At 40.1% G+C, this 71,269-nt stretch overlaps 7 protein-coding genes across 13 annotated transcripts; 4 read left to right on the top strand and 3 right to left on the bottom strand.

Annotated features, from left to right (window-relative positions):
- Nucleotides 1-1,178: 1,178 nt before the first annotated feature.
- On the top strand, nucleotides 1,179-2,806 carry LOC104419845 (protein NTM1-like 9). Its single transcript, XM_010031639.3, has 3 exons — nucleotides 1,179-1,706; nucleotides 1,828-2,048; nucleotides 2,323-2,806. Exons 1-2 carry the CDS (start codon nucleotides 1,239-1,241, stop codon nucleotides 1,960-1,962), a joined length of 603 nt encoding a protein of 200 aa, XP_010029941.2. The 5' UTR covers nucleotides 1,179-1,238; the 3' UTR covers nucleotides 1,963-2,048; nucleotides 2,323-2,806.
- A 3,803-nt stretch (nucleotides 2,807-6,609) lies between these two features.
- Nucleotides 6,610-29,554, top strand: LOC104419846. Of its 7 annotated transcripts, none has more exons than XM_039302030.1 (10): nucleotides 21,488-21,787; nucleotides 22,412-24,115; nucleotides 24,258-24,540; nucleotides 25,059-25,331; nucleotides 25,426-26,778; nucleotides 27,035-27,315; nucleotides 27,786-27,914; nucleotides 28,004-28,279; nucleotides 28,604-29,029; nucleotides 29,153-29,554. In XM_039302030.1, the coding sequence occupies exons 5-10, from the start codon at nucleotides 26,571-26,573 to the stop codon at nucleotides 29,444-29,446; spliced, it is 1,614 nt and encodes a 537-aa protein (XP_039157964.1). In that variant the 5' UTR covers nucleotides 21,488-21,787; nucleotides 22,412-24,115; nucleotides 24,258-24,540; nucleotides 25,059-25,331; nucleotides 25,426-26,570; the 3' UTR covers nucleotides 29,447-29,554. The 7 variants fall into 7 exon arrangements, with proteins under 7 accessions (XP_039157969.1, XP_039157970.1, XP_039157964.1 ...); XM_039302037.1 differs by having other exon boundaries at nucleotides 28,604-29,017; XM_039302033.1 differs by having other exon boundaries at nucleotides 22,581-24,115.
- LOC104430476 (NAC domain-containing protein 62-like) lies at nucleotides 17,681-19,012 on the top strand. Its single transcript, XM_039302633.1, has 3 exons — nucleotides 17,681-18,088; nucleotides 18,258-18,482; nucleotides 18,743-19,012. Exons 1-3 carry the CDS (start codon nucleotides 17,681-17,683, stop codon nucleotides 19,010-19,012), a joined length of 903 nt encoding a protein of 300 aa, XP_039158567.1.
- A 10,958-nt stretch (nucleotides 29,555-40,512) lies between the features above and the next one.
- On the top strand, nucleotides 40,513-42,391 carry LOC104419850 (hypothetical protein). Its single transcript, XM_010031644.3, is given in 2 exon segments — nucleotides 40,513-41,104; nucleotides 41,107-42,391. Coding segments are annotated over 2 exon segments (1,551 nt in total). The 5' UTR covers nucleotides 40,513-40,633; the 3' UTR covers nucleotides 42,187-42,391.
- A 3,690-nt stretch (nucleotides 42,392-46,081) lies between these two features.
- Nucleotides 46,082-53,718, bottom strand: LOC104419852 (myb-binding protein 1A-like protein). Its single transcript, XM_010031646.3, is given in 9 exon segments — nucleotides 46,082-46,809; nucleotides 46,812-47,410; nucleotides 47,942-48,383; nucleotides 49,082-49,372; nucleotides 49,606-50,730; nucleotides 50,831-51,058; nucleotides 51,967-52,164; nucleotides 52,247-52,372; nucleotides 52,989-53,718. Coding segments are annotated over 9 exon segments (3,861 nt in total). The 5' UTR covers nucleotides 53,589-53,718; the 3' UTR covers nucleotides 46,082-46,557.
- Nucleotides 53,719-55,195: 1,477 nt separating this feature from the next.
- Nucleotides 55,196-59,124, bottom strand: LOC120288266 (heat shock 70 kDa protein, mitochondrial-like). The gene is given in 8 exon segments (XM_039301928.1): nucleotides 55,196-56,092; nucleotides 56,281-56,901; nucleotides 56,988-57,193; nucleotides 57,196-57,407; nucleotides 57,409-57,551; nucleotides 57,674-57,752; nucleotides 57,839-57,915; nucleotides 58,952-59,124. Coding segments are annotated over 8 exon segments (2,043 nt in total). The 5' UTR covers nucleotides 59,027-59,124; the 3' UTR covers nucleotides 55,196-55,462.
- A 2,636-nt stretch (nucleotides 59,125-61,760) lies between these two features.
- Nucleotides 61,761-66,200, bottom strand: LOC104419854 (zinc transport protein ZntB). The gene is given in 6 exon segments (XM_039301849.1): nucleotides 61,761-62,396; nucleotides 62,520-62,784; nucleotides 63,116-63,195; nucleotides 64,240-64,876; nucleotides 64,878-65,085; nucleotides 65,417-66,200. Coding segments are annotated over 5 exon segments (1,365 nt in total). The 5' UTR covers nucleotides 65,001-65,085; nucleotides 65,417-66,200; the 3' UTR covers nucleotides 61,761-62,136.
- Nucleotides 66,201-71,269: the final 5,069 nt, after the last annotated feature.

The following is a 71,269-nucleotide window of genomic DNA, read 5'->3' on the forward strand; positions in this document are numbered from 1 at the left end:
CTTGAACAATGGACATGCAAGTTGTTTTTTCAAGAATAACTCATAAGGAAAATTTGATGTTGCCATATCATTCTAGAAACGTTACTTTAAGTGAAATAAGATGATAAATTTTCTTTTGCAATTATTATAAAGGAACATGTCTAATTAATTTTAAGAGAAGTGAGAAGTAAGAAAAGGGCCTACATGATGGGACTCTACCACATAATTCCATTCTATCAAACTTCATTATTATTTATAAATATGTGTTAGAAACTCTCAAAAGATACAGCAAACGAAAAGGAAACACGTGGGGGAAAAATCTGACTGGAAGTGCCATCGCATGTGGGTCCGGGAAGAAAGTGCAACCCTTTGAGAACAAGGCTTAAAATTTCAACAAGAAAGTCAAAAGGTTTTTGTTATTTATAATTTCCTTATGAGGGCACTAATGGTCTAGTCTCCATCACTAAAGTGTGCAACATTGTTCTTTCCCAACAAGTTTAATGGAACAAGATGAAACTCGGACCGTAGGATAAGATTCCTCATTTGATGAAACAAGAGCATTCACATAATTCCAGAAACTTCTATATATCATATCTTAAAATCCAATATATGTTCACGCATGCGTCTTAGGATGTCGGAACTCCATTGATGTTCTGATTGATTAATTCCCAATCTAAAGAGTTCACGAAACTCTATGATTATACTGCAGCAGCCATCAATACTTACTAATCTTGATTATTATTAATTATTAGTGACAAATCACAGAATTTTACAATAAAAAAAAATGCTCCGTTGATGCGAAATAGAGATGCCTACTTTTGATTTGTGGGTTGAAAAGATAGACTCATGCGTGCCGAGAAAGAGGAACCTGATTAGACTGATTAGACTTTGGCATGTCGGATGAACGTTCCTGATTATGCATGGGGTTCGGAACTCGACTTCATAAAGCATTCTAAAAAATATTCGAACATAGGACGAGGGGTCCATTCGTCATTGAAGAGTGTGGCTTTTACACTTCTCAAGCAAGCGAGACAACTTCACTTGTCAAGGAAGGCGGAAAAAAGAAAAGAGAGAAGGAAAACGCATACAAGGTGACGTCAGTCAATGAGTCAAGGCACGATTCCTTCCCCTCCCCCCACCCCCTATAAATTCCCCGCTCTTGCCAATGTTAATCCTATCGCTCTTCAAATACACACAAAATCTCTGTCCTTTGGTCTTCTTCTTCTTCTTCTCTCTGCTTGCACGAGGTGGGTATCCAAATGGAAGACACGACTTCAGAAGCCATGAGCTTACTCCCTCCAGGATTCAGATTCCATGCCACAGATGAGGAGCTTCTGCTCCTTTACTTGAAGCCCAAGATCCTCGGACAACTCGACGAACCCTACTACAACATAATTCCGGAGATCGATTTATGCGAATGGGAACCATGCCAATTGCCCGCCATGTTCGATTGCATGCTTAAAGGGAAGGAGCTGTTCTTCTATTGCCGAGTGAAGCATAAGTACTTGAACAGCAGGCGGTCCGACCGCACGACCAGAACAGGTTACTGGAAAGTGACGGGCAAGGAACGCGCCATCATGAGCGAGGACACCAACGAGCAGATAGGAATCAAGAAGACGTTGGTGTTCTACGAGGGCCGCGTGCCTCATGGCAAAAGGACCGACTGGGTCATGCACGAGTATCACCTAAACTCCAAGCATTTGGGCAGTAATCACAATGAAGGCGAGGTAACATTTTTGGCTCTCATTCATTTGCACAACACGATGGGTTATAAATAACATTTGACTCGTGCTTTTTAGTAACGGGTTGTTTTTCAATTACTGATGTTGCTGGTGCATATATTTGCAGATGCTGCCTTATGTGGCATGTCGGATCAAGAACAAGAAAAACAAGAAAGCGACGATGTGTCACGCTCCAACAATTAGCCCAGAAGGCTATTCAAGAAGCCCCTCACGTCCACTAGCAATGTATACCCCTCTGTGAATCAGGAAGGGGACTTGCTGACCTTCCGTAACACCATCAACATTGAAATTGCTGATAACCAAGGAGCTGCTGATACTCAATCCGAGGTGAGATACGCGTGTTTAATGTTGTAGAACATATCTAGGATCGGATTTAGTCCGAAGTACTATAGAGCATATGAAAGTCGCGGAGACATTGGTTTTTTATGGCCAAAGTACTAATAATTGCATTATCACATAAGCAACATCTGTGGGACTATGTTCATTTCATACTTCAAGATTGTTTCAGCAACAAAAGAAGGAAACATACTATTTTTTTGGTAGGATGGGAAATATACATAAGAAGGATTATTTTTATATAATCTACACGTTTTGAATGCAGATATCACCAGAAGAGTTCATGGAGTTGCTAGCTCCATTTCAGCCACAGGATAACTATCTGTCAAGCTACGACAACGCTCCAATGTATCAGTCACAGGCAGAAGCAGAGGAAGAATGGTTGTCCTTTCTACATTCCCCAGTTAACAACAATGGGGATGAGTTTGTCCACAAAGACAATCCCGTGAATGAGGACTTCTCTACTGCGACGTTTGACAAGGATTGGACCGATGTCTGAGGACTTCTCTACTGCGACGTTTGAAGATGATTATTGTGATTTGGAAGGAGTGTGCGTGAGTGTGTGGGCTTTACTTGTGATGTATTTAGGATTGCGAGTGTGGCTTTTGGAGTGAAACAAGGAAACATATGAAGTTTAATAATTTGTGCTTGTCAAGTTTGAGAGACGTGCTTCTTCTTGTATTTCAGGTTGTGTCTTGTGCTAATTAAGATGTAGTACTTCAATACATATTGTTATGTTATTCAGGGTATCTCCCTAAGTTTTATCCTCATGGACGGTCATCCCAAATTGGTGGATTGGGAATTAGACTGTCAAATGATTGATGTAATTGGCAGAACGATTAATGAATGCTGTGGAATCTGGCTAGAAGTGGGAATTGGACAGATCGGATCAATCAGAAAAAGGCCCAAAAAGAAAGAACTAAAACTCTATTGGCTTTGGCAGGATAGAACCTTACTTTTTGCAAGACTTCCAAAGGAAGGCCTTGATACTTGCTAGACAAGTGCGAATATTTCGTCTTTGGACTTTGGTAGGATAGAATAAAACTCCAAGACTTCCAAAGGAAGGCTATAAACTTCCTCAAAAAGTGCTAATATCTCATCTTTAAGGTTTAAGATTTAGGGTTTAGAATAGAATCTAACTCCAACACTATCAAAGAAAGGCTCTAAAGACTTGCTTAACAAGTGAGAATATTTTTATACATCGCAAGTCCAGCAATGTGTTGAAATTGTCGATCGTTAGAGATGGCCATGGTTGTGTCTTGTAAGGGTGAGCATGGTTTCACAGAGAACTTGGAATTGGAGAATCAGACTGATGGGAACCCTTAGATTCTAAGTTTTAAAGTATGCAGGTTAATATAAGGAAGCTATTTCGACAAGTAGATTTTAAGTTCTTAGTAAACCTAAACCTAAAACTTAGAACCTATAACTTGTAAATTAGAACTTGGAACAAGTTTTATTAGGGAGCTCTACCATGTTAAACATCTTCCAAAAACATTGGATCATCACCTAAGAAACGTCTTTGCAAGTGGTTGGGTGTTGCCGCTAGTTTAGGTCCCCTGCGGATCGAAAATTTGAAAATATTGTAAATAGAAATGGGTTCATTTTTTAGAAGTTATAACTAAGGAAAAATGGATGAAAGCGAAAATGAAAGGAGGATTTGAATTACGTGGGACAATCAAGTAAAATGTGACTGCTCGGCCATAGTTTTTTTTTTTTCTTTTTTAAGGTTGAAGTCACAAAATTTATAAATTATACTTACTACGGCATGTTTCTCCTAATTTTTTTTTTATGTAATATCAAAAATCTCAAACTTATACCCATGTGGCACATTTATTTTCCATCAAGGATCTTGTCAACAAAAACAATTAAAAATAGGGAAAAAACCATCAAAAGCCTCAACCTTTACTCAAAGTGACAAATTTATCCTAAACTTTTTTCGGCAAAAATCATTTCAAATGCCAAAAGTTGGCACAAAAAGACACTTGAGTGCTACATCTGATGAGTCTTCCGAAAATCCTACGTGGCATTTTTTTTTTATTAATTTTCTAGTTTACATGGCTTGCCGGAATGTTAAATCAGCAAAACATACACAAAAACGACGTCATTTTGGCATAATTTGAATTTTAATATAATATAAAAATTAATTAAATTAAATTTAAAACAAAATAATAATTTATTTTTATTTTTATTTTTATATATATAATAAAAAAAAAAGAGGAGGAAGAAGGCAACCATTGAGGGGTTGAGCCAGCATTGATTAATTTTTTTAATATTTAATTTAGTTAATTATTATATTAAAATTCGAATTATACCAAAACAACGTCATTTTGACACTATTTAGCCACATAAGCATACAAAATGACGTCATTTTGCGCGCAGCTTGCCGGAAAATTACCATGTCAGCATTTTGATCGGATTTTCTCGCTAGTGACACTTAAGTGATCCATTTTATTTTGATTTTAGCACTTAAGTGTTCATTTGTGTCAACTTTTGGCACTCTAAGGGTCTGGATATCCTTTTTTTTGTGACATGAAAAATCCCTAATTTTGCCAATAGTAACACATTTAATTCAAAAAAAATTTCATGACACAAAAAATCCCGAACTTTTATCCTTATAACATATTTACCCTAAACTATAGGACATTTTTGTCTTTTACTTTTTAATTTTTTTTTTTTTTTTCTTCTTCTTCTCTCTTCCCTCCGCTTTGGCCGATGAAGGGAAGCCGGACTCGGTGAGGGCGGGCAAGGGGTGCCCTCGCCTGACCTAGCCGAGAGCGGCCCTCACCCAGCGTCAGCGAGGGCAACCCTCACTTGACTCCAGCTTCCCTCCGCCATGGCCGGGGGAGGGAAGAGAGAAGAAGAAAAAGGGGAAAAAAGAAGAAGGAAAAACATAAAATAAAATAATAATAATAATAATAATAATAATAATAATAATAATAATAATAATAATAATAATAATAATAATAATAATAATAATAATAATAATAATAATAATAATAATAATAATAATAATAAGACGAAAATGCCCTTGGTGGGGATAAATGTGTCACGGTTAGCAAAGTTTGGAATCTTTCATGTTACAAAAAAAAAATTGGGATAAATTTGTCACTTTGGATGAAGTTTAGGGTTTTTTGTGATATTTTCCCTTAAAAATATGCCACATGAATGCTAGAAAGCAAACAATATTGACATTCATGTACCTTAAACAAACAATATTGACATTCATGTACCTTAAGATTGGAAGGGTGATATATTAATCCACCATGAAGGCGATTCGGGCATCTCTCGACACTTCAGCGCGAGACCTTTATAGTTTTAGCTCTGGTGTAATAATTTGTCCTCTGATTGCAGCATTCGTTTAAAGAAATGAGGGAATCACTTCCCCAAGTGCAGCAACCGGCCGGCCTCCTTTTATTTCGCAAGATGGCTTTGTTGGAAAAGGTTAGCATGACAATGACTTTGGTGACGAAATATTTCATCACATAGGAACACTTTTTTAAACACCCAAACCATCGGATGAAGCTGATTGGTTTGAATGTGGCTTCTTCACAGATTGCACTCTTTCCGTGGATGCGATCCTATTTCAGATGTCAAGTTTAATGGAGCATGCTCGTTTTAATTATCTGTATGCTATGGAGTAACTAGTGGCTTTAGGATATAAAAGAAAATTGTTGAGGCGATGTTTGGTTATTCTCAAGTCATATTGAACTTTAAAAGATAAGAAAGTGTGACTTATTGAATGTAGGGTTATGCCTAGATTATTTCGTGGCTTTGTCCTCTGTTCTTGTTTGAAAATTACACTATTCCGTATCAGGGTGCTTATGTGTTGATTTGTAGGAGCGCTGAGTCACAGGCACATGTATTTAAGTCCTGAAACCTAATGAACTCCTACTATGCAGTACACAATTCAAAAGATTAAGAACTGATCATGGATGACGAGCAATTTTGATTAATTCAGTCCTGAAAATACTCTCCTTACTGGAAGTTTCAGTGGAACTAACGCGTGAGGGAGCTCAAGACAACGACCTTGAGGGAATGACTTTTGACTGGGAAGTTTCTTGGTAGGGTCGGAAAGAGAAGTAAAATTTCCAACGAAGTTTTGAAACTTGGAGAACAAGTGTACAATTTTTCAAATGAGAACAGTTCTTTTAGACTTGGAGAACAAGTCCGAAAATTTTCAGTCTAGAACAATTTTTCTCCTTTCGGCAATCCCCAATATCTTTACTATAATTATTTTTGTTTGTATGCCAACGCTTTCAAGGCTTGTGATGGACTTTTATGCGTCTTTTTTCTTTTTCTTCTTCTGCTAAGCTCTGAACATTTTATTTGTTAATATGAGTCAAACCAAGTGGAAAAAAAGTAAGAGTTTTCTGCTTCCTCCCTCCGCTCTTTACCCCCACTGTCCTTGTTGATCTCGAGTGGAAGTTAAGATGTGGGATCCACCAAACAGTCGAACAGCTACCTTCTAAGGGTAGACCAAGTGGAAAGCAGGAGTTTTAGCTCATAGCATCTCTATTATAAATAAGCATGGATATAACTCCGGCATGAAGTAATCTGAAGCAAGTTAGTATTGCTCTGTTCAAATTTCCTTCTCTTTCCCTTTGAGTTAGCGTTTTAGTTCGTTTTATATTTTGAGATGGAAAGCACAGACATTTCATTAGTTGATCTGCCGGTGGGATGCAGATTTAGACCAACAGAGGAGGAACTTGTCAATCATTACTTGAAGTTGAAAATACTTGGCGACAAAAAGGTCGAGAAGATAATTCCTGAGGTTGATGTCCATCAATTGCCACCTTGGGATTTACCCAGCAAGATAAATGGTAAGACACCGTCAAAACTGTTCAGTTCATCCTTTCAAAAATGTGATAAGTTCATGGTTGGTCAATGCTATTCCCTTTTGGGATTCTGTGTCTGTTGGTTTGCTTCTGTATTTTGAAGATTTTCCGCTGTGGAATTGTGCAGAATTATCAAGTATAAACTCAGATGGTGATGGATGGTTCTTCTTTTGCCGTTTGCAAAATAAATACCTCAAAGTAAAAGGACTAGAAGGACAAATGATCATGGCTCTTGGAAGCCAACCGGAGAAAATCGCAAAATTAGGACACAAGACAAAAAGAACATTTTAGGTTTGAAGAAAATTTTGGTTTTCAAAAAACATCAAAGTCCCAAAAATGCCCAGACAAGATGGGTACTTCATGAATATCACATAAATGCTGATCTTATGGACAACACCCTTAATGACCAGGTACTCAATCTTCTTGCTATGAATGATTAACGTTGATAACGAATGTTCTCCATTTCATGAGCTTTCATTTAAGAGGCCTCATTTTATTTTCTTGCCTGACTTAAGTTCCAGGAGTTGAGACTGAGCATCTTACTTTTAGTTGCTCTGACTTGTGCTTGTTTGCCTTGAGATGAACTAAACTCTTAGTTAAACTTCTATTCACTGAATTTCAACTATCACAATCTTAGCAAGTAAAAATCCCTGACCTTTTTTTTTTTCTTGTTTTTCTTCTTTTTCTTGGGCCAAATCTTGCTGTTGCTGTAGCACGAAGCTGATCAAGAAGTCTCTTTATTAAAGGAGTCTTATGAATTGAATGGAGTGTTACCAAAATTTTTATATTGACTGATATTTAATTCTTTGAGGTCCTTTTTTCTTTTTCTTTTGGGATTATATCACAAATTACTTTCAGAGGTCAGTGATTAGACTTGAACAAATTGTTAACTTGTCTTGTCTTTCTATATCAGAGTGACTTTGTTCTGTACCACTTGAAGCAAAACCTTGATAACCAGGGTAAGACAAATTCAAAGACCAAGAAGACCAAAAAAAGTGTTACCGTTATACCTCAAGAAAGCAACAGAAGTAGCTGTCGTGCACCCGATGAAGTCAACGAAACAAGTTTCTCTATTATGCCTCAAGAAGGCAGCAGAAGTATGTGTAACACACCCAATGAAGTCAACAACACAAGTTGCACCAACCCACTGGTAACTGCCAAAAGCATAGTACCTCGAGAGATTCCAAAGGTTATAAGAAACCCTAAAATGGTGCCCGTTAAAGATCATTATGGCATGTTAAGAAACTAATGTTTCATTTTGTTTTTGTTGTGACAATAGGAATCTTCAAAAGAAGATATACAGCAACCACCGACGCCAATTCTCTCACCAGACTGCAACTCATCAGGGTGTGATTTCTCCATAACTCCACAGCCATCCACAGAGACCGGGGAGCAATTGACTAATGATCCGTCATATCAGGATTTGGAGTCTTATTTTGCTGATGATAGACATCTTGAAGATATATTTGGGATGTTGAACTCGCATGGCTAGTTCTACCACGACCACTCTTAAGAAAGCGTTACATAAGCTTTTTTCAGCTAGGTAACTGGTTGGATGCACACTCTTCAAGTGGTGATAAAGAGTGTGCCCATGCTGTGTCGCCGGAAAAAAATATTTTCCTTTCAAATACGTCCACTGATGTACATTATTTGCTTTATGAGTCCTTTTTACGAGCTGTATACTGAGTTATTTGTTATAGCAGTATGTGAAATGCCTAACACTGAATTTGCCAAAAAATATACACACAGTTGTTTGGCTTTCTTCCCGTTGGTTGTTTCACATGAACAATGTCTGTATAAACGAGGTGTATGGATTTAGTATTGGATTCATGCCCATTCAGTTGACTGTTGTTGTGATGGGATTGGATTCATCCCTTCCAATTTTTTTACCCTCTCGCGCTGTTTTGAGTCTGACAAAAATAACAGGATGGAAAAGGTAAAGCGAGTAGCGTTACCACCCAATTATGAAACGTTGACAGTTGCAAGAGTGGCCTCGGACCTGGAAAAATAAAAAATGGCTTCGTGCAGTCCAAGCATTAACATATGCAGAAAACGAGAAGAAATAGTAGTTTAGTTAGCATCATCGCCCGCGGTGTCCGCGATAGTTAAAGCTTTCTCCCTCACCGAGGGGGCAGGAGTTCGATCCCGCGTTCTCATTGCGCGACTCAGCTGCGGCTGGATTTATAGTGATGGCGGCCTAGTTCGCCCCGGTTTCTCAGATTAAAAAAAAACAAAAAAGAAAGTAGCTCAGTCAGTCAGATGCAATCAGGCAATTGCTAAAAGGAAATTCAATTCTGGCCCCTCGAACGCTTGCACGAAGACAAAGCTGTCAATCTCAGCTATCTTGTCAAAATTCCTCTATTTTTCACTTTACAAAAAAGTTCTCTTCTGAAGCAAGGGAAGGACTGCATAAAGACACTGTTCAGTCAGGAGTTCAAGTCAATGCTTTTTGGTATAGCTTCTGGAAACACCATCTTTAACAGGGGTGAGCAGCGGTCTAGGGTTGACCCTGGACCAACCTCGGACCGGCCCAACCCTGCTAGTCCTGGTCCGGTTCCCAAGGGGATTGGGTCGGTCTTTGGTCCTGAAATTCCAGGACCAACACCGTGCGGGTTGGTCCTCGGTCCTAAGAGTTTTGGGTCGGTCCAACCCCGGACCAACCCCGTATATTATATTATATTATATTATATTATTTATAATTCTCTTATATATTCAAACCTAAGTAAAATGTCTGTTATATTATATTATATTGAAATGTTCTATCAATAGTACTAATAGTAATTTCAATTTAAAACTTTTGTTGAGCATTAATTAAGTATCGTTTGTTTTGTTTTCAAGTGTTTAGAAGTTCAAGTGAATTAACAAGATGTGAAGTTATATATTCATGGTTTATATTAAGTATTTTGAACTTTTTATGGTTTAATTGTATTTTACTAATGAATTTCAGCTGCACTTTGCTTTTCAATTTGTGTCAAATGGTAGAAGTTTTTGAAGAGTAGAGTAGTACTGCAGTTGCTACGGTGATTTACTAGTCAAGTGGTGTGAAGCTCATTTTTTGGTTGAGTGGACTCTACATGATCAAATGCAGGAAAACGCTTTTGCATATGATGTTCTGAATATTAAAGATAGATGATTACAAGAACTTTTCATCTTGTTCCATATCTTGATGAGCGGTTAGCAAGTACGAAATTTCTATTATTGTGTCATCTTAAATTTGCTAAATATGTATTGGTATTTATAGTTTAGTTGCACAATGTTGCATTATTGATGGATGTGTAATTTGAATTTGTAAGTTTGCTTTTTTAGGGAGTATAAAAAATAAGACGAAAAAAATTATCGATCGGTCCCGGGTTGACCCTGGAACCGGACCGAACCCATTGGGTCGGTCCGGTCCTTGGTCCCATGCTCAATAGGTCGGTCCTCGGTCCTAAAAAATTGAGGACCGACACCGTACGGAGTTGGTCCTAGGGTTAGGGGTGGCCCGGACCAACCCGGACCATGCTCACCCCTAATCTTTAAAGCTCAAAACATATTTTTTAAAAAGTCACTCTGCTTCTGGAGATTTGCGCTTTGCTACCTTATAAACAAACGAGATGAGTTCCTTACCAAAAAAAAAACAAACGAGATGAGTTTTACCCAAAAAAATAAAATAAACAAACAAACAAACGAGATGAGTTCATTAATGCTTCAGCCTCCGTTGAAGCCGGATCATTGTCATCGTTATCATTACTAATATGGCGATCTAATTAGTGCCATATATGTCATTATTGGAAAAACAACTTATGTGTATATTGACTAGAATAATATATTAAAGAAACAATTTGCTTCAAGATTTCATATTATAATTATCTAAAAAGCTTTAAAAGTATTATACGACAGATAATTCAATTCTATTTTTTTTTTAATTTTTTAATTTTATATATTTATTCATAATATATTGATGATTTATCAATTTAATTTTATTCAATAATTTGTCAATATAATTATTTGGGTTAATTTTAACTGAAAATTAATAATGTGACAATCTAGTTAGTGCCGATCGTCCTACGTGTTATGCCCAACGATGATGTAAATGGTTTTCCACAATTTTTTATAAAATTTTCTCGATATTTTTCATTTTTTCCCTATAATCTCAATTTCTTTTCCATTGCTTTTTGGCAAATTCCATCCACGTTACAGCTAATAGCATCTAAGAACTCGTTGATAGCTTCACCCTTTTCAATCCTATTTACCATATATTTTAGCCTCTCAAATTGATTCTTGTTTGTGATATGGATGTCAGATGGAGCCCCTATGTCAACGAGATACCATTTTGGCTCTCATCAATTTGCACTACGCAATTGGTTATAAATAACATTTGAGACATGCTTTCTAGTAACAGGTTGTTTCTCTATTACTGATGTTGCTCATGTATATATGTGCAGATGCTGGCTTACGTGGTACGCCGGAGAACAAAAAAGACAAGACGCCTATGATGGTTCACGCTCCAACAATCAACCTGAAGGCTATTTAAGCAGCCCTTATACATGCAATAGCAACGCATTAGACCCCTCCGGGAATCAAGAAGTGGACTTTGCCGAGCTTCCGCAACACCCCCAAGGTGAGAGACGTTTTATTTTGTAGTACTTATTTAGGATTGTATTTAGTCCCAAGTCCTATAGAGCATATCAAAGTCACACACACTCATTGGTTTTCTACGGCCAAATTACTCATGAGTGCACCATCACATACACGACATCTATGAAACCATTCTCATTTCATACTTTCAAGATTATTTCAGTGACATGAAAACAAAAATACTTAAGATGGGTCGTTTGATATAATATACATGTTTTGAATGCATATGTCACTGAAAGAGTTAGTGATTTCGCTCCCTCCATTGGACACATCGGATGACTCTGTATCAAAGTACATCAGCTCTCCAACTTATCAATAACGGGCAGGAGCAGAGGAAGGATTGTCGCTCTTAGACTTCGTTTTGGGCTGGGACAATGCTCGAGGACTTCTCTACTAGAAAGTATGACAATGGCCGGTCACGATTTGGAAGGAGTGTGTGTGCAAATGTGTGGGTTTTTACTTGTGATGTATTTAGTGTTGTGAGTGTGGCTTCTGTAGTGACGTGAAACCTATGTAGTTTCATAGGTTGATTTCAGGTTGTGTTTTCTGCTAATTGAGGTGTAATATTTATATAAATGTCGTTATGTTATTCAGGCATTTCCCTAACTTTTATCCTCATCGATGATGGTCCCAAATTGGTGGACATGAAGTTGGACTGTCAAATGATTGATTTAATAGGCAGAACGATTAACAAGTGCTGTGGAATCTGGAAGCGGGGAGTGGGACAGGTCGGATCAATCAGAAAAAGCCAAGAAAGAAAGAAAGAAAGAAAGTGAAATCTTTTGACTTTGGTAGGACAGAAAATTAACTTTTCTCCAAGCCTTCCAAAGAAGGCCTTGAAACTTGCACAGCAAGTGTGAATATTTTCCAAGACTTCCCAAGCAAGGCCTTCGAAACTTCCTCAACAAGCCTGGATATTATATCCATGGTAAGCCTATCGAGGTATTAAAATTTCCCACAATTATAAATGGCGACGACTGTATTAGGGCATCGTGTGAAGATTGGGCAATTTTATGCGTCATGCTGGTACGATCTATGATAATCACTTATTATGTCGGTCAACATTTGATTTCTTTTCCTATATTTTTTTAGCTATTTAAAAATATAATTAGTTAATGAAAAAACAAAGAAAATATCAATTGTAATAAATTTTTCCTACATCATGCTTTTTCATAGGCAGTCAACAAGTAGGGATAATTATGCAAAATATATACGTATATATAAAAGACAATAAATAAGACTCAAACTTAAACAAATATATCTCATAAAAAAATTACAATCTAATCTGAAATGCCCAGAACATCATGCGCGACACATATTCTTTACGAATATAACTTGTAATCATATTTAGCATGTGAAAGTGCAATTAAAATTTTTATAACATCCCTTACAAAAAAATCGCACAAGTTTACTTAATATATTTATGTTTTCTTGTATTAACACCACTAGTTACCGACACATATAATACATTACAAATGTTCTAGGAATGGTCGGGTCACCTAAAACCATCATGCCACTCCTCCACCAAAAATTTGCCTATTTGAAATTCAAGTTATTCTCTATGGATTGACCACCAAAAACTTGTGGTGTGGAGGGTGATCCATCCTACAAAATTGAAAATAAGGGGTGAGACGAAGCCTATTAATGAAATTTCTAAATCTAAGATAGGAGATTATCTTACCACTCAACTCGGTACCAATAAACAACGTGATTTCGAGACAATACAAAATAATCATGTATGCCAAATGCATAAGCAATAGCTCTCTCTTTACTTCATTAACAACATTGCATAAAATTATTCAGTCAAATGCAAGCAGATGGTGTAACATATTATGATGCACGATTACCACTACTTAGTTCGTTCATAGACATGTGTGAACATATGCACATAAACAATCATGATACTCATTATTGGCATTTCCTTTCATCCCGACTCCTAGGGCATCTCAATTTCGAAATATCCCGACACATAGGACATCTTGAGTCCCAAGGCATCTCAAATACTCCTTGGGACATCTTAACTTCGAGACAACATTGCCACTAATATGTGAGCAATAGAACACTTTCCATATTTCATCATACAATAACAGTGTACATGATAACTTCATAATCATATGATCACCCTTGTATCAACAATAAAATAAACACTCATTTCAACAATCAACATCTAGTACACAACATCTTTCAAGGATATCATTAGCTTACCTTTTTAATTATCACATAATAATGACATGCTTACTCGCTTTCATTTCTCATGCAAGGAATAATGACATTTTGAAAATCAACAAATGGGGCATGCTCAGCAAGTGTGTATATTCGGCAAGTGGTTATACTTGGCAAATGGATATAAGCAATAAGTGGTTATACTCAACGAGTGGATATAAGAGGTAAGTGGTTATACTCAGTAGGTGGATACAAATAGTAAGCAATTATACTCAATAGGTGGATATAAATAGTAAATGGTTAGATCCAATAGGTAGATATAGTTAAGCAACAACATAACCACTTAACAGATTCATTTAACTTAAGACATTACGACTTCTCTCACCTATGTGCCCTGAACACATATACCATAATTTAGCCTTCCAAATAGATGCATTCAACGTCTTTGTGATAAAATCCACGACTATCTCACGTTAAAGCTTGTATAGGCCATTGTGCCTGATTCCTCTCATTATCATTAGAGCATCTGAACAACTTTCAAAACTCCACCTTTTAAAGTATACGAACATTCAGTCGAATTCAAGGCACTCAAGGAAATTAGATTCTTCTTCAACTCTAGGACGTGCCTCACTCCAGTCAACGTCCACACAATACCATCATGTATTTTGATTGTAACATTGCCAATACCCATAATGTCGCATTTAGCATTAATCCTTAATTGCACTTTATTACTATCCACGCATTGATAAATAGTAAACCAGTTCTTGTTTGGTGTCATGTGAAATGAATAACCATAATCCATAATACATATGTTAAATCAAGAATTCTTGGTGACAAACAAGACACAGTTAGCACTATTTGAATTATAGTCAATTATAGCTACAAAGTCATCAATAGATTTAACTCTTATTCCTTTATCCTTCTCATTCTTCAACTTAAGAAAATCTTTGTTAGGATGCCTCATCTTATTACAACTCTAACTGACAACACTGCTAGTCCTAAACTAATTATATTTGTTCAAATTCACATTAACATGAGTGCTAGTTCTCCCTCTACCTCTAGTTCTTTTCTACGATGTCCTCACTTAGAACCAAATTGCAAGCCTCATCAAAGTCAAGCTTCTTAACCTAGAAAAATTGCTAACAACAATAATAGTAGTATTCCAACTAGTGGAAAATGAGGATCATTGTATCAAAGGGTGTACCTCATCTTCAAAATCAATCTCAATCAAACACATCAAGTAGACCTTGTTGATAAATACAACATTACGAGTCAATGTCAGTCAAGTAACATTCAATGCCTATTTATCTAGTAATTCCCAATTAGCTTATTCCATTAAATCTAGTTTTCCCTAAACATGGGTACATGGAAGTTCTCACATAAAGGTAATCATCAACATACATCTTCCAAAAATAAAATCAGTTCCATCAAATACACCGATTTTCACTTTTCTTTCTTTTATTACCAGCAATTTGCTTCAACTCAATCAATTTAGGCCTAGATACCAATTTCTACGGAAACAAGTAATCAAATAATAAAATAAATAAAATAAGAAAATAAATCATACACTAGTTTTACCTAGTTCAGTCAGAGTGACCTAAGTCTACAAAAAGAGCAGCACGGAATTCCTCTATAGATAAAATGATACAATGGATATTACAACTACACTTGAGTCACTTAAACACTCAAATATTTTGCAACCCCCATTTCCTAGCTGAATAATACTATTAAATTGTTTTAGAGGGTAATTCACAAGAAATGACCTATTTGATACCTTTCATGAAGAATATCCTCTTCTTATACACCAAAACAAGAAACCTACTCAAATTAGATAACCACTTAAATAGGAAACCTACTTGAATTAGGAACTTGACACATATTTTCAACAATGAACAACTAAGGCATAATGCAGAAAAGTACCACTCTCTATAGAGATGTGAATTTGATTGAATTCAATCGAAAAACCCACAACATCTCCAATTAAAGCTTTTCTAATTACAAGATTCTCAAAAAACTTGAGAGAAAGACCGCGTCATAAAATGTTTTCAAATATCTATTCATACTTGTAACTCTTTAAAAAAAAAATTAATATAGTAGTTAAATTATTAAATCAATGACATGCGCACATATAAAGTTATATTCAGTATAAGTCCTAAAACATGCAATTCTATGAGAATTCGAAGGGGAAATGGATAAAGAGAAACATGACAAATGAAATTTTTCTTAGCAATATAAATAAATATATAAATCGTCCACGTTGTAGCAATCATATATGTGCTGCCATCAAACGTAGAACTTAGTTTCTGTCTGAGGAATCTCATATTAACACGAATTGTTAAAAAATCCTACACCTATCATTGGCCAACAAGTGAGGGCTGCAACCCTCTCACCTGCCAAAAATCCAATTAAGGAAAAATAAAAAATAAAAAGAAGAAAAAATGATAAAGGAAAAAATGAAAAAATTCGTAAATTTTAATAACAAAATTGTAATGGACAGTTGGTGCTAGCTAAACCGTCAAATTAGCAATTTCTAACTAAAATTGGTTGGAAGAACTGTATTGGCAAATTATTAAAAAAAATTTAGACTAAATTAGTAAATTGTAAAAATGTTAGGACAAAACTAGTAAAATCAAAAGATTTAAGATTGAATTAACTGCAGTCCAATATGTTTAGGGTTTTTTGGACAATTATCCCATTAATATGAAGTCTCGAAGCAAATCATTTCTCCAATATAGTACCCGGGACAGTGGACTGGACGTGCAAGTTGTTTTTCCATGAATAACACAAAGAAAATTTGATTTTGCTATATTGTTCTTGAAACATTATATTAATTGAAATGAGATGATAATTTTTTTTTCTAATTATTATAAAGGAACATGTCTAATTATTGTTAAGAGAAGTGAGAAGTAAGAAAGGGCCGAAAGGATGTGACTCTACCATAGAATTCCATTCTACCAAACTTTATTATTATTAATAAATATATGTATTAGAAAATCGTAAACAATATAGTAAACGAAAAGGAGTTTTTTTTTTTTTTTTTTAAACGAAAAGGAGTTAACAATGAAGTATGTGGAGGGAAATATCTAACTGAAAGCACCATCGCGTGTGGGTCCGGGAAGAAAGTGCAAACCTTTGGGAATAAGGCTTAGAGTTTTAAGAAGAAAGTCCAAATGGTTTTTGTTATTTATAATTTCCTTATGAGGACACGAATGGTCTAGTCTCCATCACTAAAGTGTGCAACATTGTTATTTCCCAACAAATTTAATGAAACAAGATGAAACTCAGACCGTAGGATAAGATTCCTGGCTTGATGGAACAAGAGCTTTCATATAATTCCAGAAACTTCTACATACCAAACCATAAAATCAAACATATGTTCACGTATGTATGTTATGATGTCCTAACTTCATTGCTGTTCCAATTGGATCAATCCCCACTCTATGGTTTCGCAAAACTTTGTGATTCTATTGCAGTGGACATCAATACTTACTAATATTGATTATACTTCAATAATTAGAGAAAAATCACAAAATCTTGCAGTAAGAAATGCATCTTATCTAATTGAAAATTGCTCCACTAATGCAAAATACATAACCCTAGTTGTGATTTAGAAATTGAAAGAAAGATTCATGCATGCCAAGAGACAGAAGGCTGCTTAGACTTTGGCACGTCGTATGAACATTCTTGATCATGCATGGGGTTCGGCACTCAACTTCATAAGGTATTCTGAAAAATATTCAAACATAGGACAAGGGGTCCAGTCATCATGAACAGTGTGGTTTTGCACTTCTCAAGCAAGCGAGACAACTCAATTGGAAGGAAGGCGAACATAAAAAGAGAAAGAGATAGCATACAAAGCAATATCAGTCAATGAGTCAATGCACGATTCCACCCCATAAAGTACGCGCACTTGGCCAATGTTAATCCAATCGCTCTTCAAACCCACACTCAAAATCTGTCCTTCGGTCTTGTTCTTAATCTCTCTGCTCGCACGATTTGGGTATCCAAATGGAAGACACGATCTCAGAAGTCATGAGCTTACTCCCTCCAGGATTCAGATTCCATGCCTCTGATGAGGAGCTTCTGCTTCGTTACTTGAAGCCCAAGATTCTTGGACAACCTGATGAACCCTACTACAACATAATCCCAGAGATCGACGCATGCAAGTTCGAACCTTGGGAGTTGCTGCACATTTTCGGTCACATGTTCAACAGTAAGGAACTGTTTTTCTATTGCTGTGTGAAACGCAAGTACTTGAAGAGCAAGCGCGCCAACCGCACGACAGTAGCTGGTTACTGGAAAGTGACCAGCAAGGAACGCCGCATCATGAGTGAGGACACCAACCAGCTGATAGGAATCAAGAAGACATTGGTGTTCTACGAAGGGCGCCTGCCTGAAGGCAAAAGGACCAACTGGGTCATGCACGAGTAACACCTAAATTCCAAGCTTTTGGGCGATAATCATGAAGAAGGCGAGGTAACATTTTGGCTCTCATTCATTTGCACAACACAATCGGTTATAAATAACATTTGAAACATGCTTTAACGGGTTGATTCTCTATTGCTAATGTTGCTCATGCACGCAGATGCTACCTTATGTGGCAAGTCGGATCAAGAAAAAGAAAGACAAGAATCTGATGATGGGTCACGCTCCAACAATCAGCCCTGAGGGTTATTCAAGTAGTCTTTACACATGCACTAGCAATGTATTAGGCCCCGCTGTGAATCAAGAAGGGGACTTGCCGAGCTTATGCAACACCCCCAACAATGAAGTTGCGGATAACCAAGGAGCTGCTGATGCTCAACCCCAGGTGAGAGACACATGTTTTATGTTGTAGGTCTTGATTAGAATCGAATTTAGTGGCAAGTCCTATAGAGCATTACGAAGTCACAGAAAGTCATTGGTTATCTATGGCCATAATACTTTTGATTGCATTATCAATAAGCAACATCTGTGGGCCTATGTTCGTTTCATACTTCAAGATTGTTTCTGTAATAAAAAAGGAAATATACTTTTTTTGGTAGGATGGGAAATATACTTAAGATGGATTGTTTTATATAATTTATGCAGATATCACCGGGAGAGTTTGTGGATATGCTAACTCCGTTTCAGCCACTGGATGACTATCCATCACACCATGACAACGCTCCAGCCTATCAGTCACAGGCAGGTGCAGAGGAAAGATGGTTGTCCTCTCTAAATTTCTCAGTTAACCACGATAGGGATGAGTTTGTCTATGGACCCATAGACAATTTAGTGAATGAGGGCTTCTCTGCTACAGCATTTGACAATAATTGGAGCAATGTCTACGGACCTCTTTGCTACGACGTTTGCCAATGATCGATCATGATTTGGAAGAAGTGTGTGCAACTGTGTGGGTTTTTACTTGTGATGTATTTAGTATTGTGAGTGTGGCCTTTGGAGTGAAGGAAACATAAGTAGTTTAATAATTTGTGCTTGTCAAGTTTGAGAGACGTGCTTCTTCTTGTATTTCAGGTCGTGTTTTCCGCTAATTAAGATGTAGTACTTCAATAAATGTTGTTATGTTATTCAGGGTATCTCCCTAAATTTTATCCTCATGGACGGTGATCCCAAATTGGTAGACTGGAAGTTGGACTGTCAAATGATTGATGTAATTGGCAGAACGATTAATGAATGCTGTGGAATCTGGCTAGAAATGGGAATTCTACAGATTGCATCAATCAGAAAAAAGGCCAAAAAAGAAAGAACTAAAACTCTATTGGCTTTGGCAGTATAGAATCTAACTTTTTCCAAGACTTCCAAAGGAAGACCTTGAAACTTGCCAAACAAGTGCTAATTTTTTAACTTCCGAAAAAGAAAGAACTAAAACTCTATTGGCTTTGGCAGCATAGAATCTAACTTTTTCCAAGACTTCCAAAGGAAGGCCTTGAAACTTGCTAAACAAGTGCAAATATTTCATCTTTTGGCTTTCGTAGGACAGAATCAAACTCCAAGACTTCCAAAGGAAGGCCATCAACTTCCTCAGAAAGTGTGAATATCTTCCTTAAGGTTTAGAATTTAGGATTTAGAATAGAATCTAATTCCAAGACTACTAAAGAAAGGCTCTAAATACTTGTTGAACAAGTGAGAATATTTTGATACGTTGCAAGTCCAACAATGTGTTGGAGCAACAAATTCGCAGACATGACCACAAAATGGGTATCGCCAGACAAGAGCTCCCTAAAGCATAACGTGGATGCATCGTGGACTGAAGAACAAAGGACGGAATCGTTTGCCGAGATCTGCAGGGATGAAAACAGAGTCCTCGGAGACGGCTTTGCAGAGAAAATCGACGCCGACTCAGCCATGAAAATGGAGGCTTTAGCCCTCCGTGTGGCTCTATCGAAATTGGTGGAGGCAAGAGAGAGAAAGTGCCCTTCCACACTTCAATCTGACAGCAAATCTGTGGTAGAGAGCTTAATGGGCTTAGCACCGAGCCCATGGATGGTAAAACCAATTTTAGAGAACTACAAAGTATTGTTGGCCACCTTAAGAGAGTCACAGTATCTTATGTGCCTAGAGAAGCCAACAAGCCCGCCGACTGGATAGCAAAAGCTCATTAGGACAACTACCTTCCTCACAATTGGATTTTATATTCTCCTCACCCACTATGGGTGTTAATATGTAATGATTCCAAACTTAGTTGCGTCTCAGTAATAAATTAGTGATGAAAACTATCATTCGACCGAAAAGAAAAAAAAAAAAAGAAAAGGGGTCCAACTATGTGTTGAAATTGTCGATCGTTAAAGATAGCCATGGCCGTGCTTGGGGAGCCTATGAAGGCCCAGCTCTTTCATGTGTCATGTCAAGCACGGTTGTGACATAATTGTTCTTACCGGCCCACATAACAGATCGAGCATAACATGCCCAGGCTAGGTTTTTAATAAATTAAAGACAAAATAAATAAAATCTCATATAATCATTTTTACAGATGGTCCCAAATATGGATAATTGTGCAAAAGTTTAAAACGCCCTACATAAGATTCAAATTTAGACGGATACATCTCATAAAAAGATTACAACCTAACTTTTACCAAAAAAAAAGATTACAACCTAACAATTGAATGCTTACCATAACATATTTACCCTAAAACTTTTTTATATAATACTAGAAATCCTAAACTTATACATGTATGACATATTTACCCTTTATCAAAAGTTCTATCATTGAGAACAATGAAAAATCTACCCATATGGATGCAAAAACGCAAACGATATTAATATAGTGTCCATGTGCCTTAAATGAAAACGACATTATTTTAATTGAAAAATCATTTAATGAAAACTTAATGAAAGATAAATATGATAATATAAATTTAAGGTATTTTATGTCACCATTTTTTTTATGATAAATATGTCACAACGGACATAGTTGGGAGTTTTTGATATATCACGGTAGACATGGTTTGAGATTTTTTATGACATTTTCTCTTTCTCTAAAGAGTGACTCAATAGACACTTCACTGAATTTAGGGGAAAAAAAAGGTTCTTCTCCATTTTTTCATTTTATATGTAATTCCCACATATGCTCTACTTTTAAAGATTTCTATAAACGCATGCAATACAAAATAATAATAGATGTATGAGATCAAATTAAATATTATGTTGACATCATCGTGGAGTTATTCAATTTAATAGAACTTTCTCCTATCTATTCCGAATCGAATTATGCAAATTTCTTATTAAAAATATTAATTCGAGGATTACTATTAAAAAAGAATGGTACTACCTACACCTTGTTAATCACGTTGCCCATTATTGTTTTCCGAAAAAAAAAAAAAAAAAAAGCTGCTGTATAAATCTCTGGGGAGGCAATGTGGAGAAGAAGAACAGTGGGAGAATGCGCGTCGAAAGCAGCCCGCAAGATCAAAGATTTCATCTTTTTGCTCGCATCTGTTTCGTGTTCGAGATTCGTGACGACCCAATATGATCCCTGAATCACTCGTCAATCTTACTTGGGATTTTGTTCATGTCGACGCCGTTTCTTCTCGAAATCACAAGTAATGATTGACGAGTCCTTCATGGGTCGTATTCTCCCAAGATCCAAAAACGGTTCTTTCTTTGCCTGCGTCTCGGTGGGAGTTGCAGCTGCAGGTAAAAGTCGACTTCGATCTTTCCTCGTTCTGGGCTTGTGCAGTTTCCGCATTCGCGTGGAGTGGGTGTCCGGATCTCTGCTTCTCTAGGGGGTTTCTGTTTCGTGTTCTTGTGGGGTGCCTCCGGGGCTGAATTGGATCTAACTTGCACATTGCTATATGTTCCGAAAATCTAAACAAGATTGCAAATTTTACATGGGTTTGGAAATGCTGCCTTTTTTCATCGTTGGACCTCTTGATTTGTTTTAGAGAAAAGAGACACTGTAAAAGTATGTTGGGCTTTTGATAGTCTTGAACTTCACTTGAGATAGCCGCGGCTGATCTGGAGTTCCTATGCAACAATTCCTTTAGATGCAACTGTTGCTGGATGGCTCTTGATGACTGAATTTTTTTCCCCTTTTAAAAATGGTTTCAACTCTTCGCGCCTTTATGTTCGGAAATTACGATATTGAGCACGATCCCACTAGGTTGTGATTGTCTCTTCTCTTCCCACTCCGCCTTCCCTCTCCCTCTTACGTATTTGGGAGGCAAATGAATTGTTGTTGCTTTAAATCCTTCTTGGAAAATTGACATGCTGAGTTGTTTACCATCAGAGATTAATGCCTGCTCTATGGTGAATCTTCAGGTTTATTGCCTTGTCTATTTGCATAAAGTGAACATTGAAATGAAGGGGAAAAAGATTGGATGGGCGATGTATTAATTCACCATGAAGGCGATTCAGGAATCTCTCAACACTTAAGCGCAAGACTTTTATAGTTTTAGCTCTCATGTAATTATTTGTCCCTTGATTGCAGCATTCTTTTAAAGATATCTCCCCACGTGTAGCAACCAGCCAGCCTCCTCCTTTTATTTCACAAGATGGCTTTTCTGGAAAAGGTTAGCATGACAATGACTTTGGTGATGAAATATTCATCACGTAGGAACACTTTTTTAAACATCCAAGCCATCAGAAGTTTGAACTGAAGATGATTGGTTTGAATGCGGCTTCTTCACAGTTTGCACTCTTTCTGTGGACGCGATCCTATTTCAGCTGTCAAGTTTAATGGAGCATGCTGGTTTTAATTATCTTTATGCTATGAAGTAACTCGTGGCTTTAGCAAATAAAAGAAAATTGTCGAGACGATGTTTGATTATTCTCAAGTGATGGCAAACTTTAGAAGATAAGAAAGTACAACTTATTGAATGTAGGATTATGCCTAGTTTGTTTTGTGGCTTTGTCTCTGTTCTTGTTTGAAAATTACGCTAATCTGTATCAGGGTGCTTATGTGTTGATTTGTAGGAGTGTTGTGTCACGGGCATATATATTTTAGTCCCGAAACCTAGTGAGCTCATACTATGCAGACAATTCAAAAGAATAATAACTGAGCACGGATAATGAGCAATTTTGATTACTTCAGTCCTGAAAAGTTTACTAGAACTCCTAAAAGATAAATACTCTCCTTACGGGAAGTTTAGCTGCAACTAACGCATGAGGGAGCTCAAGACGACTTGCTTTTAGCTGTAGACCTTGAGGGAATGACTTTTGACTCGGTAGTTTCATGGTAGGGTCCGAAAAGAAGTAAACTTTTCAATGAAGTTTCGAAACTTGGAGAATAAGTCTGCAATTTTTCGGTTGGGGACAGTTCTTTTAGAAGTAAAATTTCCAAAGAAGTTTTGAAACTTGGAGAAAAAGTCGGAAATTTTTCAGTTTAGAACAGTTTTTTTTTTCTCCTTTCGGCAATCCCCAATGTCTTGACTATAATATTTTTGCCTGTATGCAAATGCTTTCGAGGCTTGTGATGGACTTTTATGCTTCTTTTTCTTTTTCTTTTTTACTAAGCCATGGACATTTTATTTGTTAATATGAGTCAAAACGAAGTGGAAAAAAATTAAGAGTTTTCTGCTCCCTTCCTCTGCCTTTTACCCCAATAGTCCTTGTTGATCTTAAGCGGAGGTTAAGATGTGGGATCCACCAAACAGTCGAACAACTTCATTGTAAGGTTAGACCCAGTGGAAAGCAGGGGTTTTAGCTCATAACATCTCTATTATAAATAAGCATGGATGTAACTCCGACATGAAGTAATCTGAAGCAAGTTAGTATTGCTCTGTTCAAATTTCCTTCTCTTTCCCTTATAGTTAGCATTTTAGCTAGTTTAACATTTTGAGATGGAAAGCACGGAAATTCCATTAGTTGATCTGCCAGTGGGAGTCCGATTCAGACCAACAGAGGAGGAACTTGTCAATCATTACTTGAAGTTGAAAATACTCAGTGACAAAAAGGTCAAGCAGATAATTCCTGAGGTTGATGTCCATCCATTGCCACCTTGAGTTTTACCCAGCAAGATTAATGGTAAGACACCATCGAAACTGTCCTTTTCATCCTTTAAAAAACGTGATAAGTTCATGGTTGGTCAATGTTATTCCCTTTTGGGATTATGTGTCTGTTGGTTTGCTTCTGTATTTTGAAGATTTTCCGCTGTGGAATTGTGCAGAATTATCAAGTATAAACTCAGATGATGATGGATGGTTCTTCTTCTGCCATCTGCAAGATAGATACCCTTAAAGTAAATGAACTAAAAGGACAAATGATCATGGCTCTTGGAAGCCAACCGGCGAAACTCGTGAAATCAGGACACAAGACAAAAAGAACATTTTAGGTTTGAAGAAAATTTTGGTTTTCAAAAACGTCAAAGTCCCAAAAATGCCCAGACAAAATGGGTACTTCATGAATATCACATATATGCTGATCTTATGGACAACGCCCTTAATAACCAGGTACTCGATCTTCTTGCTATGAACGATTAACCTTGATAAACAAATGTTCTTTATTCCATGAGCTTTCATTCAAGAGGCCTTCTTATTTTATTTTGTTGTCTGACTTAATTTTCTATAGTTGAGACTAAGCATCTTACTTTTAGTTGCTCTGACTTGTGCTTGTTTGCCCTGAGATGAACTAAACTCTTAAACTTTTATTGATTGGATTCCAACTAACACAATCTTAGCAAGTAAAAATCCCTGACCTTTTTCTTTTCCTCTTTTTTCTTCTTTTTTTTTGGCCAAATCTTGCTGTTGCTATAGCACCTTTCTCTCTATTTTGAAGCTGATCAAGGAGTCTCTTCCTGAAAGGAGTCTTATGAGTTGAATGGAGTGTTAAAGAAGTTGTTATATTGACTGATATTTAATTCTTTGAGGTCGTTTCTTCTTTTTCTCTTGGTATTAAATCACAAATTACTTTCATAGATTAGTGATTAGACTCGAACAAATTGTTAACTTGTCTTGTCTTTCTATATCAGGGTGACTTCGTTCTGTACCACTTGAAGCAAAACCTTGATAACCGGGGTAAGAAAAATTCAAAGACCAAGAAGGCCAAAAAAGATGTCTCCATTATGCCTCTAGAAGGCAGCAGAAGTAGCTGTCACACACCCAATGAAGTCAACCAAACAATTTTCTTTATTATGCCTCAGGAAGGCAGCAGAAGTATCTGTACACACCTGATGAAGTCAATAACACAAGTTGCACCAGCGCATTGGTAACTGCCAAAAGCATAGCACTTGGCGTTTCCAAAGGTCAGACGAAACCTTAAAATGGTGCCTGTTAAAGATCATTCTGGCACGTTAAAAAACTAATGTTTTATTTTTTTTTTTTTTTTTGTGACAATAGGAATCTTTAAAAGAAAATGTACAGCAACTACCAGCGCCAATTCTCTCAGCAGACTGCAACTCATTGGGATTTGATTTCTCTGCAACTCCATGGCCCTCCTCAGCGACCGGGGAGCAATTAACTAATGATCCATTATATCGGGATTTGGAGTCTTATTTTGCTGATAACGAACACCTTGGAGAGATATTTGGGATGTTGAACTCGTATGGCTAGTTCTAGCACAACCACTCTTCCGAAGGAAACATTACATAAGTTTTTTTTTTTTCGGCTAGGTAATTGGTGTGCATCCACTGGCTTGGATGCACACTCTTCAAGTGTTGATAAAGAGGGCACGTTGGATGCACGCTCTTCAAGTGCTGATAAAGAGTGTGCCCATGCTGTGTCACCGGAAAGAATATTTTCCTTGTGGAAAACGATGTACATGGATCAAGTGTTCATTGATGTACACTACTTGCTTAATGAGTTTTTCTTATACGCTGTGTAACGAGTTATTTGTTATAGCAGTATGTGCCATTGCTAATCCCGAATTTGCCAACAAATAGTTGTTCGGCTTTCTCCCAGCTGGTTGTTTCCCGCACACGTTCTTTGTATAAACGAGGTGTATGGATTTAGTATTGGGTTCACGCCCATTCGACGGACTGTTGTTTTGATTGGATTTGATTCTTTGTACAAAAATAACAGGATGGAGAAAGAAAAGTTAGTGGCGTTACCAACCAATCATGAAATATTAACAGTTGCAAGAACGGTCTTGGATCTGAAAAAGGAAATATGACTTCTTGTGGTCCGAGTATAACAGATACAAATAACAAGAATGAGAAGTTCGGTTAATTACATGTATTCAAGCCATTGCAAAATGGAAATTCAAGGCTAGCCACTCGACAGCTTCCACGAAGGCAAAGTTGTCGATCTCAGCTATCTTGTCAACGTTACTGTATCTTTCAGGTTACAAAAAGTTCCCTTCTGAAGCAAGGGAAGGACTGCATAAAGACACTGGTCCGTGGGGGTCAAGTCAATGCTTTTGGTGGAGCATCTGGAAACAGTATCTACAAAGCTCAAACTAGTGTTTTAGAGATCACTCTGCTTCAGATTCAGCTACTAAAGTCACTAAAAATTGAGTTTGAGAGTGAAGTTGTCGAGACTCAAAAATGCCCTGCCTCATTCCTGTTGATGTTTTCTATGAACATATAGATTGTTTTCTGCCTGTAGGATACAGGTTTCGCCCCACCGATGAGGAACTCATCAATCATTTCTTGAGACGACACGTCCTTGGATATAGAGATGACCCCTGCATTATTCCAGAGACCCCTTTTGTGCATAAATTCGATCCTTGGCATTTACCCCGCCTATTTAGAGGTAAACGTGACATTCTCTTCAAGTTACTCTGTTGTTTGAGGGTGATGAAATATTGGTGTTTATAGCATGGTGACTAAACTAGGTTTGAAGGTCAAGATCGCTTCGTTTTCTGACTTTGAAATGGCTCGTGTACTACTGTCTCGTGCAATGGGAAAAAGAAATGATCATTCAAAGACAATTTGATGGCTTTTCCTAGTTGGCATTAATTTTCAACACTGCTCTGGCCTTAAGCTCACTGACCTCCGTGTATCTGTAGAACGCTCAATTGTGAGGTCGAAGGAGGCAGAGTGGTGGTTCTTGTCTCGTCTTTTGTTCAAGACTCAAAAGAATAGTAAGTACGACCGACAAACTCCGTCCGGTCATTGGAAAACAACCGGTCAAGAGAAGAAGATCAATGCCAAAAGTACTAATAGGTTGATTGGGACCATGAGGAATTTAGTTTTTATAGAAAACGAGGGTTCAAGCGCCAAAGAGACAGTATGGGTAATGCATGAGTATTGCCTACATGACAATTATGGAGCCAACTTTCTTGACCAGGTACCCAATATTACATAATTCTCTTTTGAACTGAAAGTTGAACAGTGAAATGCTCATGATGCTCACTTCCATGAGTTATGATGGAACTTCATAAAATCAGGTACCAAGCTTGTGATGTTTAAATGGTGGGATTGTGCGGGAAAGGGCCTTTTAGTTGAGATTATTGTTTGCTTAGGTTGCATCTGGACCCTGGTGCACCTGTTAATATTTTATGCCCCGCCAGCTTTTGTATTTGAAAAGATGGGAAGACTTGGCACTTAGATGATTGCTTTGAAGCTAGAATTGATCATTGTTCAGTTACCATTGCTGGCTGTTTTCTATTTGTTTTGATTTTTCACATTCTCTTTCCACTTTTGTCCACCTTCCAGTTCACAAATTCGCCTATGTGTACTGGGATGTCTGTCGCTTTCGTGGCATGTGATTTCTGTAATTCAGCAAAATTTCCTATTTTCTCTTGGAATGTTTAGCAGAAATTTGTGCTTTGCCGCCTTATAAACAAAAGAGATGAGTTCATCGATGATTCAACCTCTGTTGAAGCTGGATCAATATCATTGTTAATGAACTTAGGCAATGACAAAGCATGGAGTAACATTCCAGAGGTCAGCACTAATATGCCTTGTGGTCTGCTTTCAGTGTGAAAGCTCATCAGGTGGAGCTGATAACCAATGTTTACTTCGTTGATAAACAGAACATTATCGAAGCCACGATGGATCAACTTGCAGAGGCCTTATGCCCACCAATGAACCTGAACCTCTCCTCTAATCCACATCTCGTTGACATGGGGGCTCCTTCTCATGTCCATATTGCAAATGACAATTTGGATCAATCTGACCAGCAAGGAGATGTGGTCGATGGGATTGAGACGGATGGATCTATTGATGATATCTTGGATGCTATTGACTGGAACATGGATGAAATTTGCCAACAGCGTAGTGGAACAGAACCTGAGACAGATAATGGACAGGTAACTTTCTTTTGGGTCTTTTTGGGAAATGTTAATATGGATCTTAGATAATGTGGATTGGACAGTTAGTATCTTCTGAATTACTCTGATAGCATTCTCGACATGCACTGTAGCATCATGTTGGACTGTATGTGCCTATGTGGAGTGTATCAATGGGAGTTTATCGGTTTCTTTTCCTGCAGGAAATGTACTTTCCTCTCTGGTTAATTGGATAATTGGATTTCCAACCAAAAAAAGAAAAAAATCGGATCGTTGAATAGTAAGGTGACAAGAACTCCGGTATTCAATTTGATATTAACTTCTGTATCACCATTGTCCTACCAGGGGTGGGGGCTGCCTGCAGACAGACCGATTGAGCAAGGGGAGCATGCTGACAGGCTGAGACAACCTACCATCAGACTTGTGGACGATAGGCCTAGGGAAGAAACAAGTATTCATGCTCAAGACAATTCACAGGAACAAAATATTGATCATATTTTCATGATTCAACCAATTGAAGAATATCCTGAGATCAACTGCTTGACACATGCTCCTGTACCCACCCGAGCTTCTAGAGGTCGAGACAGAGTCCAACTACATAATGGGCATGGACTGGCATCCAAGGCCAAGGTGACTGGATTAGTCGAAAATTATGGGGAGATCAACTGCTTAGCATGTGAGCCAGTAACAATCCAAGCTTCTAGAGGTCGAGACAGAGTCCATCTACAAAATAAACCATCTGTTAGACTAGTATCCAAGGTGAAGGACAAGGTGAGATTTGCTTATCTGTGCGTGTCTTGATTTGCGCTTTTCCTTGATATGCTTCACGCCTCATTTTTGTTTCTTGTTCTTTATCAAGGATCTCACCTGAAGAGATAAACATTCTATTTGCAGGAAAGCAAAGGTGAAAAGGACAAAGCTGCTGCTAACATTTCCAAGAATGTCTTCTCTATGAGAGAGCTTAAAGCATGCTTGGAACAGACTCAAGAAATCGAACAAAGTAGCAAATCAAAATCATCTGTTTTCCCAGCGAGCAGTGCAAAAAGTCCTATTATGGCGCCTGATAAGTGCTCGCAGGGTTCTGTTTCAAGTGCAAATTCAAACCGAACCAAACATTTCAAATCAAAATCCTTCCAAACTGAAGCCAAGCCAAACCGGAAAGTAAAACCCTCAAGCAAAACCAGATAGTTGGTTTCAACTTCAACTGGTTTGTTGCTGAGTTTGTGACTTTGATGGATGTTTGCTAATTAATGCAGTCTCTCTTTTTTATTTATGATAATCAGGTTCATGTCTGAATTCAATAGCGAGCACTTCATATCAGGTGAATTGGTCGGTGCATGTTTGCTAATGGAATCTAACACTTTTTTCACTGTATGGACGAGTGTGTTGAGATACAACAAGAATGAAAAATCTGACATGGCTGTTATTGTGCTGCAAAAGAAAACGTATGTCATTGCTGATTCATATGCCAGAATCCGTCAGTTTTCTAACTTGGCTAATAGTTGTACCCCTTTCAGGGAACTGTTTTGAGTTAATATTTGCCTGTTAATTCTTGCCCTCAACTTGCTGATGGTAAACTTGTGAATTTTTCACCCATGATAGGCCAGATCAGAGATGATACTACAAAAGAGCTAAGCAACGCAGAATTGCTATCTTATTTTGGATTTAAGCATTACCTCCTCAAAATATTTGCAATCTAGTGTGAAGAAACCATGAACTCAGTTTATCGGTGATTTAGAAGTTTCGAGAAATGCACCTATTAATTGAGCTCATTAAATGTGGCAGTCCATGTCTGAAAGCTGATGTGCAAAAAGAATGCTAGAAATAATTTACTTCAAGTACTGGGTACTAATAAGAGCAAATATTAGCTGCTAAGTAGGCTGGTTCAAAGAAATACATAATGAAATTCATAAACAAATAGAGTGACTGCTCGCTCGCATGTTTCAAGGTTCAAACAATCAATGAAATAAAGGAGCATGGTTGAACATGGGATGATAGTCTGACTAACTTATGAAGGACCATAGAAAAAAAAAGATTGCCGTGGGAACTGGTGTAAGGAAAAATAACAATGCTAGTCTAAGTCAAGAACGGACTAAATGCAATATTAATAAATCAAGTGTTGCAATGTGATGCATTGGAAAGAGTCACATATACATTCAACATCAGATGAAAACTTATCCTATCGTTACATGCAGATTTTCGTAAATTAGTCGCGATATGTCCTCCGAAACCTGATAAACAATTGTAGTCGAGTACGCTCTCGTGCAATATTTTCTAAAAGGGAAAGAGAGGGGTAGTTCAGCTGGCCCCTCAAAGCCCACACGCAGCTCAAACGCGTCTTCATCATTCACGGCTTGGACTTCATTTGAGTTTAATGAGTTCAGCACTTTTTTTGCTTACTTTTCATTGATTCACTTGTACAGTTGCAATCTGCATAAAAAAAAAAAAAAACCTTCACACAGGAATTGACATGTGAAAGAGAGAATTGCTTATTTCCTAACAGTGGAGAACACCAAAGCCCTTATAATATGTTTCGAGTTCTCATGATGATGAACATGCTGTAAAGCCTTAACTGTAGAGCCATCATTCAAGGTTTAAAACCCATATCTCTACTCACTCACATCCCTTCAATTTGGGCTTTTTCCCATGATAATGGCAAGTGATGGGTCGGGTGTTTAGCATACTCTTAACCTTAATGGTCCTCGCATTAATCTCGGCACACTGACAAATCACATATTGGGTCTCTTTGGGACGAAGAGACTTAGCAACCCTGTATTTTTTTAATTCCCCATTCAGTAGCATCATCGCATAAACTGGTGAAACAAGATCTAGCATAGATGGTTGACGACTTCAATTGCAATAAAATAAAATAAAAAAGCTAAAGAAAGCCAGACCCATTTTATGCTCCAAGAAGGTAGCAGAAGTATCTGCAACACCCCCAATGAAGTCAACACAAGTTGCTCCAATGCATAAGTAACTGCCAAAAGCACAGTACCTGAAAAGATTCTGAAGGTCGAGGAAGCATCAAAATGGTGCCTGTTAAAGATCATTATATCATGTTTAGGGAACTGATATCATTCTGGTTTTTTTTTTTTTTTTTCTGTGACAATAAGAATCTTTGCCAGTTCTCTCACCAGAATGCAGCTCATCAGAATGTGATTTCTCTGCAACTCCACAGCCACCCGCAGCGACCGGGGAGCTATTGACTCATGATTCGTCATCTCGGGATTTCGAGTCTTGTTTTGCCGATTATGAATAAGTGTAAGAGATATTAGGGATTTTGAACTCGTACACCTAGCTCTAGCTTGACCACTCTTCCGATTAAAGCATTATATAAGCCTTTTTATCGGCTAGGTAATTGGTGTGCATCTCCTGGCTTGGATGCAGCTGATCAAGATTGTGCCCATGCTGCGTTGCCGGAATAAAAAACATTTTCCTTGTGGAAAACTCTGTACATGGATCAAATGATGTATCATATGCGTTCATTGATGTACACCAATTGCTTGATGAGTCTTTTTCCCTTTATAAGCTGCATAATGAGTTACTTGTTGTAGCAGTAAGTGAAATTTCTTATGTCAAATTAGCTAGAAATGTACGAATAGTCCTTTGTAGGATTACTGCCAATTATTTTAAAAGTTTAAGTTTTATTTGAAGACATGATTTAATATTTAAATATTATATTATTCACTCTCACGCTTGATTTGATTTTTTTACCTACTATTAAGCATGAACATATTTAATTGGATAAACAAATGGGATTTTGGAAGATTTGAATTCGAAATTTCTTACTCCGGTACCGTGTGAAGTTTTATAAACCTATTGTCAACTATTCTAAAAGTTTAACTTTTAAATAAATGTGTGGTTTGGTATTTAAATATTCTATTAAGATAATGGACAAGTAAACTTCATTGGATAGTCAAGTGATGAGATCACTGACATTAAATTTGATATTAATTTCTATATCACCATTGTCCTCCTAGAGGCGGCGGTTGCCTATTGTGAAACCTATTGAGCTACAATATTGACTTATGTATCACCATTGTCAATTTCTGTATCACCATTGTCCTCCTAGGGCTATGGTCACCTGTGGTAAGACCTATTGAGCAAGCGTAGCATTATCACAAGCTGAGACAACCTACTATTCGATACCTTCACGTGAGGAGAAAGTCAAGAGAGAGCTCAAGTCTGGGTCTGTCCATATATCTAATTTGACCAACCTTCACTTAAAAGTTAAAACTAATAAGTTATTGGTCAACTAAGATATATTAACTGTTCCACATCATATCAATTCTCCGATATATGACTTCTCTAACATAATTCACATGCTTGTATCTTAACAATTTTCTTCTTACATGTGTGCTCAGTGTTAAGTCTTCTCCCCTTTAATTTAGGTTTCTTTCTGCATCAACTATCTGAAGTTGAATCCCTACGGGCTTGCTATGCTGCACCATAGAGCCTACTCGCCCGAAAACTACAACCATCGTTATGATACCATTTATTGGGAGTGCACAATAGAAGTCTAATACCTTCATGTAGATAGAAGGCCAAGACAAAGCCCAAGTCTATATTAACAAGCTTCACTCAAAAGCTTAAGTTAATGATTATGGGCCAACTTGGATATATTAATTGCTCCACGCCATAATAATTCTTTGAAGTGAGACTTCTCTAACACAACTCCACACACTTGTATCCTAATAAGACCTCCACGCAATATGCCTAGGGAAGAAACAGGTTTTAATGCTCAATAAGTCGGATATGATCCTAAGATCAACTGCTTGACACATAATCTTGTACCAACCTGAGCCTTAGAAAGAGTCCAACTACAAAATAAATGAGTGCCGGATACCTTAAGTATCAAAACTTGACACGGGTGGAGATATAAATGCCAAAACTTCCTAAAGGTGTACTTACATGCCAAAATTGGAGAAGAAATGAAAACTTAAATGCCAACGGCAAAAATTTCTGATCAAATGGCTTGTGTGACTTTTTATAACAAGATTTTTTACTAACGTGACAATTCTTTTGAAAAAAAATTATCCATGCGGTGTTGACGTGACTAAATAAGGTCAAAACGACTTTGGTTTACCCCAAACTTTGAGTTTTAATATACATATTGATTAAATTAAATTTACAAAAAAAAAAAAAAAGGATGTAGCATTTAGCGAGGGCCTCCACAACCCTCGTTGCAACCGTCCCACCATTGCCGAAAAGGGTTGGTAACAATGGGGCGAGGGTCAGCCAGGGTCACTAGGCCCTAGCTAGTGGTTGGCGACCCTAGCCGACCAAAGGCCTTTGCCTAGATTTAGGGCAAGAAGTTGCGGCCCTCCCATAGATCCGACGAGGCTTGTTGACCCTCGCCTAGGCAGGCCAAGGGCCACCGCTAGCTAGGGTGAGGTCATTGCCTAGCCCTTCCACAACCAGTGGCAGCCTTTGGCCCCTCTAGGCAAGGGTCGACAACCGTCGCCAGATTTGGGGGAGGTCGTGACCCCTTGCCTACGGTTGACCAAGTCAACGACCTCAGCCGACCCTCGCTGGCCCTTTCCAACGATAGTGGGGCGCGACGACAAGAGCCGTGAGGCCTTCGTTGAATGCTGCCTTTTTTTTTTAATTTAGGTTTTTAATTTAATTTAATTAATGAATTTGGGGGGGAAATCACGTCATTTTGTACATTGATTGTTAAATGAATATTCTGGCAAGCCACGTAAACCATTTTTATTATTTAGAAAACGTCACATAGGATTTTTGAAATCTTGGCATTTAAGTGTCTAATTTCCAAAAAAGAAAATTATACTTAAGTATATATTTTGGAAATTTTGCCACTTATATTTCACCCGTGTCAAATTTTGATACTTGGGGTGTACTTTCCCCAGCAAACCGGCATCCCAGGGGAGAGTGACACCATCAGAGAAGCCGGCTTTGCCTTGTCATGTGGGTTCGAAAGCATTCCACTTCTGAAGCAAAACCTGCACAACTTTCCTGTGCCAGTGAGGTTTCACCACCGAATCCAGTCCTTCCACCCAAATTCATGTTCCCACCTGCCGACAATCGTGTACATTTCCCCCCAGGGGCAGAATTCGCTGATAAACATGGCAAATACCGCCATACGCCAAAAGTTTGGTAGAAGCTGTCTTAAGTTGGCATTCTGGGAACGCACTTGCCCAAAACAAAATTCTCATGTCTATTTACTCGAAGATTTCAATAGTCCAAGCTAAATTGGACCATGTTGACCAAAAGTTTTAAGACAGCGGTGACAATGCAGGAGTTACTCTGCTCCCAGCAGAAGCTACTCAACATCATGAAATAAGCACAATTGAGCAGCTGCACTGGTCCGGCAGTATACAATCTTCACGGTGAGATTTGATTATATGTGTTCGCCTTGATCTCCACTTTTCCTTGATATGCTTCGCACCTCATTTTAGTTGCTTGTTCTTAATCAAGGATCTCACCTGAAGAGATAAACATTGCATTTGCAGGAAAGGGAAGGTGAAAAGGACAAAGCTGCTGCGGACATTTGCAAGAATGTCTCATATATAAGAGAGCTTAAAGCATGCTTGGAACTGACTCAAGAAATCAAACAAAGTCGTTAATCAGAATCATCTGATTTCACAGTGAGCAGTGCAAAGACTCCAGGCGTGGTGCGTGATAAGGTCTTGCAAAATTCCAATTCAAGTACAACTTCAAACGGAAACAAACATCTCAAGTCAAAATCCTTCCAAACTCAAGCCAAGCCAATCCCAAAAGTAAGACCCTCAAGCAAGGCCAGATGGAACGCTTCGGTTGCACTTTCATTTCGACTTCAACTGATTTGTTGCTAAGTTTGTGACTTTGATGGATGTATGATATTCAATGCTATCTCGCTTGGTAATTGATCAAATCATCATTGTTCTTGTCTGAGTTCAATAGCCAGCACTTTCATATCAGGTGAATTGATGTGCCAAAGTTTTGTCCGTTTTCTTGCTTGGCTAATAGTTTTACTCCTGTAGGAAACTGTATGATATGATATTTGCCTGCTAATTCTTGCCCTCATCCCTGATGGTAAACATGTCAACTTTTCCCCCTCAGTGGGCCGGATCAGAGATGATTCTACAAATCCTTTAATTTACCAACTTGATCAAGAAAAGTCATTAATGAAATAATAAGAGTCGGTAACGCGAAATTGCTAGCTTATATCCAAAATTACCATCATCTCCTTGAAACTTACCAATCACACCCAAAAGAAATGCACCTACTAATTGGAGTTCATTTAACCCTATAGTCCGTGTGTGAACCAAACGTCCCTTAAGTGCTAGCTACTAAAAGAAGGAGCAAAATATCAGCTGCTAAGTAAACTGATTCAAAGGAAAGGTTCCTTTGTCAAAAAAAAAAAAAAAAAAAAAACTAATGAAACATAAACAAATAGAACGACCGCTTGCTGGCGTGTTTCACAGTTCAAAGTTCAAACCTTGCAGCAATAAAGGAGCAAGGTTGAACACGTGATGATTGTCTTGACTGACTTATGGAGGGGCCAAAGAAGAAAAAATTGCCGTGGGAAATGGTGCAAGGAAAAAAAGAACGATGCAACTCCATGTCAAGAACGGACTACGACACTCGTTATCATGTGTCGCAACGAAATGCATAGCGAGTGAGCTCCTAAACGGATCTTATCCTATCATTACAGACAGATTCTCATAAACTAGTCTCGATACGTCTTCCAAAACCTGATAAACAATTGTTCTCCTGCGATATTTTCTAAAAGGGAAAGAGCGGGGCAGTTCAGCTGGCCCCTCAAAACCCCGTACGCGGCTCAAACACGCCTTCATCATTCTCGCCTTGGACTTCGTCTGAAGTTAATGAGTTCCTGCACTTCATTTCGATTCCATATTCCATTGATTCACTTACACAGTTGCAAGCCTAAAATGGAACAACCTTCAAATGTGACATCGACCTCTGACACAGAGAGAGAGAGAGAGAGAATCGCTTATTTTCTATAAATCGATAGCACTTCTAATACGTTTCGAGTCCTCATGATAATGAACATGCTGTAAAGCCTGAACTGTAGAGTCATCATTCAAGGATTGAACCCAAAATCTCTAATCACTCACATCCCTTCAATTTGGGCTTTTCCCCCATGATAATGACGGTGTGATGGGTCGGTTGTTTAGCATGCTCTTAACCTTAATGGTCCTCGCATTAATCTCGGAAGACCGACAAATCACGTGTTAAGTCTCTTCGCGATGAAGAGACTTAGCAACCCCATATTTTTTTTAATGCCTCAGTGCACTAACAACACTGCATAAAAAGGTGAAACAAGATCTAGCGTAGATAGATGGTTGACAACTTCAATTGCAATAAAAAAGAAAGAAAAAGAAAGCCAGACCCATTTTGTGAGAGAAAATAATGACAAGAACAGTACCCAAATTTTTTACTCAATGTGATATGTAATGGGATCTCTAAATTTTGGCCCAATATTGTCCCTTGATAATATTAAATATCTTCATATAATTCTAAAGTTAAATTAAACATGTATAAAAATATCAGAGATTATACCAAATAAATTAAAAATTCATAGACCACAATGCATATTGAGCAAAAATTTATGGATCATTTGTGTATAATTTTCCTCTATATAAAATGAAGCTCGTGAGGCACAAGAGCACACAGACTACTTTACATGCCATGAAACTAGTTTCACATGTGCATGGCCCCAGAAGGAAGGGCCATTACTGCCTGAACAAGTGAGATTGCTAGCTAGAGCTTGGTCAAACGGAACATGCGCTCCATAAATAACTTGACGACGACAGTTGAAACATCTGTGTCATCGCCTGTGATTAGTACGAAGACAGCTAGATCCTCGTCAATCCCTGTGCAAACCTCTCCCCTCGCGGTCCTTCGAAGTCAATAGCTTAGCTTTGTAGTACATACTCAGCGTTCGACTAAGCTCTTCTAATCTCTCTCCATCCATTTTCTAATAATAAAAAAAGAAGGTTACAATAATCATAATAAACTAGAGAATCCGCACTATTGTTAGTCAAGCCTGTATCTTGAGGGAAAAGCAATCTGGTGGGCCTGTATTATCGCCAAAGCCGAAGAAATATCATTAGGGTTTGGTTGATCACTGTCAAGTAGAGATAATGCACAAAATTCTTTGGATCAACCTATATATTAAATCGGATTCTTTTTCTTGTACGTGACCATCAGATTTCAGACCAATCTGGGGTTGCCGTGGAAGCAACGAGGATCTATAGTGCTTGTAGGAACCATTTGAGAAATGAAACATGGGGACAATAGTTGAAAATTCTCAGATATAAGTCAAGTTGGCCATCATTCTTGTCTTTGTATGTATGTTGAAGTGAAGCAATAACGTTCATAAAGCTTGAAGATATGAATAGAGAGGAAATCCCATCACGGTTCTTGTCTCACCAGACCGTGAAATTTCGTCCGCGAGCGAGATAACGACTTTATGTTGATGTCACTCGATTGGTGTAGCTGCTTGATCGATTGATTGGATATTGGTGCAATCAATCAAGCCAGAAAATGCCGAACGGAAAATTTTCTTTTGTGAGTTTTTCCCCAAGTCTAATTGATTGAAATGGGAAACCCAATTCGATTCTATCATATTCACTAAAACATTCAGTAAAGGCATCATATTTTAATTGAAACATTCAGAAAATAACACACTACGGTTGATAATTTTTCGTGAAGTTACAGATCATACACGCACATAGCTCATGATTGCGTTCATGGAAGGTATGTCGGGGAAAAAGTAAACTTTAGTTTTCTGTGCTTTCTCATTATCCCTCATTGTTCGAAAAGCTTCATTTTGTTTACTTTATTTATGGATTTACATTAATAACTCGTTAGTAATAACTCGAGATGAACCAAGTGTAAGGTGAGATTTCACTTTAAACAGAACTTTTATTTTTGTCTCGAAATATTATTTCATTTTCTACTCCTTGCCTAGCTAGGCCGTGCTTCCAAGTTTCTTACAAATACGGACCTGCTTTTTGTTGTTTTACGCAACATGTATATATGTATATATATTTTGTGCTCGAAACACTCTCTATATATATATTAGTTTTATATATTTTCACGATTCTGCTATATTCAAATAGTGCGGTACACACTAATCGGAATTCTTGTTAATTTTTTTTTAAAATATAACTACATCTTGTATTATCTAAAAAGCGAGATTTTTTTAATACAGTGCCTGCACGCCTTAAATATTTGGGTAAATTCTCGGAAATTGTTACACGACCGCAGGAATTTTTGCAAAGAGGAGACTCCTCGGAGCCCATGCGCACCAACTTCGAATTTGTCCTATGTAATCAATGACTATTGTCCAGACGCCATGATTAAGACTTCTTCTTTGCGTCTATTTTGGGACGCACGCACCAATCTCTGAAAAAATCATAGTGTTTCCTTTGTCCTTTGTCCTTTTTCCTTAGGCATACATGTTCATGTGAAGAAATTCATAGTTACATTCATGTTGGTGAAATAATTTGTTCACAGAAAGTCTTCATCAATAACCTAGAATTTTCTTTTTATGAAAATGGACTTATGGCATGATCGATTGCATTGTACTGCTTGCCGCAAAGCTTATGGCTCTAGCTTTTCCTCCTAAAATCCAAAGTCTCTCAAATTGCAACATTCGACTTTGTTTTAAATGGGGAGAAAAGCAAGATAATTAGTTCGAGGGAGAATTTTGAAACTAGTAAAAGTAAGAATATACTAATCATGTTAGGAACACGAAAAAAAGATATGATTCCTTTGCCTAAAGAGATAGGAAAATGAATTTTAAGTCTGAGTTTGTTAATATATTCAATTGAATTTACTTTGCACTTAAAAACTTTAAGTCAATAATGAGTTATAACCCAATTAAGATATATCAATAATTCCGTTATATACGATTTGACGTTTATTCTAACACAACTCGTACATGTATCTCGACTCCTCAAGTGTGACATCGATATTAGGTTTGCTTTATCCTGATTCATGCATGCAGCGGAGTAATTATTTAATCATAATTTATTAGTTTAAGTTTAAGCGAAGGTGAGTCGAATTAAATTTGTTGACGAGTTTAGACTTGAATTTCCTCTTTACGATATTTCTAGATAAAGGTATCGGATTTCGACTGCTCACTTTTTTTTCAACGAATCATACTTACCAAAAAAGAAAATGAAAGTGCCCCGAGCTTTTCTGTCATTTTATTTGCAATGCGATTGCTCAAGACGGTGGGACCCACTGGGGCCCAGAATTGGGGAGAAAATTCTGGTTTGTGGCCCCACATACGACTGGGTGGACCGGGAACCGGGCATCGCCGGTTGCGTTCACACGCGGGAAGAAGAGAATTTCACGACACGAGAAGGCAAAGATCCTCCAGGCCTCCCCCTTTCCTTAGTGCAAAAATCCCAGTCAGCCCACGTCTCTCCTCTGTGGAGGGGGTCCCACCGCTTTGCCCCAAAAGTCACGGCGAGTCCCCCTCATCCGAATGGAGTTGCGTCCGCCGTCCGATCCAATCTTCGAATCCATCTGGGTGACGGTGCTGTGTCGTAGGATACGGGGAGGGGCTACCCCACGATTTGACCCGCCAAAATTTGGGTACGTGGGATCGATCGAGAGGTCTCGCCGCATCTAACCCTCTATCCACCTTCGGTTTAATGAGTACGCCGACATGCATAATTCCTACGGATCGTATAAATTTGCACGGGACGACTCCCTTCTTCTCACTTTCAGTATGCGGAATAGTCAACAGTAACTCTCAAAACCGTCTTGTCATGTTTTGTGTATGATCTCAATTGATCGCACAGCTCTTGAATTTTTGAATCTCGATGCATTATTTGAGGCCGGTAATAATTTTAACAATAGATAATCGATTTTGTATCTACACTCTTTTAAATCCCTATCTCATAAGATATTTCTATGCATTTTACTGGTGTCCATCGCTAACGGCTTGAACGACGCTAAGACTCCACTTAATTGTGCAATGAATGATGAAACTAAAGATCCCATTTTTTTTTTATTTTTTTTTTCCCACCGCATTTCATTTATTCACTCTTGCCAATCGTTTTCGGTGAAGAAAATTCGGTCAGTTGCCTGCTCTGACCTTACTTCCCACGCCCCTCCCTCCCCCAACTCCGTCCAATCATCGATTCGCCCACGTGTCTCGAACCCACTTGGGTGGCGAAAACGCATCCACGAACCGTCCCCGTCGTTTTATCATTGCCCGAAAGAAAAGGCAAAAAAATATATATATTTCAGACAAGAGACGAGGAAAGAAAAAAAAAAAAAAATCATCTTCCTCTTCTCCTCCTGCTCATCTTCATTTCCATTCTCTCTCTCTCTCTCTCTAAAAGCAAGCAAGCAAGCAAGAAAGTGAAGGAGGAAGAAGAAGGAGAGATGGAAACGTATCCGCCGTACCCGTCGTATCCGGACTCCGGCAACTCCTCGCCGCGATCCCGCGAGATCGACTTCGACGCCGCCCCCTGGGACGACCAGCAGCCCAACAGCGGCGGCGGCGGCGGCGGCGGCGGCGGCGGGGGGAGCTACAAGGTCAAGTTCATGTGCAGCTACGGCGGGAAGATCCACCCGCGGCCTCACGACAACCAGCTGTCGTACATCGGCGGCGAGACCAAGATCCTGTCCGTGGACCGCCACATCAAGCTCTCCTCCTTCCTCTCCAAGCTCTCCTCCCTCTGCGACCTCCCCGACGGGGTGTCCTTCAAGTACCAGCTCCCCGGCGAGGACCTCGACGCCCTCATCTCCGTCACCACCGACGACGACCTCGAGCACATGATGCACGAGTACGACCGCCTCTACCGCGCCTGCTCCCGCCCCGCCCGCATGCGCCTCTTCCTCTTCCCCGTCCACGTCCACAGCCCCCACCAGCCGCCCCCGCCGCCGCCGCCGACCCCAAGTCCGATCGGGAGCGCTTCGTCGAGGCCCTCAACTCCGGCCCTGCCGTCCAGGAGCCCGCCAAGCCCCCGCCCAGTAATGTCGATTTCCTCTTCGGGCTGGACAAAGGGGTGGTCGCCGGCGCCCCGCCGGCCGTGGCGGCGGCCGTGCCGGACCCGGTGGTGGCGGCCGTCCAGGAGGGTCGCGTCGGGATTCCCCGCGATGAGCGGGTCGTGGCGCCGGATCACGGGGTGAACCCGCTCGAGATACAGCGCCAGTTGCAGGAGCTGCAGCGGATGCAGATCAGCTGCGGCGGAGGCCAGGCGCAAGATGCCGCCATGTACCGAAGGAAGAGCGACGAAAACGTCGGGAATGCCGGTGGTTATGGAGCTGATAATTACTACTTGCAAAAGCTGGCGCAGGAGAAAACGCAGCAGATGGCGATTCCGGCAGCTGTGCCGCATGCTGCGACGGCTCCTCCAGGGTATTGGCAGCAGGAGAAGCAGCCGTCGGGTGGTTTCACAGCGGCTGTGACGGGTCCGCCTGAGCAGCCGATGTACATGATCCCTGGTCCTGCTCCGGGAACCATATACCACGCGCCACCGCAGATGATGCGGCAGATGGCGGCGGGTCAAGGTTACTACACCCTCCCGCAAAGGGTTTCTCCCGACGTCTACCGGGACCAGCCCGTGTACAACGTCGTCCATCCGCCATCCCAAGCGCCGCCGCTGTCGGCAGCAGCCCCGCCTTCTCTGCCGCCACAGACCCAGTTGCACAGGGTCGCCGCGGCCAGCTCGGAAGGGCTTGGCGTTGGAGCCATGAGGCACGGCGGCGGCGGTGGCGGGGCGGACACCGTGGCCTATGCGCAGTTGCCTTACGACAGCGGTGTCGGGAGACAGGTGTTCTACACGGCGGCCGGAGGGATGGTGGTGCCGCCCCCGCCGCAATATCAGGGGATGGCAGCGGTGAGCGCCTCCGACATGAGGCAGGGTGGTGGTGCCGTATTGAATCAGGAGGGTAAGGTGATTGGTACGAAAGTTTCACAAGGTTCACTGTGATTCTCAAGAGGAAAGGTATAATGGATCATGTCATATGGTATGTAATCAAGAACCGTTGTAAGTTATGCATAGTAGTAAGAGTTACTGATGTCTTCTTGATATTTATGGTATATTTCCTGGGTTTTTGTACGCACTGGTGCAGAGATCGGAATGAGCTCTTTTACTCTGTTGATAATAGTCTCTAATAATCTCTCTATTTTTGCTGGTTTCTTCTTGCTAACTTTTGAATTCTGATTCGATCTGGTGGAAGCAGCTTAGTGCTTAGATCTCAAATCTACCTGAGCATGATATGCCCTCAAAACCCGCCTCTGAGTTTGTGCCTGTCAGAAACCTTGTTCGCCTTTTCCTGTGAGCAGATTCCACAACCAAGAAAACGCACCGAGAGCATGAAAAAAAAATTGGTTTTTTAGATGAATCAGCTAACATAAGCCTGGAATTAAGCACCAACCCTTTGATTAACCCACCCGTGGTTAATCTTATCAGAGGTGGGAAAAAGTCAAATGGATTGGATAGCTTTCAGAGAGAAAGAGAGAGAGAGAGAGAGAGAGAGAGAGAAACCTAGTATTCTGCTTTGCTTGTGGAGACCCAGTGGGATGCAATAATGCATGTGCAAGACAGAAGACTCCTCCCCAAGGGATCATGGAGGGCTGATTATTACCAAATTTGAGGACCTAATTTTTCCAATCCTGGTCCCACCACTTCCCCATTTCTTAATTCTCTCTCTCTCTCTCTCTATCTCTCTATCTTCCATGGCGATATTTTCAATTGTTTAAATGTGACTGCCGAATAGTTGCACTTCCATGTTCATCTTTAGGTACCTCGATGTACCCAATTTCCCAAATGTGGTGTAGGTGGCGGCTGCTGACAATGGGCCTTGTCAGGTTTCTGGTGCATGATTTGCATTTCCCCTAGTGGGAAGATCAGCAACATTATCGCCAAAAGCCAAAAGGTCAGATGAGGAAATAGAGGTTGAGTCAGGTTGCTTCAATCAAGAATCAACGAAGGGACAGAATGAGTTGGGTGGTTGATGTATCGTTAGCAATGGACCTGTTATGCATCTATAGACCCCTACTAGATAGGTGCCAGGCCCTGAATGGGAAGATGAGAGTCCTAGTAGTCACATAAGTCAAAAAGTTCGTCTCTCTCTCTCTCTCTCTCTCTCTCTCTCGCTCTGTTAACAACAGGTGAAACTTCATGCTGATGTTAACTGGGATCCAATGAGGCAAAACTACAGGAGAAGAAGAAGCTTCTGGTCTATGAACAGGGCACGGAGTTTATTAACTATATCATTTGAAACAAAGCTTCAGCTTTCATCCTGATAAAAAAGAAAAGCTTGAGCTTTTCATAAAGAGCCGTACAGGAATTTAATCAAACTAATCTCCCTCCTTGGTCATTAGCAAATTAGTAAGACTGTCTTTTTCGAGCCAACGTCTGATCTGTACCGGAAAGCCACACAAGAGACAGAAACCTCCCTCTCAAAGATCTTCCATGTTGATCCTTACCTTCCCGCGATCAAATACCTTTTCTTCTCTCTTGCTCCGAGCAAACGAACAAAGAGCACAAGATTAGAAATGCGTTGTCTTTTTCCCCTGCATTTGTGGGCACTTGATGCTGTCTGCTGGTGACGGGTGTGCAGTGTATTGGGCAGCAGTTGCCTTCACTTAAAAAAAAAGGAGAGATTCAACCCCGTGAAAAGGAGAAGGCTTCAGCACCATGTTTTTTGGCAGCTCAAATATTCCCCCATCTCCACGTGTTGCCATCTTTTTCGATGGTTTTGCGCTCTTATCACCTCCATTGGATCCCACCACCTTCGTAATCGAAGACCCCAAAAAAAAATACAAAAACAAAAGAGGAGGAAAAGGAAAGACGACAGCATGAGGGATGGGAGTCGTTTTCCTTAGGGCGATGCGCTACCGAATTGATTAATGAGCTTGATCAGTCGTCGCTGTTTCGCTTACATGCTTCGCAGGTGGCGTGGCGCCCTTTTGTGGGGGTTAGTTCGCCTGGAGTGACCACGCACGGTCGCGATCGTTACATAAAAAAATTGCAAGAGAACTCTGCCTGTCGAACATTCATTCGAAGTAATTGATCAAACAATTGATTGACCGAATATCTACCAAGATCAGGGGCTAAGTAGAATACATCCACAGGATATTTATATCTTAATACGTCCGGCTGAGTGATTCCAAGACGGAACATATCTTTTTACTTGTCGATCAGGGTACTCTGCAAGCAGTTGGCACGATCAGTCGATAAAGAAATGATAAAGAAAGAGACTTGCTCTCCCGTTTGGGTCAAGGAAAAGCTGCTTTTTGCTTCCTTTTCTTTGTCCTAGACTCTTGTCACTATGTGGAGCTGATCAAGTTACTGATGGGCTTCTTTCTCAGCCTTTCATCTTCCGAGCCTTCCATTGAATGCTTGGGCCAGTTTGGCCCCTCCCATTTGCATTTCCTAGGGACACGATCGCTCGGCGCATGAAGCGGTGGGATCAAGAAAGGCACTGACCGACAGGCAGATAGGCGAAAGACTCGTGTACAATCATGCCCACCATTTCACTTCAACCACGGCCGACCCATTTCAGTTCGCAATACGACTAGGCTACACTGGAGCCAGGACTTCGTTTTGAATTTTTTTTTATTGGTATTGGTTCATCTCTGTCCCATGCTTGCAAAGAAGTGCACTTGATCATTACCCTTGCCAACCCAAGAAAAGAAACCGACAATAATCACAGGTCGGCGGTATCGTGGATCCCTCTGGATTCCTCCTGTCCCGATATACTCTTCAAGCTTCTGGATCGAGTTCAGCATATATTAGGAAGGGACGGGCTGTTCACCTTTCAAGAGACCGACTTTAGCCAACGCTCGCGAGGATGAGGGACATCAAATACGCTTATCCATATCCTGCTTCAGGTCTCATCAGTCTCTATCGCCTTCGTGCTAGTTTTGCGCTTTCGTATTGTTTTCTCAGCACCCTAGAGATCAAGCCTCAAATTTCGTTAGCCATCATCAAATTATTAATGGTTATACATCGTGGTTGGTGCGCAGGTGTGTATGGTAGACCACCGGTGATGGCGCCGCCTCCGTATGCTTATGGGGCTTATCCGCCGCCAAGGACCGATACCGGGTTCCTAGACGCATGGTAAACTAAAAAATCAGGCCCTGCGATTTTCTTGATGTTGTCTATATGTTCTTTTATTTATTTGGCGTTTATATCTATCTATGTATATGGCGATTTCCCATTTTTTCTAAAATTTTTGTGTGTTGAGAATATAGCCTTGCAGCATTATGCTGTTGTTGCCTGCTGGATACGTGCTGCTGGCCTTGGGACCCCTTCCTCTTCATGTAGCAGCAAAGCAAAACACACAAGCGGTGAACGACCAAGTCCTTTCCTCGGTCGAAGACCCCCTTAGTTTTATTTCCATCCCTTCGTCTAGACCTCTTTGTAAAATATCTTTCTTTGTAGAAAGCAACTTTACTTTTCTCCCTTGCCAATGAAAGCGAGTTCCCAAACAATTTCATGTGACTTTGGGTATCATCAATCGCCTCAGCAAGTAGAAAATAAAACGATTTTAGATCAAAGTGATCGGTTGATTAATTTTTCTTTTCTACATGTAAAGTCTCCTTTTTTTTTTTTTATCGCGTTGAAATCCACCATTATTTATCAGCAAATATAAGCTGAAACAGCGATAAAAACATACACTTTTTCAGCAATGACAAAAGATAGGAGAGCGTCCATTTTGCACGTCCTGCTGATTCTTAGATCACCAGAACCCCGACAGCAAGGCTCGATTGTCATCAAGGAACGACAAGGACTGAAAGTTGGAATGCCGTGTGCGTTCTGACGGCTCGGAAAAGGGGCATTCAAGTTACGGTACTGCAGAAGTGAACCTGGGAGATGCATTGAATATGCGAATGAACATGTGATTTTATGACCTCGCCGTAACGCATTTTAATTAATCAGTTGCAAGGCAACAAAATGAAAGTCGTGCTGACGACCTCGTACAAAATTTGGCAACCAAAAAGTTCCAACCTCGATAGGACTCAGAAAAGCTTAACGCACAGAAATGAATTCCTAAAGTGAAGTACAAAACCATAACCAACCTCCACTAGACTGCGGTGAGACGCTGCTGCGACTTTTCAAATACTCTATTGGGAGCGATGAGGCTTGAGGATACACGAGTACCGCAGCAGGCAACAAGGCTTGAGGATATAAGACTGCGGCCGCCAAAAATTGGTGCCCATATTGATCAAACAGCCGAAACTCGTGTGGTGCTTATATATTAGCATCAAGTACAGGCCTGGCGATGACAGATTATTTCTCCAGGTATCTGCTATGAACTGATTGTATGAATACCTGCTAAAATGCCTTCGGTTACCGTTCTATCTTTCTGAAATTGGTGAACAGCTCACCAAGTTGAGATTCACAGGCAGCTTGAGCCTCAGGGGCTAGATCCTTTAGAAAAGGCTTTGTTAGGTTAAGGGTCAACACCATTTGAAAGACCCTGCTACAAAACTTGCGGACTTCAGCACGCCTTGACTGTTTCTTCGGCATGTTCTTTACCATCTCCCCTGCCAAGTGACCAAGCTTCTTCAGATGGCTTTTCACTAATTTCTTCGACCTCTCCGCTGCTGTTCATCTGCATTTGGATGTACCATTGACCGCAAGATCTCGTGTATCAGATCAAGGGCCTCAACTCGGCGAAAATCTGATTTTGCAGAGCTACACTTATCAAGAAGGAAGCCGAGAAGATTTTGCCCTATCCATGGCCTTCTCCTGAATATCTCTTTCAGAAATTCAGATTTTATGTGTGACTTTTTGCTGTCAAGGAAACCAACCATAACACCACGGAAAATTTCCAGGACCTTCTGCAGCTCAGATTCTTGAAAGTTTCTTCCATCTATTATTTTCAATATCCAATACGTTGAATTCTGTGCAAGGGAAGTAATCATTTTGTGTCGATTCCGCGAGGCAGACGGCTTCTTGGATGGGTTACCAGCAGATTTTCTCTTAAAAGGTTTTGAAGCCAATTTCAAGTTCCTTTCCAACAAAGACTCGAGATAAGAAAGCTGTATGGCTTCACCTTTCGGATGATCCTTAGCTTTGAAAATTTTCTTTTGCAAAATTCCCCATATACGTTGGCCAAGCTGGTCACTACCTTCCACATTATGAAGATTGACAAATGCTTGAGCCAGATTTGAGTACACCATCAGAACTTGAGGTTTACCTGCGCAGCCCAGACGATCAACAGTTACATAAGACAATGAAATCATTCGTTTAACAGAATGATGCCTTTGACATCAATGAGAAAGTCCAATCTTCCTGTCAACTTCTCTAACATTTCAACTCCATAAGTTGGGGTAAGTGATTTCCCTACCATAAATAATAGCATTAAGGAAAATGTTCTGACTGATTCATGTTTTTTTTTCAAATGACTGCAGCTATTTTTTCTCCATGTATCCATTAAATAACAAAGAAATTGACCACCTCATATGATTCATCTCTTGAACCATGAGAAACTCCCGTTTCCATTTAAAGCATGTGCTGAAAATGCTGATAGCATGCAAAAAGCCCTCTGAGCACGTCTTGAGGACTAACCAAATTATTTTCAAACCTATAGAGGATAGCACTATCCTTAAATCTACCATTAACAAAAAAGAAAAAAAGAAAAAGAAGGAAACGAAAACCTTGCTCTTCTGCAGAAACAACATTAACAATACATATTCTGACATCTGTCTTGCTTGTTCGTGTACATTACCTGCATTTTCATGAAGGTACATCTCCAGCAAGGACAGAACGCGCAGTTTGAAAAGAACAAGTTGGGAATGAGCAGTTTCGCCCCCAGCATGATTTTTTCTCTCCTTGAAAATCTGAGCAAGATAAGTATCCATGCGGAACATTGCATCGTCATCCATTCCTCCATCAGACTCCTCAGAATCTTCCGGAATTTCCCTACCACTTTCCAAATCTCCAACCACTGTCTCAGAGTCATCAGTCTCAGCCGTTTCACCTGTCTCGGCTTCATCAACTTCCTCATCTTCCTCGATCCCAAGAAAGTCTTCATCCTCATCATCATCCTCATCATCTTCATCCTCACTCTCTGCATTCCGATGTCTGGCAGGCTTTATATCTTTCTTTATGACCCGTAGCATCCGCCGCAAGCCATCATCGGTGACATCAGAGCAGAAATGTTTGAAAACCTAAAAATTATATCAAAAGCAAATAAGAAGCAAGAATTCATATGTTTTACTATCGCTGACAGCTATCATTAACTAGCAACGTGAATGATTTTCTGGCAAGAACTATGCACACTTCAAATTTTTTCCAATCCGATAAAGATTTCAAAAACTAAATCAGAGGAAAGAAAAGAAAAAGTCCCTCCTCAATTTTTTCTGGACCTGCATTGCACATTATAATACACAGGTGAATGTCTTGAGGTTTCTCCATTGACCCCTACAAGTTTTTGCAATCCCCTAGGTCCCATGCTTATAATTTAAATAGAGGAGTACACACAGAAGCACACAAGTCTGTTCTCCTGGTTTGAACCCAGCAGAATATGCAGTGAAGGTCTTTTTAAAAGCTCAAGGTGCCAAATGTAAAAATCTATAAATATATGGCTCAAAGTTTTGAAACTAGATGATGCAAATTGCAATTGAAGGAAAAGCTAAGAATTATTTCTAGATTTTCGTGAGAAAGTTAACAGGATGATTTGATGAGATATTTGGGACAGCTTCCCAAGCCAATGTATAATATCATAGAAGCATACAAAAGAACAAATAATGAACAGCTGGCATCCAAAAAATAAGTCTCACCTCAACTGACTCTAGGGACTTCAAAGGGAGAACAATAAATGGGAAAAGAAAATTAACCAACAAAAATCTACGAATAGATCACCCACCTGCTCTATTGCAGCCCTCATTGGCGCTGATGATTGAGGTAGCAAAGAAAGCAGTGTATCAACAAGCACATCCAGCAATTCAGGCGCTCCATCACCACCACTCATCTCATCATCTCCAGATGACTCAAGCAGATCAAGACTAGAAAAGGCCTTCTTACAGCATATAACGAGTTCCGAAGCGGCTTCCGCAAATTCTTCAGGCCGAAGAAGCACTTGAAGAAGTAGCTGGATAAGCAAGTACCTCAATGCATGCAATTTATGTACCTCAGGGCCTGATCCACTGCTCCTTTCCTGCCAAGACCAAAGCATTCAAAATATCTGCAATATGAGTAACAATGAGATGAACCAACAAAGGATATAATTGAATTTCATTATACAAATAACAGCTAATTTGATATCAAATCGCATGAACAATCTCATAGAGCATGCATGGCCTTGTCAGGAGATATGGCGAAACTCTAAGTCTGACTATAACATCTTTTGAACAATGTTAGAATCAAACTGATTCAAGAAAAGTTCAGCACCTCTCTAGAAAGCCTAGCTTCCATTGCCTGCAGCTTTTTGAATGCCTTCTCGTCATCATCGCTCAAAGTCCGGAAGAGTGAAACAGAAGGAATGTTACGTAGGGTGCAAAGGAACCGAACAAAGTAAGCGCCTAGATCACTCAGCTCAGCAGCATTCACTGAATCTCGTGAGCCATCCCCTTTTGGGGCAGATGCCAGCAACAACTGAAGCTGCTCAATACACATTCTGCAGAGAGCAGTTGAAGTGGCCGCTTTTGGCCATCTGAACTTCTCTTGCAACTCAAAAGATGTCACTTCAGAGCCAAGAGATGCAGTAAAAAGGCCTTGAACAGCTAGAAACTTCAGAATTTCTATCTGCACCTGAAACTTCGCTTCGGAATCCAGTTTCAAGTACTTCAATATACCAGGGACAGATTCAACAATCCAAATCTTCAAGGAATCTGTATTTCCACCAGCAGAAATAGAATCTTTATCCTCATTTGATCCAATCTCTGAGTTGTCATCAGTTGTTTGACTCTGATCTGAGGGTTCCTCAGAAGCAGGACCATCATCCACAAACATATTTGTTAAGCTCTGAATAAACAGCATGCAACCAGATTCGGTTTGGAACTCAGCCAAAAGATTTTTGACTGTCTTTGTCTGAGTAATTATATCAAATTTCCCATTGCTATGCTTCTGCAGAGCCACAATAACAGCAACCCTCCGGACATCGTCATACTTAACCCAGTCAGAGAGTTCCTTAAGAAAATGTTGTGCAACCTTGTACAGCCACGAGTCTCTTGTTGAAAGTATATCCATCAAACCCTGCACAATCTTGTATGACAAAACAAGTGGGATAAAAGATGCAGGCATCCTTGGGAAGAGAAGAAGGAGGACATCAAATGCCAAGTGTTTACGATCATGTGATGACAACAACAGGGATCCTTCAATCACAACTTCAATAAAGCACTGCAGGTTCTTTGCAGTGTCTTCATCAGAAGCACCGGACTTGCGGCCCTTTTTCTGCTTCTTTAAGGAGCCTGAGAAAGCTGCTGCATCTTCATCCTGCAAAACTGGGTCAGGCAAAAGAAGTTTCACCAGCACAGGCCACACACTATGAACACGAGGTTGGCAAAATGTAGATTCCTGCAAGATTGAGCATGGAAAGAACCTAAAAGGATCAATAATGATGATTTGCATTATCCCTGTATATTTTCTAAGGACAAATTATACATCTGAAAATTACCTTGAAGCAATTACTTAGATAAGACAAATGTTCTGAAGTACAAAATTTGCTGGCACTAAATGGATTTGGCAGAAGTTTTCCGTATACTGTGTTATCACCAGAAATTCTTTCACGAATTTTCAGCGCTAGAAGCAATGCATCAGGATTTCCACCTTCAGCAGCCCCTGCAAACCATTCATGAATGCCTGGAGCTCCAACAACATGACTGATCACTGCCTCAGAAGGTAACTGTATGACAATAGTTAGGCAATTACAACATGAGAGGAAATAGGTGAGGCTACAGGCAACACATTCCATTTCCACCTTGAGGAAATTAATCCAAAATCGCTAAGAAATACATGAGCCCTGTGTGACACCTTGTTCTCACTACTCGACTGAATAAAACCCTCCATCCAGTACACACGGTTTCTTGTCCACTCCCACAAAAAGAACAGATCAAAAGGATTACACTAAGCAAGAAAACATACTAATAACCCCAAAGCTGCATAGGCTTAGGGGCCTTTCTTCGATGTGTGGAAAAAAAAATGCATAGAGTTTTAGCAAATGCCAGGTGAATAGGAAGGGGTCCAATGGGACAAGGTCTGTCGGCAAAGTAACAAGTGAAAATGAAAGCAGTCCAAAAACCAAGGCCTAATTCCTTCCCCCCCAGAAAAAAGAAAAGAAAAAGAAGAAGAAAAAAAAAAAAAAAAAAAAGGCTTTTCCTAGCTATCTATTATATATGATATTATCATATTCAACAAGATAATGGAAACAATCAACAGCAAAAGAACTTTATTTGGCTCTCTAAATATTTTATCCACTTGCAACCTGCCAAGCCCAAGATGCCAACTTTAACATCATGTAATGTAGAGTGACTAAAGTTCCAAAGTAGTTAGTTGCCCGGTACACCTAACCAAGGGGAATTCAGTAATCTAAAAGATCTGAAAATGCCAGGGGAAACGAGCACATAAGCATGCCCATGCAGACATTCATAATCAACGACAGGTACACGATTTTTCAGAAAGTGCTGATTGACATCAGTTTGCTTTACACAGTGATGTTTAGATTGACAACAATTAATCAATAGTGTAAGAAGAAGTGGTTCTAAAAAATCTATAAGCTATAAGAATCTTGAGTAACTCATTAGTTTGAATTACCTTTTCGACCAAGTCCAGAAGAATACTGACAGATGGTTCTTGCAGATACCTCTTTTTGGCTGAAAGGGAAATAAGAAGACCAGTGAATTCTCTGATATATGGAGTACTTTTATCAGAAAGCCACTCCTTGACTAGTCTTCCAGAGCGAGCTAGGGCCCCATAAGCAAATAAACGGCCTAAAAGGCAATCCCTCACTTCCTGCAGCGTGAACGAAGGACATTACATTTTAATGAAAGGAACATTAAATCCATCAAAAAGAATAAAAAGGACAAAGTGCTACCTGACCCTTCATCGATGAAGAAACTTCTAATAAGTCAACAGAAAGTTTCAACAAGGATTCCACCCGAATGGTAGGAACAGTACTGACTAAGAGAGTCAAACCCAAGGAAAAACCCTGTCTTGCGCACTGCATTAACACACCGAAATCATGTGAGGGATAATAATCAGTATTATAGTCAGCAAAACATCGGACCGACCAATAATATTGAGGAAAAAAAGTTTGTTTATTGTGCCCCAAAAGAAGTATGTCCTCAGATTAATTTCATCAATTGACAGCCGGACTAATATGGATTCAAGAGAAACGGCTATCAGCAATATGAAGCCTAAATAAAAGAGGGAAAAGTCCTATCTTACCGAAGTATATGCGATAAGAAAAAGGAGAAAAAGGTTTTAAAAAAAAACACATCAAATCGTCCACTGTCTGAAAGGTATGACAGGAAGAAATGGAGCTACACAGCTAAAGGTATGTTTTTGAAGTTCAACTATTGAAAAAAGAGTCGCCAAACGTCACAGGGCATCTACCCAGAATTCAGATTTAAACATGCGCTGCATCGCTTTGGAAACAAAAGACAGGCTGAGAAACTCCATTCATAGATTTCAAGTAGTCACTCAAGAATTCTAATTTCGAACAAAGCATACCTATTCAAACAGACAGAGTAGTTAAGATACAAAAAAAGGGCATTCTGTGGATTGATACATGAGCGACTACTCGATAAAAAGTACAAAAATTCATTAACTCCAACCTCTCTCGACGAAGAAACTCCACGAATGAGCCTCCGCACGGCATATTTCACTGAAGGCGCGCACTCCTTCAATCCATCATCCTTTTCAGCTTCCAACTTCGCCCCAACATCAACCAGCTCCTTCTCCTCGAGCCTATCGTACGCCTTCTGAACCGCCCGCAGCTCCGTCACCAGCGTCTCCACCCCCGCCTCCCGAACCGAAGCGTCGGCGGACGCCAAGTCCCCGAAAACGCTAATGTGAAACTCAGGCAACGGATTGCCGCTCGTAGAAACCGCCGCGGCGGCGCCACCGCCACCACCTTCTTCTTCGCCACCTCTTTTCTCCGCAGCCACCACTTGCTTGGGCCTCGGCTCCCCGTCATCCGGGACGGCGCGGCGCCGCTCCTTGTCGAGCGCCTTCCTGTTCTTCCTCCTCTCCATGGGCTTCACCGAGCTCGGCAATGCGGCGGCGGGGGCAGGCGAATCACCGCTCCCCTTGAGCTTCTTCTTCTTCGTCTTCGACGGTTCGGCGGTGGCGGCGGCGGCGGCGTTGCCATTGGCGTCCTCCGCCCGATCGATTACTGCCTCCTCGGCACCGCTCGAGCTCCGCTTGGTACCCATCGGAGATCAACAATCTGCGAAGAAGAAGAAGGAGGAGAAGAAGGAAGCTTTCGTTGGAGCTGGTGCTGAGTTTTCCTCTTTGAGGGTTCTTGAGAGTTTTGATTTTAGGGTTTTAGGGGACCATTGAATTTTTGAAGGAAGAGGCTGCAAATTCTTGGGAGGGAGGCGGGGCACGTGGATGGATCATTTGAGTCCGAAAGGATTTCGGATCCACTACCGGTCCATGACTTCTGGATCGGGAGTGTGGGCCGGACTTAGTTACTGAGAGTCCGGCCCGTTATTCGGAGCCGTCCAGTCCAGTCCATCCTACAATTCTAGGCCACACCTGGATTTTATTTTATTTTTTGGTCAGATTCATACCAGGAATGTGTCTGAAAACCAAAGACATGATGACACGTCTTCTCGACTGGCTGATGAGATCTTTCTTTCTTGGATAGTACGCTTCCACATATATTTTGCCGATATACAAGAATATTCATATTTTCCAATGTGTAAATTAAATTGGAGCTAAGAAACGTTTAAATTATATTAGATTAGAGCTTAACGACACCTAACTTAAAAGAAATTTGTGATGAATTAGCAGAAATTTACGAGTCCATTCAAATAAGTGAATTGATATATACATCACATTAGCCTAAATCTTTACCAATCCTTTAGATGGAGTAATATGCACAAAGTTAACATGACAACGTTAACCCTTTTGGACTCCTTATCAAGAGCCGTGATTAGCAGAGAATGCCGATCTATCACACAAGGTAAAAAAAAAAAAAATCCAAAGTTTCTAAGCAAGGTGTCCGCCACTTCTTGCCCAGCAAATATGAGAGAACTGCTTCCTTTTCACATCCCCAATGCCTTCAATTTCGTACGCAAATTAGTACCTCCTCCTCGAAGAATGATCGGACGACCACCCATTTCATTCTAAAAAAGCAATAAAGAGGATTGAGATTCTAATTTTAGGCAAATTTAGCCATCTTAGATTTGGGGTTGGACGCATCAGCTGTTAAGCAGCTGACTAATTAGACAGCCCGATTCAACCGTCCTCACATTGTTTTCCCTCTCTCCCTTTCTTCAGTATTTTCCTCTTCGCAAATTTTGCCTCTTCGCCTCGCACGACCTGAACCGCGGCCTCCATTGGGCAACGCAGCCACACCGAGCCGCCAAACCCCACACCCACCGGCGCAGCCCGCTACACTCACTGTCAGCTAGTTGCAAGCTCCCAGCACTCGTTGGCTGAGAGTGGGAGAGAGAGGGAGTGGTCTCTTACGTAAATTCCTCCAACGAATAGCGTACTTTAATTTAAAGAGTAACTTTTATATGGAAAATTTACCGTCCTAGGCTAATAAGAACTCCAATCCTAGGCAACACACGAGATGCAACCAACTTCAAATAGAACCTGTACCGAAGGGCACTTGCCCATGCGGCCAAAATAAACTGCTGCAGAAGCAGGTACTATTGTCTGAATCAAAAGATCCCTCACAATCGGTGCAAACAACAGGATTGAACAGCCAGTGGCAGACAAGGAATTCCTCTTTCACCCCACTAGCCTCGGAACGAAAAAGATCATCGACCATGAAAGCCTAGACACCGAAAGTTTGCTCAGTAGCTTGAACATGTAAAGGCTAAAAGGCCACCAAAACCCTCTGCTCTACACACGCAAAGAAGAGTTTACCAAATTAAGCAAATACAACAGGTAATGAGAATTTAATGACTTTCACTTTCTGCAGAACAATGAAGTGCGGATGTGGTGGTTATTTCCAATGTCACCGGTCCAAAATTTCCTAAGCTTTTTCCTCCAACATTTAAATACAATACCTCAATAGAAAATCACTTCCTTAAAAAGGAGAAGGAGATTAAGTCCCAAAAAACAAGAGATTTTACTTCTTGACCTCCTCATATTCGGCCTCAGGAGGAGCCTGCTCGCCACCCTGAGCACCTCCGGCTGCTGATCCACCATCTGAACCACCACCGGTCATGTGCTGTCCAATCTTAGAAACGGCCTTGTTGGCAGCATCGAGCTTCGACTTGATCTCGTCAATGTTATCACCTTCGATGGCTTTCCTCAAATCTGCAACCGCATCCTCAATCTCCTTCGCAACTTCGGCAGGGATTTTCTCCCTGTACTCATTCAAGCTCTTTTCTATGCTGTAGATGGTAGTATCCGCACTGTTCCTGATGTCTATCAGAGCTTTTCTCTCCTGATCACGCTGGGCATGCAACTCTGCTTCCCTAACCATCTTCTCAATCTCATCTTCTGACAGACCACCGGATGAACGGATGGTGATTTGTTGTTCTTTCCCAGTGGTTTTGTCTTTGGCAGAAACAGTCACGATACCGTTGGCATCAATATCAAATGTGACTTCAATCTGAGGCATGCCTCTAGGAGCAGGTGGAATGCCCATGAGCTCAAATTCCCCAAGAAGCTTGTTGTCTGTTGCCATTTCACGTTCACCTTGAAGGACCTTGATACCAACTTGCGTCTGGTTGTCTGCTGCTGTGGAGAAGACCTGCAAGAACAGAAAGACAAAACTTCAATACACTATTTATTACACTTTAGAGAGAATATGTCAATTGAAACCCTTCATAGTAAACAAAGCCCCAAGCATTCTTCTTCTCAAAGTGCCTAAAAGAGAAAATATTGCAACTCAAGGCACTCCCAACTATATGCATGTAACCTGATTCTTTGGAATCTCACCTGACTCTTTTTGGTGGGAATAGTTGTATTCCTGTTTATGAGTCTAGTGAAGATACCACCCAATGTCTCAATACCAAGAGACAAAGGAGTCACATCTAGAAGAAGCAACTCTTTAACATCACCGCGAAGAATACCGCCTTGAATTGCTGCTCCTAAGGCAACAGCTTCATCCGGATTAACCCCTTTGCTTGGGCTCTTTCCAAATATTTCAGAAACAATCTCTTGTACTTTAGGTACCCGAGTCATTCCACCAACTAGAAGAACTTCATCGACCTCTTTGGTGGATATGCCAGCATCCTTCAAACAATTTTTGCATGGGTTCCTAGTTCTTTCAATCAGGTGGTTCACCAAACTCTCAAACTTCGATCTAGTGAGAGTAATATTCAAATGCTTAGCCCCAGAAGCATCAGCTGTGATGAATGGCAAGTTAATTTCAGTCTGCGACGTTGATGAAAGCTCAATTTTAGCTTTCTCTGCAGCCTCCCGGAGCCTTTGCAAGGCCAGTCTATCCTTGGCAAGATCTATGCTTTCAGTTCTCTTGAACTCGCTAACCAAGAAGTCCAGCAATGCATTGTCAAAATCTTCTCCACCCAAGAAAGTGTCACCATTTGTAGCTTTCACCTACAAAAAAGCATGAAAGTTTCACCACAAACCCCTGGCTTATAAATGCAAATGAAAAGTATAAACCGTGTCAAAACCACACGTACCTCAAAAACTCCGTTGGATATCTCCAAAATGGAAACATCAAAGGTTCCACCCCCAAGATCGAAAACAGCTATGAGCCCCTCCTTGTTGTTCATTCCATAAGATAGTGCAGCTGCAGTTGGCTCATTTATAATTCTCTGCACGTCGAGGCCTGAAATTCTGCCAGCATCTTTGGTTGCCTGTCTCTGGGCATCATTGAAGTAAGCTGAACTGTGATAACAGCTTTCGACACTGTCTTCCCCAAATAAGCCTCAGCTGTTTCTTTCATCTTTGTTAGAACAAAAGCACCAATCTGACTTGGGGAATACTGTTGTCCATTTGCTTCAACCCACGCATCTCCATTGGGGGCCTTCACTATCTTGAACGGAACCATCTTCATTTCTTTCTGGGTCTGGGCATCATCAAACGCCTTCCAATCAACCTTTGGTACCGAAAACAGTGTTTGCTGGATTCGTGACAGCTTGACGTTTGGCTGGAGTTCCTACGAGCAACTCTGCTTTCTGGTTGAAAGCAACTACTGATGGTGTGGTCCTTGCACCTTCAGCATTTTCAATCACCTTGGGATTCTGTAGGAGGGCAAAACAATTTTTAATAGTCTGAACATCGAACTAAGATATCCAGAAATGAAGAAAGATCATAATTTATAAACAGCAAGCTAATTTTCATCCTCAGTACTTCTGGCTCTTACCTTTCCCTCCATGACTGCAACACATGAGTTGGTTGTACCCAAGTCAATGCCAATGACATCGCTCCCTGCTGGCTTTGAACTGTAGAATGGGCGGAAAACAGGATGAGTCGATTTCTTACTCGCTTCACAGCTTAAATGTTACACAGCAATGTATCTATTCTATACCTGAATGCTCTGCACAAACTTGCCCAATTCTGACCCGTATGGCAGCCGGTCCATGATGATTTGGCATGGCCAACCAACTGAAAAAAGAGATGCCATGAGTGATTATCATAAATATTGTTGAAGAATCCTCAAGTCATGCACATATAAGACTCGCCATGCCAGACCAGGACCACCCAAGACACAAGGTAGAAAGAGCATGCTACAACGAACAAATGCATATTCCACTCATTTTCCGTTCATGATTTGGATGGAAGATCACTGGAGTGCAACTTGGCCTCACAGTCCCATGCACAATGGAATGTCTTTAATGATGACATGATTGTCCAGTTTCTAGCCCAGCAAGATTACCATAGATAAATGCATCAAGGATTGTAAAACAGGAAACATGTACCATTCAAAGATTTCTAATCAATCTAAGACGAGGAAATCACAACCAGACTAATTCGAGACAAGCCATTCGACCAATGGACAAACATAAAAACAACAACTTTCAACAAAAATAGGGCTTTGAGTTCTTCTGCCCAAAAAACGGAGAGGATATGGAGAACGGAGAAACGAAATGCTTAATCCTACTCTCATGAAGCACGGACATTAGCTGAAAGCTCCCTTGATATCATCCGTGTGGTGGTGTGCAGGCACATAAGGATTTATGCATGCAATCAATCGTAAGCGTGATAAAACCATCATCTTTAACTCAAAAATTGTTACCGAATTCACAGATGAAAAAAGCCATAGACAAAGATCATCCCACGAAAAATCTCCATGCATCTCCATCAGGAAAACAGAAAGTAAAAAAGAACAACAAAAAAAAGAAAGAGCTGACGCAGAGATATAACCACAGCAAGATCAAAGAACCATCCCCAGACGCTCAAGCAGCAACGATGAAGAAGAAGAAGAATGAATGAATGAAAAACAGAAATAGCAAACGAAGAAACGAAAATCCATTCCCAGAAAGCCTCGGACTGATTAGTCACCTCGACAGTGAAGGAAAGAAAAAAAAACAAGGCAGAAATGCAGACGCTTTCGATCTCAGCTCAACAACTCCCCATCCGAAATCGAATTCAAGCGCACGAAATTGACAAAAAAGAAAAAAGGAAGAGCAGAGAGACTTACGGATCTGTAGGCGGAGAAAGGAGCGGAAGCGACGTCGCGACGCCGCACGGAGCGAAGAAGAGCTGCCGTAGCCATCCCTCCCTCTCTCTCTCTCTCTCTAGAAAGCCGAAGTGACGGAAGAAGAGGAGGGAGCTGGTTCCTCGGCTAGGGTTTAGGGTTTAATGGCGGAAGGAGGAAGGAGGAACTGCAGCGGCCCTTTTATTCGCGAGCCCGACGGGTGGCGACTGGCGAGAAATGGGGATCGAGCGGAAGGTTCTAGACGACGCATCCTGTGCGCGCACGCTCGCCCGCGCGTCGCCGTTCATCTCGACTCTGATCTAGAGTTACGCGCATCCGACGGCCCCGATCGATTCTCGGACCGATGCGGCCCCGCGACGGCCCTGATTGGACGACGGCGGCGCGGGGTCGTTTTGGGGGGTGGGGGCGAATTTGCGTGATCGTTTTGGCCTCCACGACGCTGTTTCAGCCGGTCAGTGGCGAAAATCGGCTTCTTCTTTTTCCTTTTTTTTTTTTTTTCCTGTCTTGGCCAACAAGTAAGAATTTTCCTTTTTTCTTCTAAGCCTTCTAGGCCAACGTCATGTTTATCTAATCCAATCAATTTGAGGGAGAATTTATTAAAAGAACACAAGAGAGAACTTTATAGATGTGACAACATCCTCGGCCAGATTAAATAAGGATAAATTAGTTTGATAAAATACATCACTTTTAACGAGAGTTAAAATAATAGGCCAGACTCTTCATGAAAATATCTACAAATTGATCCTTATTACACAAATAAGTAAACCAACTCCCATCCCATTTGGTTCGACTTTCCAAAGCTTTGTGCCCCAAAGCCTCTTGAAAACATTGTGTTTGGCAAATGTTTTTAAAGCTCATTTGCTAAATATAAGCATTCCGAATGCTGAAAGCTAAATCTTTGGAGGGGCTATTTTGGAGCATTTGGAAAATGCAAAATTTCACCGCGTTACTGTTCATTTTTCTTCTCCTTTCATTTTCTTCTTCCTACTTGTCTTCTTCTTCCCCACCCATTGGGCTTCTCCAACGGCTGCCACCGTTGCTTGAGGGTCACGTGTCCCCAGTGACCACCACCTAAGGGCAATGTGACCTGCGACCTAAGTGGTGTCGCCTAGGTCGTGTGGACCTCAGGCGATGCCGCCTGAGTCGCGCGATCTCGAGCTACCAAATCTAGCAGTCGGAGACCAGATCTAGCCTTTATGCCTCAGGTAGTTGGAGCAAAAGTCCATTTGCAATGTCGATTACGCCAAATGGTATTTATGCTAAAGTTACATTTCAATGCTATTTGAGATTACAATTTATCAAACAATATAACATTTTGAAAAACTCTTTTACTTCAAAAGTATTTGCATTTTCCCAAGAGTATTTCTCCAAAGCTAAACCATATAATCAACAAATGGTGAGGTTTGATTGGTTGATTGAGAGATCGGTTAATATGATGACTCGGAGGACACGGAAACTCAAATTACATGACATGGTCATCGACAAAAGACGATTGGCGACAAATGGTGCGTTTGTTTGCGTTTCTGTTTTAAAAAATTGTTCGGTGGAAAATAGAAAAAAGTGTTTTACGTTCTGGGAACAATTTTTGAACAAAAACGCGTTTGGTAAACTTGTTCGGAAATAAAAGAAACACGTTTGGTAAATTTATATAATTTTTTTATTTCTTTTATTTTTTTCTTATTTTTCCTTTTTTCTTTTTTCTTTTTCCTTTTTCTTTTTCTTCTTTTGGCCGGTCGCCGGCCTCATGGCCGACGAGGCCGGCGGCCTCGCCAGCTCACCGGCGAGGCGAGGCCCGCCGTAGCCGGGCGGGTCGGCCTCGCCTTGGTGGCGAGCTTGAGCTCGCCTGCAGACCGCGAGGGCGAGCCGCCCAGCCTACGGCGAAACTATCGCCTCGCCGGGGATCTCGCGAGGGGGCCGGCGAGCCTCGTCGTGGCCGGGCGAGGCCGTCGGCCAAGGCGTCGGCCGGTCGTCGGCCATGGCGAGGCCGGCGACCGCCTAAAGAAAAAGAAGAAGAAAATAAGAAGAAAATAAGAAAAATAAAATGTGTTTTCTCAAATGTGTTTTCAAACGCGAATGTGTTTAAATAAGAAACACAAATTTTGTGTTTTTTTTGCGGGAACAAAAGACAAAAAGGAATGTAAACGCACTCCAAACGCGTTTTTCCTTTTTTTGCTCCCTGAACAAAAAAAAAACGAGAAAAAGTGTTTAAAAACAAAAAAAGAAACATAAACAAACAGGCCCAAAGCTTATGGGCGATCAATTACCATTTCCGGTACTTTTTACTTTCGACGCTTCACTTTAACACCAAGCAATTTCCTGTCCATAATCAACACAATCAACGAGGAACCCATTTCATAAACCAAACCAAAAAATCAATTCTTTTTGGCAAAAGATTTTCGCTTTGCTGGCAAAAGATTTTCGCTTTTGCGGGCAAAAATCCCTTTGAGACAGGATTTTATATATCCATGCTTCCAAGTAATGAACGTGAAGAATTCACTCCATACATTCAACAGGGTCATTATGAATAAGAGATTAGGTAAGAATAGGATTAGTTAAAAATCTGTACAAGAATGACAACTACGGTCTATTAGCACCAATCTCAAGTTCAATTTCTGGAAAGTTGCCCGACTTAGCTCTAAAACTATGCAATGAGCAAGCGAAGTTTCTCTTCAAACCCAATACTCGTGTTCTCGTCTTCATCAAAAGCAACAGCTTTGCCTTGTCAAAGAGCATCTGGCAAAAACATGACATCCGACACAAATCGTTTTTTCTTACTTTTTCAATGGCCCCGGCAATACAACCCAATTTCCTTACCAGGGAAAAAAAATTGAAGTACATTTATGGGAAAAGGAGACACTGTACAATCTGTCAACAAGGATACAACCAATAGGTCAAATTTCTCCACAAGAAGGGGGGAAAAACTCAATTAAAGAAATGATTCAATAGACCTAAAACTTCACTAAAAGGGTGTAGAGAGCAACTAAGGAGGGACTTTCCGTGTTGTTTGTACCATGTTTGAGAACCCATCCCAGGAAAACTAATGAGAGAAATGATAGAACAGAAAATGATGAAAACTGGCAATTACAAACAGAGAGAGGAAAACTTTTTGCCAAGTATAGACAAATATGTACCGCCTTATATATAGCAGCGCCGCTCGAAACTTCCTTTCATATTCTCAAATAACCTCCTCTTTCGTCGTGCCTGTGGGTTCTCTTGAGAAACGACTTCCTGTTGAGGGACCAACTTCTCTGCATCACCCTCTTACTCTGCCATTCGGTCAAGCGTTTATACAAAGCAGGGAAAACGAAGCAGAGAAGCGCGAGAAATAGCAATCCCGCACAAAGCAACATCACATTGCGGAACCCGTCCTTCAATGCTGGGTTCCTTTGATCTGTCCATGGAACTCCTCCCACGTTCATGCCAAAAACTGTGGTAAGAAAAAAGGGGGTAGAAAAATAAAAGTGAAAATCTCCTCCTTAAGGTCAATGATCGAAATACTTCAGATGATGAAAGCAAACTTAACACCAGAATCCTAGTATAGAGCTTTTACCTCCAGTGATGATTGATAGGGGAAGGAATATTATGGAAAGGAATGATAGATAATATAGCTTCCTATTTATCTGCTCAGCCTGCCAGCTATCTAGACCAGCTTGGACAGCCGTCACGCGGTTTGCTATGAATCCCACGTTCTCCTTTAGTCTTCTCAGACGTCCAATTAACTCTTCAAGAGAGCCGATATCTTCGCTGGCAAACCACACTTTCGAAGAACATTTTTCTTTCACACGGGGGAATACCTGCTCACCATGGGCGATCACCTACACAAATTCATGTATTCCAATCACAAAAAACTGAATCATGTTCTCCTTACCAGCCAAAAGATTGTCAGGTTAAGTTTTAACTGGTCCTATATGAGATAATTTCATTTAAGTTTGTATTTGGACTTTCAATGACCTTTCCTGATATTCATTTCCAGTTCCTTTCTTATTTGTGAAATTTATTTCTGAGAAATGATTACAAAGTATTGGCTTGGCTCCATGGACAGACTAGATAATGGCCTTCCACTTCCAGCAACAATAGTTCACATAGGAAATCCCTGTCTGGTTTCAAGATGTTAAGACATACATACTGAATGGAAGATGGAAGTACCTGCAAGAGCCGCTGCAAATCAAGATGCATTTTTGGAAATCTCCTATTATCCAGCATTTGTTTCTTCAAAGCAGAACCACCTGTGAACAAGTAAATCGAATCCTGTCTCTCAAATTAAGTGGAAAATTCCAATTTTGTACAGTACAAACTAGCTCCAGAACTGAAAATACAGCAGCAAATCATCTAAAGAGAACATCTTGAAAAGAGGTCCCTAATTATGTCTTCTCTCAACATCAAAATGTTCATGACCAACGGGAAAAATTGTGGACGAACTAGGAGTAGAGGCACACGTCTGCCTTGATCTAGCTTTCTTAACAATTCCACCACAGCAACCTCAACTTTAACACTCAGAACAGGTATAGACAATTCCATGCTGTTAAGATGTTGCATTCATTAATTATTAATTATCCATTTCATAAGGTTTCCATGACAGCAGAAGATGTTAGCATTTACATGCAGTTATTGAAGTGAGCTACTGCAGTACTAGAAGTCACTTTAAATGTGAGAATCTTTTATAAACAGAGCATCGCATCTTACAACTTTGGAAAGAATGTGGTTTGTACGGACAGAACTATGCACATAAATTTTGATCACAGCACCACGAAATTGAATCGATTCAGTTAAGAAACTTTATCGATAGCAAAGATGCGAGAGGATGATTCACATAGATTAATCGTCATATCTGTCGACTAGATTTCAGTGAGATAAAACTGAAGTTATTAAACAACTTCAGGCATTCAGCTAGAGAAAAGCACCCATCAAACTGCAAACCTTCACTTCATGCATGCATCTACTAAATTCACATTTTTGCAGCCTTTTGAAGTCCATGTTAGTATGTCTCAAATGTCCCTAATACTCACAGGGACTGAGATACATTCACTGTAATATTTTATTGCTATCAGATCTATACTGCATACCACTATGAGATATTTGTCAAAGCTATATGAATTAAGGATGCAAGACAATTAGAAACTTGTGGTAGCACATGACGCAATCTCTGCCGCCATCAAGCCTACTATTTGATATAGGAAGAAAAAAATGAACCCTCACACACCCAGGAAAGCAGCTTGTATTCAAGAGAGGTGAATCATCAACAAAAACTTTAATCTCTAAGCTTAACTTACCTTTATCCAATTCGAGCTCCACTGAATCCAGGTCTATCTCGAGTTTGGTTACAACGTCTTTGCAATTGATCCACATGCGTATCAGAATGTGAATAAGGAGATTCGAGACGGATTTTGGCACTGGGTTATCAGCCTCCTCAGAGTGATTCATTGTTAACAAGAACTCGAGGACATGCTCCTTTATCACAATCCACTCCCTTTCCTTCTGCTCATCTCTGGCGAGAGAGGGATTTTCTATGCTAGGAATTTCCGAGAGAAGAGATTCACCCATCCTTGAGAACCCCAAACGAGGCACGCGACCTAGAGACACAGTAATAACCGAGTTCTCCGTAACCCTAGCAGCAATTCTGAATGTAAAGTCGCTAGATGGTGGACCAGGCGAGTTAATCCCCTAAAACAAGCGCCCCATCAACGTGTCCGCAAATGGTCCATTACTCACCAGCGACAGAATGTCTTGCAGCTTCAAAGGTGGGCAAAGAACATCAATGAGATACTGCGCGGATTGCGACAGCTTCTGGTTTCCTTTCGGGAGTTCCACATGGTACCAACAAAATTCATTGCCACTTCCTTCAGCTAGATCCCACTCCTTATTATAAAACCTCCCCTGCCCATCAAATATATAGGCCCTTTTTGCCTCACAGCCCCGGATAACGGGTTCTATAGAGGGTGGTGGTCTCTCTAAGAGGCGTATCTGCAGAGGTTTCTCGATCCATTTCTTCTGCATCCCTAAAACTGATTGTTTCCTCTCTTGCTACGTCCATTACCAAGATAGCTAATCTCTAAATAACCAATCAAAATGTTCAACCATGCAACGTCGCACCTAAAATCAGTCCAGAATCTATTATCCCTGCAAATTGCAAATGGCAGATCAGACACCATTTCATGATCCCAATATCGATGGAACGGAAATGGAAAGAAAGAGAAACAGATCCTCAATTGCAGAAAGCCATGCACAATCGAAACTTCAGATCAAACCCATGAGTCAACGTTCGAAAAGAATCAAGAAACGATCGGCAATCGGGCCAAAAGCAATTCAGCAAATCCGAAACGAACCCTGGAAAGCACGGAAACCTTTCGAAACCCATTCAATTTGCACCCAAAATGCTCATAGACCAAGCAAAACAGAACGAGAAAAGGATGGTAAAAACAGAGAACGAAAGACAACAATTGCATTTACCTCGTAGAAAAAGCCGAGGCCTTTCCAAGATGGGCAGCGTCAAATGTCACCAGGAACCCCGCATCGAGCATCAGAAACCGATTCCAAACCCAAAACAGAGAAAGAACGCACCCGAAAGGGGGAAGAACTTATTCGGTTTTTCTTAAAGATCGAGTCTTTTCTGGCCACACGCCACAGCCCAAAACCCGAATTAAGATCAATACAAACCACGAGGTGGGGGAAATGGGGAAAGCAAAAAAGAAAACAGAATGCTGTCGGCGAAACCCAAGATGAAAGCCGGGAGCTTAGCTAGAACCCAGAAGACAACGTCGCAACCATTGGGAAGTTTCGAAGAAACATCCTTCCCACCCGTTCCCAGAGGGGAAGCCCGTTGACCGTTTATAAAAAAGGGCTTTCGAAAATGCTGCAAAAGTTGACGATGCAATTGTCATCGAGAAAGATTCGTGGAGGACCGATATCGTGCGAGTTCGTTTCAGAGGATATGACCCAATAAGGAACCGCCGCTACCTGTCACGTCCCTGTCTGACGGAAAATTCATAAACATTTGCTTCTTCTCCAGTTCGGTCTGGTCTGGTCCGTGCTGGGCTAGGCAAAGACATTTCTCTTCTTCTTTTTCTGCTATAACATCTGACGAGCTCCAGACGTGCTGACGCCCAATGGAGGGATCTCGACTGTTTTTGCTATGTCGAGGAATTTACCTATCGAGGAAAGATTATATTATGTGGGCACAAATTGCCAATTACCTCCTTAGCCTCTTGATGTCGGGAAAAGAATTAAGTAACGTAAGAAGATCGATTACCACTCCTTACCACTCCTTATATCTTGAATTAAAATCCTCCCATCCAATTAATGCCATTTCAAGAAAGATCAGATTTCTGGATTGCGAATATTGTTGACAGTCATATTAGACAAAAGGCAAGCTCGAATGAGGATTTTGACTTTAAATCTTCGCTAGAAAAGTTTATATATATTCCCCATATTATAGATAGAATTTTGATGTGAAATTGTCGAGATAATCATTACGTAATTCAATAAATCTCTCGCATCTTGATTTGAACTTTGTTGTATCTCATCTTACAATTATGCAAAAATCATTTTCTATGATAGTTTGGATATGTAAAATCCTTTATTTCTCTCTTACTCAAATGAGGGCGTGTTATAAGTGGTTTTGACTTCTTGTAATTTGGTTTTTACGTCAACGAAAATAAAGTGGCATCATCCTTGTCATAATCATTAATCCGTGTCGACCCTTAAAGTCAATGCCCGTTATTGATCAAAGGGTTGATACCTTAATATGTAATCATGACATATAACAATCCAATGAATCGGATAAATTAACAAATCTCGATTTCCATAACACCACCCAACCTCTCAAGCTCGACCTATTAACCCAAACCCAAAATGGCATGTCCGAGTAGACTAGCCCAACAACAGCACAATCTTAGTGGGCTAATGGGAGAGACTTACCAGATAGGCCCAATACAACTTTGGGGCTAAAAGGATCTATTGGGCCTATTTTAAACAAGTATATTGAAATACAGACTAGCACCATTCAATATATGTGTGTATATATTTATTTTGTATACGCATATATGTATGTACTTATATTCCGCGTTGTGCGTAATTTTTCTGTGGATGCAAAGGGATTGTTAAAGAACTTTTAAAGGGAAAGAATTTCAAAAATGTCAGAGAAAATATTCCCTTCATCCAACTTCAATAAGGGATTTAGTAAAATTATCTCATGCAATATTGCGCCCTCACAAGAGAGATGTAATTGAAAAGCTGCTAGAAAAGTAGATGAGTCATTCCTCAACTTAATAAAGGGAAATGACATGAATGATCCACAAAATTTGATTTAATGTGTAATGTCAGTCATGTACTTTTAATTTGTTTGATACGATCCTTGAGTTATTAGTAAATGTTCCTCAACTATAAGGAGATGTTTAATGTCATATTTTCATTAATACAAAATCATGAAATTTGCCATTGTAACTTCCAATCATGTGAAGTTTGAATGGTGGAAAAAGAAAAGAAGTCACGCGTGGATTATGCAAATAGAATATTCATCTCGGATGCGTGGGCGCTGGAATTTGCTGTTCTTCGGTGGCCACTTGAAAATGAAAGGAGAGGTGGCAACGATGGAGAGTTACGTGGGCGTGGGGTTTCGGTGGAGCGAAAGGCAGACGGAGAGAGAGATCGTGGGCGGTCATCAAGGCACAAATTGAGAGGAAAACAACAGCTCGTCCAAGGGAAATGAAAACAAGACCGAAGGAGAAAAATTGAAAGCTGAAGTCGCGGGAGGAGAAGTCGTCCACGTTGGAAGGCACGGGTAGATAAGGATAAAGCCCCAAAAGCCCACATGCTTAGCCCTTCCATTAAATGCCTTGTCCCATTCTAATTCTTTCTACCAAGATAAAGTCACAATTAAATCTAAATTGAAGCCAAAATTAGGGTTCCTTCCAAAATTCTGAATTTCATTAATTTGGCTTCAATTTCCTCTTCGATTATCCAAATCGACGTTCAATTTCGCTGAAGAAAAATCCCGAGCAATTTTCTGTAAATCCTTGACACTCAAATGCTCAATTTAGAAGTCCCAATTTCCATCAATTCAGCCCATCTGAATTTCCGCTGATTTCTCACAACATATGAATCGATTTTTTTCATAAAAATCCCGGAATCTCTGAAAAATCTTCGAAGAATGAGTCGACGTTTCTAAAATAGCTTGTGACACCTCAGAAATCGGGTTCAAATTTGCGGTTATTTTCAATTCGGCGCACTTTTAGCGTGACCTTGTCTATTAGGTAACTTTAGGAATTTTTGGTGCAATTGACCTGTGATCGATGTATCTCAAGTCACAATATACATCTTCGACACATTCATGATTTTCAATTGTGTGAAAATCTCAAGGTTTCAAATACGGACACAGGGTACCCAAAAGGATAGAAAATCAATTTAGTGCCGATCGATGAGAATTTCGCAATCAGGTGAAATCATCCACATTCAAATCACCTATCTCAGTCGAATCGACCTATCTTTGATCTCTGATCAATTTTTAAGTGTGCCATAATGACCCTTGCAAATTAGCACGGTCAAGCAGTCGATTCCTGGTCGAATTCTCAAGTCTTTTGCGTTAAAATCCCTTAATAATTTTCCCAGATAGTCTAGTTATCTCTTAAGTGATCGGATCAGAAGAATAACACTATAGACGCGTCGATGAAATGCCTGATTTATTCAATTGAAATCAGATTTGAAAAATTAGGATGTCATAAATCTGGTAAAAAAGAAAAGAAAATGAAGTAAGAGTAGAGATTTTATCGGTTTTCTATGTCACTTTTCAATAACATGCAGAGTAACAATTGTAAGTAAAAGAAAGAAGATGCTATTTTCCACCATCAATTCTTGCATTAAATTTTTTTTTTGAAACAGAATTCTTGCATTAAATTGAAAACTGTTATAAAGTGATTGCAATTAAGATTGCTAAAAACTTTTACTAAATTATTATAAAACGTTACGTAATTGATATGAAATAATAACTTTCATGGCTCCCATAATTTCTATGAAAGCTATTATGAAACAACGACATTCAAATTTTCAAAATTATTGAAATATCCAACATCATAGACACACAAGATAGGTGTAACATAACTCTAAAAGGATATCACAACATAGAGATAGATCAATACATAATTGTCGAAGGATAATTTGAACACAAATTGATCTACAATTTAGTTTTGTGATCGAGAAACTAATGAAACGATTACTTAAGTATGATTGCTTGCAACATCCGAAATTTTCTATATTCGATAATAATATTTAAGATATAGAGTTAAGTATTAATTAGCTTGGAGTTTCGAATAGCACATATGAAATCTTAGGAGTGTCATTAATTTTGTTACTGAAAGTACGAAGGATGTTTTTATGCAACTGTAGTTGCTTGGAGTGCGATGCTTTAAGATTTAATAGATAGATGTTGACATATAAGTTGATTGAGTAGAGTGGTAGTGATTAATGTTTGGCCATGGTATTTGTTAAAGGGGACCGATATGTTAAAGTTGCTAGAGTCCTTATTTATGAGTCCGTTGTCTTCCCAAAGTGTCTTAGTAATTACTCATATTTAGAGGGTTGTTCAAAGTTTATTTTATATAAACATGCGATGATGAATAAGAATGTAGACTTGTTTTGAATGATAATTTATTTAGCCTTTGACTTGAGAGCAAGAAAGATTTCTTGTTGTGCTCTTATCTCTTAGGTGGATATCTATGAGTGGCGAGTGACCTATCCAATTTATTTTTCACTTGTATTACCTCATACTTCTCTACACTTTCTCCAGCGTCGTGACATAAGCCTCATTCTCTCACTTAAGTAGCTTATATCGTAGGATTATCGATTGTCTCGTTTCAAAAGTGAGAGACACGTGGTCTCCTGGATCATCCGTGAGAACTAATACCGAAATAAATCTTGCAGAATTTCCCTTCTTTGATTTCCTGGTCTGGCGCCAAAAGCTTGTGTTTCGGGGTCAAGACTTTGGATTTTCCCAGTTGTCTTTAATTGCATGAAATGGATGGGACTCCTCGCATGCACCACCAATGCCCCGCTCCATAAAACTTTTTTGGCTTCATTCTATTTTTCCGCAAGAGAATATCCTTTTCATGTCGTAGGATCATCGTCTCTCATTTCAAAGGTGAGAGAGACGTGGTGTCCTGGGTTATCAATGAAGACGAATACCGAAATGAATCTTGCATAATTTCCCTTCTTTGGTTCCCGGCTTTGGCACCTAGAACTTGTGTTTTGGGGTCAAGACTTTGGATTTTCTTAGCTTTCTTTAATTGCATGAAATGGATGGGACTCCTCGCATGCACCGCCAATGGCCCACTATATAAAACTTTTTGGCTCCATTCTATCTTTCCAACAAGAGAATATCCTTTTTAGCTTAATCATTCAACATCTTGCATCGATACACATGATTCCGCACTCTTGTATCGTAAACACCCTTACATGACATAAGCCTCATTCTCTCACTTAAGTAGCTTATGTCGTAGGATCATCGTCTGTCTCATTTCAAAGGTGAGAGAGACGTGGTCTCCTTGGTTATCCGTGAAAACAAACACGGAAATGAATCTTAGCAGAGTCTCCCTGTTTGATTCTCCGGATTTGATGGCGAGAACTTGTGTTTTGGGGTCAAGACTTTGGATTTTCTTAGTTTTCTTTAATTGCATGAAAGAAATGGATGTGACTCCTCGCATGAACTGATGTGACTCCTCGCATGAACCGCCAGTGCCCCCCACAGAAGTCAATCGCCATTGAAATATGAAACCAGACCTACTCGACACCTTGACGCCGCTGCTGCTACCGCCATTGCCACTCTCGTCTCCCACTCGAGTGCAGTTTTCTGCCATCCACAATCTTGGGCACACTAGAGCTCCAACCACCACCCGCCACCAGACTAACTAAACTCGACGATGCCGTCAACGAAGAGGACCTCTCACCTATTAAGGAGGTCCGCCTCACTGTGACCAACACCGATGACCTGACCTTGCCTTTGTGGACATTTCGCATATGGTTCTTGGACCTCCTCTCGTGTGGCTTCCTCTCTTTCCTCAACCAGTTCTTCACCTATCGGACTAAGCCCCTCATTAGCACACAGATCATAGTCTAGGCCGCCACACTTCCCGTTGGCCACTTCATGGCCATGTTGCTACCTGAGGCCAAGTTTCGGATCCCTAGGCTCCTAATCATGTTAAGTTTAAATGGTGGGCAAAAGAAAAAGAAAGTCCCGCATGAATTATCCAAATAAAATATTTTCATCAAATCATGACATAATAATTCATGTCATCAAACAATGTTAGACATGTT

The sequence above is a fragment of the Eucalyptus grandis genome, chromosome 9 (genome assembly GCF_016545825.1).
Source record: "Eucalyptus grandis isolate ANBG69807.140 chromosome 9, ASM1654582v1, whole genome shotgun sequence".
NCBI lineage: Eukaryota > Viridiplantae > Streptophyta > Magnoliopsida > Myrtales > Myrtaceae > Eucalyptus > Eucalyptus grandis.

Coding starts and splice junctions, on each gene's coding strand:
- LOC104419845 (XM_010031639.3), top strand. CDS start 1,239: ATGGAAGACACGACTTCAGAAGCCATGAGCTTACTCCCTCCAGGATTC. Junction 1,707..1,827: donor GTAATCACAATGAAGGCGAG/GTAACATTTTTG, acceptor ATATATTTGCAG/ATGCTGCCTTATGTGGCATG.
- LOC104430476 (XM_039302633.1), top strand. CDS start 17,681: ATGGAAGACACGATCTCAGAAGTCATGAGCTTACTCCCTCCAGGATTC. Junction 18,089..18,257: donor AAGGCAAAAGGACCAACTGG/GTCATGCACGAG, acceptor TCATGCACGCAG/ATGCTACCTTATGTGGCAAG. Junction 18,483..18,742: donor CTGCTGATGCTCAACCCCAG/GTGAGAGACACA, acceptor TAATTTATGCAG/ATATCACCGGGAGAGTTTGT.
- LOC104419846 (XM_039302035.1), top strand. CDS start 26,571: ATGCCCTGCCTCATTCCTGTTGATGTTTTCTATGAACATATAGATTGT. Junction 28,280..28,603: donor CTGAGACAGATAATGGACAG/GTAACTTTCTTT, acceptor TTGTCCTACCAG/GGGTGGGGGCTGCCTGCAGA. Junction 29,030..29,152: donor TATCCAAGGTGAAGGACAAG/GTGAGATTTGCT, acceptor TTCTATTTGCAG/GAAAGCAAAGGTGAAAAGGA.